The sequence below is a fragment of the Chiloscyllium plagiosum genome, unplaced genomic scaffold (genome assembly GCF_037043375.1).
Source record: "Chiloscyllium plagiosum isolate Xiang-an unplaced genomic scaffold, Cpla_swu_hap1 HiC_scaffold_38, whole genome shotgun sequence".
NCBI lineage: Eukaryota > Metazoa > Chordata > Chondrichthyes > Orectolobiformes > Hemiscylliidae > Chiloscyllium > Chiloscyllium plagiosum.
Genome location: NW_028270176.1, coordinates 66897692 through 66969780, shown reverse-complemented (window position 1 = coordinate 66969780; position 72089 = coordinate 66897692). Strand labels below are relative to the sequence as shown.

At 45.1% G+C, this 72089-nt stretch overlaps 1 protein-coding gene across 1 annotated transcript; it reads left to right on the top strand.

Moving 5' to 3' along the window:
• Window positions 1–23010: 23010 nt before the first annotated feature.
• On the top strand, window positions 23011–64166 carry LOC148139559 (putative G protein-coupled receptor 139). Its single transcript, XM_087980868.1, has 2 exons — window positions 23011–23143; window positions 63256–64166. The coding sequence occupies exons 1-2, from the start codon at window positions 23011–23013 to the stop codon at window positions 64164–64166; spliced, it is 1044 nt and encodes a 347-aa protein (XP_087836994.1).
• Window positions 64167–72089: the final 7923 nt, after the last annotated feature.

Here is a 72089-nt window from a genome sequence, read left to right as displayed (position 1 = left end):
TTCTAACAAAAGGAACAAGTTTTTTTTAAACAAATAGAGAAGTGTAAGGGGGCAGGTCAGCAGAATTTCATAGCTGGTTTTAAAGGAAGTGTTTACAGAGTGACTGGTGGCACCGTGTAAAATATTCCATCACTCTGTGGTTTATAGGAGTTTTCCAGCGAAACTGGAGTACCTCCAATGTGGAGCCTGTCATCAAGAATTGAAAGAGACTGAAAGCAGGAACCATTTAGCTTTACCATTATTGCTGGGAATCTGCGAGAGTTTGTTATTAAGAAGGGAATTGCAGGACATTTATAAAAGCTTCACGCAGAATCAGTATGGTTTTATGAAAAGGGATCTATTAAAAAATCATGCAAGGTTTATCTGGATACCACTGAGAATATAACAAGCGGACCTGATGAAAGGGAACTGGTAGACATGAGGCTTTCCAGAGAGTTTCCGTAAGGTATCACAAAATAAAGATTCTTACACAATACAGAAGCTCATAATATGAGGGATAATATATTTGCATGGAATGACGATTGATTAACACATAGATATTGGAGAGTAAGGATTAATAGAGCTTTATGTTAAAATGTATCAACTGGAGTACCACAAATATCAGTCCGATGGCATCAGTTATTGACCATCTATACTGATAGCCTGATGGTGGAAGCTGAGTGCAATATACATCCGAGTTTATGGATGATACTGAGATCCGAAAGGCAGGCTGTTATTGAATGAAAATGACTCCCAAAAGAAGGAGCTGTTCAAAGGGATTGGAATGTTCCCGTGTATGAATCATAAAGTCAGCATTCTGATAAAGCAAATAACCAGGTTGGTTCATTAGGTGGGTTCCTGGGATGAAAATGTTTAGTTATTGAGTGCATCTAAATTGGTGAGGCGATTATTCATTGTGGCTGAAATGAATGAGAGTGATATTAATGAAACTTACATGATACAGAGAGGGCCGAAAGGTAAATGTAGAGAATATGGATCCACTCTTGGCCATAGTCTTGAATTCGGGGATATCGGTACAGAAGAAGGGATACCGAATTCAAACTGAGATGCAAAAAATGTCTTCTTTCTGACGTTAGTGAATGTATGGAATACCCTAACGCAGAGAATTGTGGGGTCTGGGACACAGAATGTATTTACAGACGGAGTGGAATGGTTTTTGACATATCAGCGAGTTGAAGGATACAACGGGTTAGCAGGAAAGTGAAGTTGAGCCCTGGAGTAGATCAGCCATGTTCTTATTGAATGACAGTGTAGGCTTGATGGTTAGAAAAGCCAGCTCCTGTTCCTATTTCTTTCCTTCTTATGTTATGCTTTTGGAAGGTAACTGGTTATTTGCCTGGAAAACGTGTTGTACAATGTTGCATTCAGGGAGAGTACAGGATTTGTACGCTGGGTGGGGGATGGGGGTTGTATCCACAACGAATCAGGACCTGTAACATAACCCAAGCGGGGAGCAGAAGTTACAGAGAGGGGAGGCCTGGAAAGAGGCATTGGGGTGGGGTGGGGTGGGGGGGGGGATCACTTCCTGACTCAGCCTGAATTTTCCAAGTGCATTTCTGAAACTACACCTAACCATCGGAGTGGACTCGATCTGCCCTGTATAGCAGGTCCGAAGGGCTGAATGGAACATCAGAACATAGGGCTGACAAACACGATTGGGCCTTTGACACTACTCCACCAGTAAATAAGGACATGGCTTATCTCATTGTGTTCCCAGCTGCACTTTTCTCTCCATGCACCTTTATCCCTGATTCACTTGTTTGTGGAAAAGCAGACGAATCCAGCATAGATATAATATAAAGATTGAGCCATCAAACTTCTGGGAAAGAGAAGTCCCACTTGAATGAAATCCCACTTTGTGAATCTCTCCTCATTCTGGTCCTGACTGAGGTTGGAGGGTGTCAAAACTCATTCTTTCTAGTCCCACTCCTCCATTACTTACAATAAATTTTAAATGTAACCAGGTTGGTGATATGGTCGATGATAAACGTCTCATACTGGGTCAGGTTCAGTGACAGAAACAAGTCAGACAGTTTTCTTTCTTAAGCCACAGAGGAGCATGGTGGATCTGTGTTCAGCACTGCTGCCTTACCTCACCAAGCAGCTAAGCTAAATTCCAACTTTGGGCAACCCTCTATGTGGAGTTTGAACATTCACCCCGTGTCTGTGGGGGTTTCCTCCCAGTGCTCCAGTTTCCCCCCACAGTCTAAAGATGTGCAACTTAGAGTGGATCGGCCATGCCAGATTGTCCATAGTGCACGGGGACATGCAGGTTAGGTGAGTTAGTCATAGGAAAAGCTGGGTTACGTGGAAGGGGCAGGGCTGTCTGGGATGCTTTTCACTGGGTCAGTGTGGACTCGATGGGCAGAATTTCGTGCTTCAACATTGTCGAAGTTCTCTGAAAATGACACAAGTTTGGACTATAAAAACTCCCAGTATGTATTTACCTGATCGACTGTCCTCAGGGTTTTGTGTGTTTAAATCAAATCATGTCTCATTCCAAGAGTAACCTGTTAAAGCCTCCATTGTCTAAGCTCTTCATCGCAGTGAAGTGAAACATCTCTGGACTGCTTCCAATGTAAGTATATCCTTTCTCAGGTAAGGTGACAAAAAAATCTGACTCATAGATATGAGGTTAATTTTTTTTGTTAATTTGTTGATTTTTTTGCAGATCATTGGAGGCAGAGATATTAAGTATTTTTTGAGAGACAGAACGCAAGGTTCATAAATAACGATGCAGTCATGGATTTTTGGGGAATGGGCAGGAATGTACAGTGTGCGAGTAATGCTGACAGTGGTACAAAATGACACTGCCCCACAACATCCAGGAATATAAGGCAAAACGAAATGATGACATGGACTACATTTTAAAATGTTAACAGTGATAGAATATAGTTCCAAAGGATCATGGGGCTGCTCTGTCAATAGAGAGAGAGAGAGAGAGACCACTTGTGGTGGTTTACGCTGAGGGTTACTACACCTCGGGTGCTGGGATGAGGATGACAGAGCGTCCCCTTCATGGTAACCTCTGTCAAGGTGGGGAATTGAACCTGGGCTGTTGGCTTCCCTGTGCATCACAAACCAGCCGTCCAGCCAACTGCGTGGGAGACCATGTAACTGCTACATTCAGAAAAAGTCACAAAAAAGGGCAATAGAAATTTTCATAACAAGGAAAAGGTACAATACAGAGAACGGAGAAGATAATGGCTGAGGATAAAAATGTTCTTTGCTATAGTTTGGATTTTATAATGAGAAAAGTGTTTAGAAGCTGTCATTAGCTGAATACTATAAGATGAGATAAGTGAAATAACCAGAATTATTAATTGTAATTTGATATTGATAACCATAAAATAAGTGTATATTTTTGATTTGTCTGTGTAAAATGTGCTTACCAATACATGGACGTATAAAGCTGGTGGAATATATTGTTAGGAGAGTCCGTCCCCCATGGGAAATGACCTTAAACAGGTGCTTGAAGTAAACCGGGGTAAAAGTGCTTGAGTGTCGTCTTGTCAGTGACATAAACCCAAGGGGGTTGAATGTTTTAAATTTCCTCTAACATGGAGCTCAGCGCACAATCAGATCACCCCCGATCTTATTAATACTAGAGCACGTTTAAATGGTTGAAATGTCTCAAGATGGATTTGAATACTATGTGATTTTAAAAACATACATCTCTACTCCTTCCCCTGACGTATTACATACTGGGGCACTGACATTTTTCTGTAAATTGGAATTACTTGGAACGTTGTCTGGAACATTCCATAATTGGCATTCTCCAGGACATTTCACTGCTGTGTGGGGGTATTGCAAAGGTGAGGGGAGGAGGTTTGGGTATAGAGATAGAGAGAGAGACAGAGAGAGAGACAGAAACAGAGAGACGGAAGGTGCTGCATGCAATAGAGGGGGTGGTGGAGCATGAGCCTTGTTCGGGGATAGGTGCTATAACAGATATACCGTAAGTGTGATGGAGCAGAGAGAACAAGGTGACTCTTATCCTGACAGAGCAGGGAATGTTATTGGTGTTTTTTTTTTCCTGTTTTGCTGGACATTTCATCAGATCGCAGATATTGCACTGAGCTGGGTGGTGAGCTCAGACCATGATCGGTGGGTCTGATGCTTTGGCCTCCTCTGGGAAGAGAATGGCCCCGCTCTGTACTAGCCTATTCACCTGGACCTCCGTTCCCCTGTCGACAACCGTGGTATAATTGCCCCTTATCTGCCATGCTCGTGGTAAACTGTGCAGGGCAGCTCCAAACTGAGAAAGCTCAACCGTGTGCCCATTGGCCTTTTAAAGATGGCACCAGTACCAATGATCACGGAATATCCAGGGACATCCGGGCGATGGTGAGTACTTCCAGCCATGATGGCTGGGAGAATCCAGCTGGTATTGAATGAGAGGAACACCATAGGGTGGGGTGGGGTGGGTAGTTAATGAGGTGAGCTCAAAAATATAGCACCAGGAAACTAGCTCAGCCTCGTACAGACAATCCCTCTGTCACATTCAAAGAAAATGGCATTGAGACAAACTATTGTTAGATTCAGCCCAATGAGTCATACACTCTGCTGACCCTACTCACAGGTACAAAGCTGCAGAACAAATGCTTATCCGGAATTCTCCATAATCTGAACTGACACCAATAGCACATTCATCCATCATTCCTGATAATAATGGCTCATCTTGTAGGATGCTCTCGAAATATCTTCATTTAAGCATTCTAAAACCTGTGATCTTCCATGAAGTTGTCCCTCAATCTCCCTTTCCCGTTTTTCACAAAATGCTTTTGTTTGTAAGTATTTTAACTGATTCCCCTGTCATCACTCTCTGGCAGAGATTTACACACCCAAAGCACCCCTTGTCATTGCAAAACGGAGATATGGAGCTGTAAATGGATGGGAGCTGCATATCCTGTCACTTCCAGCATGGACTGCTCGTTTCTCCACGCTGGGCAATGATCTAAACCAGTGTTACTGAACAATGCACGGGGGTGGTGTACACAGCTCTGCATGGTGGGAGAGTAACAGATAAATTCACTGTTATTCACAACACAGTTCCCACACTGAACATGATACCTTGTCTACGTTTATAGAGCAAGACTCTACACATGACCCATGCTGGACAGACCGTTTCATCCAGGTTTCTTAATCAATGCACTGGTGTGGTCTGCACTGCTCCCCATGTTGGACAGATAGCTAGTGGATTACAGAGAGCTGCACAGTATTCCCTCCTGGGCAGATTGCTGAATTATACTGAGCCTGGTCTGCACAGTGCTCCATGCTGAGCAGATATCTCATCTGGTCTGATACGTATCTGGGCTGGAACTGTGGGGTGGATTGTGTATCTGATTTAATTCCTGATAGAGTTATCACTCATCCAGCTCGGCGCATTCCGCTGTCAAACCCGTGTTCCTGAAACTTATTGTCCATTAAATAATTATACAATTAAAACATGAATATCTGTCCTTCTTGTTCTGGATCCAAACAGCCGCCTCTCATAATATATGAAGTTGGTCATCTCGACCCCAACGTTTTCTTATTTTAACGTAATTGTGAGGTGCTGTGTTTCAGATGCAATTCGTTTGGTCAAAATATTTGACATTCAGCAAAACGCAATTTATTCCAACACTCTAGAAAAATACAACAAAAACAAGAGGAACTTGGAGTAATTTAATTTATTGGAAAACTTAACAGATTAATAGGCTATTTAATTACTAAACAGTAACTGCTCCAATATGGTAACATCATAGAAACACACACTTGCCCAAAAACCAATTCAGGAAACATATTGTCTGACATGCACTTCTCCAATCCAGGTGGAATGAACATCAAAAGCCAATTCTAAGAGAAATCTAGAGTGTGTATCAGCCGGGAGAGATTTACTGACTTCCAGCCCTGCTGAGACCCCAGCAATAACTGGTGAAAGGTCAAACTAAGAATCCTGGTTCAGTGAGAGTTTGACCATCACTCTACAGGACCAGGCCGCGGCTGCAAGAACAACAAGGAATGGACTGTATCTAACCGGCTATACAACTGAAGTAGGTCTCTCAAAAATGCCTAACCCCACCTAAGCCATGAAATGTTGGTAAGATAAATGTCAAAGTTAAATAGAAATAAATAAAGCCAAAGAATGCAGCAGGCCTGGTAATCAGACACAGCCTTTGGAGCCTAGCAATTCCTGCCCTGCCAAAACAGAGGCGAATCACTGAGCTAGTAAAGAGAAAGCATCATATCTCTGCCTCACCTCTAACTTTACAATTCGTGACGTGCCATTAGGCCGATAGTCAGCGATATCAACATCTCAGAAAGACCACGTATTATTGTCATTTGTCATGGTTGTTGTGAAAGGGGTTAATTTGAGCTTTTGTTTTCGGTGACTGTGATTGATGTCAGTCTTCATGGATCCTGAGTGTGTCCCTGGAAGCTTTCCTTTACTATTAATAAGGGACTTTCTTCAACGTGTTATCTCATAGCATCAGGGGCAGTGTCATCCTCAAGATGATTGGGATCAGCAGCTACAGAGAAAGGGAGAGGAAGACAATCTTGCAACAACAGACTGGAATGTTCCAACAATGAATCAGAATCTGAGAACATTACACTGGAAGGCTCCAACAATGGATCAGAATCTGAATGCCTTAGACTGGAATATTCCAACAATGCACAGGATTTTATCTTTGGGTCTTTACTGGCTTTCTCAGGATTGGCCATGGTTAAACTTGTGGAAAAGAACCGTACAGAGGTTATTCAAGCTGGGTACTATCCCATCCTTGCTATTATTGGTGTTCCTGGTAGACCAATCTCTGCCCATTCTAGAAACGATGGTGAAGGTTATTTCTATTTAATTTATTTATATTTTAAAAATACATCAACTGTTATCTTCAGTTTCAGTCACAAACTCCACTTCTTTACATCAATATCAGACTCCTCATTCATAAACATCCAAGAAGGAACAAGACTGTTCAGACTCTTGAGTTTCCCTTTTGCCCTGAACTGATTTATGTCTTTGTATTCTTTCTGTCATCAAACCTGCCTACACCTACCTTTATAATATTCCCAGTCTCCAACTCTGCCTCAGTGCTGTTGCTGAATAAGCCATCATCTGCCTCCTTCATAACTTCATATTTTACGGCTCCAGTTCTTTGCTGACAACTCTTCCAGTTACAAATATTTTGACCGCAAAATTTTTCTTGTCTCTCCAGTTATTTCATAATAGGGATTTCATATCAGAGGAATAATGTCACTGGCCGTGTAATTCAGATGCAATTTACAGGCACAAGTTATGACTTTAAAAGCATTGTTTCAAATCCTACCACAGCCGATGTTAGAACTTAAATTTGAATGGGACCAATTGGAATGAAACCTCATTTTACACCAGCAACCATAAACAAGCAGGATTTCTTTTATTAATTCACTGATAGCATTTGGTAAAGAAACTAAGTGTGACAAAAAAAAATCATCTCCATATTGTCTGCACAAATGGTCTCGCAGTCAACGGCAATTAGTGACGGATAACAAATGCTGCCCTTGCCAGTGATGCTGACATCCTGTGACACAACGCCATTAAAGGTGAAATAAACCAAGGATCCGTGAATAATGGAGATATGAAATAAAGTTCTCCAGTGTCTGAAAATTTTGGAGAATCTCAGCAAGAATGGCAGCGTCTGTCAGAGAAAAACAGAGAAAGAACAAAGGGACTGCTGATGATGAACGAGAAGGAAAATAAAGTGGGAGCTAATTCTAAAATTTCCAGTTTTCCCATATTCCTCAATATCATGTTTAAATTGAGTTATATTCCCTCTGTCCTTCTTCTCTAAATGTGGTGATCTACTCCATCTGCAATACAAGTGCTGTCATTATAGTTGCTGAGGTACAGAGAAAGGTAATGTTACATTGTCAACTGCTTCTGTAAGTGTGGGACTGTGCAGAGATGTAACGGCTTTTTTCCACTAAGAAGAGAAACGTGTGCGTTTCTAAATGCGTGCATCCTGTGTTTGGGGATTTGACTTGCTCTTGTCATTACAGAGTAAAGAGAGGTTCTATTGACGCTTTTTTCGGGTTTGTGTTATCAGCTGCTGCGTCCATTCAGGGAGACCCAAACATATGGTGACCCCTTAAACATCATGGCATAGACAGAGGACACAGGGGGCCAACACCTTCAACATATTGTCTAGCTATCACCATTGTTAACAGCTAACCCGAGAATGCAACGTTTTAAAAAAAGGTTTTGTGATTTACACATGAAAGAAGTGAAGCTACCACGGTCTTCTAACAGATGAAAGGCTTAACAGACAGTCAATTTTTCAATGTATATTTTCAGTTATATCACACGGTAAATTTTTGCTATAAATTCTGTGTGTTAGGATCGAGCCCTCCACTACCACCTGATGAAGGAGCGACGCTAGTGTGCTTGACACTTTCATTGTCCCTGACATTTTAATGCACAGTTACTGTGTGGTACTGAATTGAATATCACTTTGGACACAATCCTGTCCGCAGTCACAATACCATCATTCTGAAAGTGTTAACAATTCCGCACCACCTTCTGACCTATATGGAGACCATGGGTCGACTATCACGGAAATGCAAGACACCTTGGTTAATGGTTCAAAAAGTTGTTTTCATTCCTACTGCCAGAAAACCATGTTAAAGTTACACATATGGACTATGAGTAATTAAGCCAAGAGGAACAAGATGGTGCAGTCTATCTGCCTAGTCCCTACTCCAGCTGTTTGTGAAATTGAAGCATCTCTGACACCTTCCTGTTCCTGGGCTAGTGACTTGAGAAGCTGAATGACCGCTTTCTTTCCCTCAGTAAGTACTCCAGGTGCAAAACACTTTCTTTCTGATCCCGTGTAAGTGAGGGAGTGAGCAGGTTCCTTCTCTTACTGTGTATTTGGCAGGACGGACTGAATGAGCTATCACACATCTTGTCCAATAGTTTGATGGGTTGAATGACTTCCACATATTCTCGTGAACATAGATTGAGGTGCCGAATGAGCTGCACGTTTTACTGTGGAAATGTACATTGTCTAGCAGTGCTGTTACATGAATGTTATCCAGACTTTAACTGCACGATCTTGAATAGTGTCCAGTTCTTGTTACAAATGGACACAGACTGCTTCAAGAGCTGAGGAGGGTCATCTCGTTCTGAAAACTATGTAAACGTCAGTGAATATCCCCAATTTTGCTCACTTTGGACTCAATTGGATGAATGGCCTCCTTCCACACTGTAAGGATTCTATGATGATAAACTGGGGATGCCTGGGCTGAGGGAGCTACTCTGAGGATGTCCTGCAGTGATGCCCTACGACTGAGGTGACTGATGTCCACGAATAATAACATCTTCTCTTGTGCTGTGAATGATTTCAAACAGTAGATGAGGTCGTAATCAATTCTCAATAAGTGCGATTTTCCTCAGACTCCTTGATGTCAACCTCAGTCCATTACTGCCTTGAGTTCAGGGCCAGTCTCTCTGTCTAATCCCTCATGTACCGTCTTTTGTTCATATCAATAGGTAATGGTGTAGAAGCAGAGAATGTTTTCTTCAAACAGAGGGTAGTGACTGTCAAGAATTCTCTTACACAGACAGGTAGGGGAACTAGATCACTGAAAGCGACCAGTAGTGTCCCACAGAGATCAGATTCGGGATCTCTTCTCTTTATGATTTTTATAACTGACTTGAATGAGGAAGTAGAAGGGTGGGTTAGTAAGTTTGCTGATGACACGTAGGTTTGTGAAGTGGTACATGGGTGTTTGCAGGGCTTTTGCAACAGGACATTGACATAATGCAGAGCTGGGTTAGAAGTGGCAGATGGAATTCAAGCTGGAAAAGCGTGAGTAATTCCCTTTGAAAGCTCATATTTGCACAATATAGAATTATAGGCAGGGTGCTTGGCAGTGTGGAAGAACAGAGGAAGTTTGGCGTCCATCTCCATAGATCTCTCAAAGTTGCTACCTGAATTGATAGGGTTGTTAAGGAGGTGAATGGTGTGTTAGCCATCGTTCGAAGGGAGATTAACTTTAAGAGCCGTGTGTTTTTGCTGCACCTCTGTAGAGCCCTGGTTAGACCGCACCTGGAGTATTTTGTTTACTTCTGGTGACCCCATTATAGGAAGGATGAGGAAGATTTAGAAATCCTGCCTGGACAGGAGGGCAGGTCTTATGAAGAAAGGTTGAGGGAGCTAGGGCTTTTCTCATTTGCGTTAAGAAGAATGAGAGGTGACTTGATAGAGGCTAAAAGATGATGAGAGGCAAAGAGAGAGTGAATAGCCAGAGAATTTTCACCAGGGCAGAAATGTCTATCAACAGGGGTCATAAAATTAAGGTAATTAAAGGAAGGTTTACACGAGCTGTCAGCGGTTGGTTTTTTTTTCGCACAAAATTTGGTGGCTGTGTGGAATGCATTGCCAGCAGTGGGAGTAGAGTCAAATACGTGAGAGAAACTTGGGATATTCTTGGATAGGCACATGGAAGAAAGTGCACGGAAGAATGTAGGTGTGCCTGATCTTAGAGTAGGGCAAACGGATGGCACAACATCAAGGGTCGAGAGCCTCTACTGTGCTGTACTGTTCAATGTTCTGCGTTCGATGGAACTGTGTGTAGAGACTGGAGATGGATTATGACCTGTCAGAGAGTTGAGAGTTATGAAGATTTGAACTTAAAAGAGGATTTGAGACTAAGAGCAGATCAGCCACGATCTTAGTGAAAGGCAAAGCAGGTTTGGGGGCGGGGGGCGGGTTGCGAGGTGGTGAACAACATGCTCTTGTTTCTGATGTTCTCACATTCTGTTATTGGAAAGTTAGTGGGTGATATTTTCCTGGAAGGTCTGTTTGAATGTTGTAGCCTGGGAGACCAGAGAATTTTGTGAGCCATCTCTGGTTGAGGTATGGGGTCTGTATTCTCAATGAACATGGGTCTACAACATGACCAACAAATGACACACAATTTGCAGAATGACAGCTCTGTAAGGAGAGATGAGGGTTCTCTTCCATAATCATCCTGGGATTTCCAATTACATTTTCCAAATTACCCCAAACTGTATGTGACAGTATTGAGGGTCTGAATGGTAGTCTCTGTTTCTGGCACCAGTTTATAGCAGCAAGTGATCTCCAACTGCCCTCTCTAGCAGGTGTGAGGGGCTGAATGGAACACGGAAATATGGTACTGAGGAGCAGGAGTGGGTCATGTGATACTTCGAGCTTTTTCCAGCAGGCACTAAGATTGTGGCTGATCAGGGTGTGTTGTAAGCCCCACTTTACTGTTTGTATCACATTATCCGTGACTCACTTCTCTGTCAAATATTTAGCTAACTCAGCTTTGAATTCCTGTAATCAGAGAGACACCTCAAACATCTGGGGAAGAACATTTTCACTCGAAAGGCCCTTTTTAGAATTTTTCCTCATCCCTCTTATTCAATCAGAGAGTCATCCAGCGTGGAAACAGATCCTTTATTCCAGCTTTCCTGTGCTGATGATATCACAATCTGATCTAGTCCCACTTGCCAGCATTTAGCTCACATCGCTCGAAAACATTCCTATTAATGTACCTGTCCAGATACATTTAAACTTGTAACTGTACCGCTTTCATCACGTTCTCTGACAGCACTTTCCGTACACGCACCACCCTCTGCATGAAAAAGTTACCCCTAAGGTCTCTTCTAAACCTTTCCCCCATCACCTTCAACCTGTGACTCTACTTGTGGACTTACCCGCCCCTGAGAAAAGACCTTGGCCATTCAGGCTATCCATACCCCTTATGATTTTATAAACCCCTTTCATGTCACCCCTTAGCCTCCGACAGTCCAGGGGGAAAAGCCTCAACCTGTTCATCCTCTCCCTGTCGATGAAACCTTCAGGTTCCAGAAAACCATTATAAATCTTTTCTGCACCCTCTCAAGCTTAACAACATCCATCCTTTAGCAGAACCGAACAAATTGTACGCTGTATTCTGAATGTGGCCTCACAAGCGTCCCTATGCAAGCACAACATGCCACCTCAACCTCTATACGCAATGTTGTGACCGATTCATGCAAGCATGCCAACTGCATTGTTCACCACCCTGTATACCTGCAATTACACTTGCAAGGAACTATGAACCTTCCCCCATAGGTCACTTTGTTCAGCAACATTCCCCAGGGCACAACCTTGCTTTAACTTATCAAAATGCAAAACCTCATAAATATCTAAATTAAACTTTATCTGCCAGTCCTTGGCCCTTTGATGGTCAACGCTGCCGTTGTACTCTGAGATAATCTTCTTCACTGTCTAATGCACCGTGATTTTGATGTTATCTGTAAACTTACTAACCATGCCTCCGATATTTCCATCCAAGTCGTTTATATCCATGATGAAAAGCAGTGAGCTCAGCACTGATTCTTTCAGCACACCGCTGGCAACAGGCCTCCAATCTGGAAAATAATCCGTTACCTTCAGGACAATTTTGTACCAACTGTTAGCTTTCCCTGGATTCCTTGTGACCTAACCTTAGTAACCTGTCTACGATGGGGAACCTTATTAAACACCTTGCTGAACTCTGTGCAAACAACATATAAAACAGTGCCTTTTTCAGTCTTCTTTGCGACCTCTTCAAAATACTCAAACATATAAATGAGACATGATTTTCATCACATAAAGCCACCCTGTATAACTGCAACACAACTTCCCAATTTTCTCCTCCATGTGTTGACTGATAAATGCAAGTGTGCCAAAAGCCTTCTTCACTGCCATGTCCACCTGTGACTCCAATTTCAGAGAACAGTGTACCTAAATTTCTTTGTCCCTCTGCTCAACTGCACTCCTTAAGGCCCTACCATTCACCATGAAACTCTTACCTTGATCTAACTTTGCAAATATATTCCTCGTTTAAAAATATGTTGCAGGAAAAGCGCAGCAGGTCAGGCAGCATCAAAGGAGCAGGAGAATCGACGTTTCGGACATAAGCACTTCTTCAGGAATGAGAAGGGTGTGCCAAGCAGGCTAAGATAAAATGTAAGGAGGAGGAACTTGGGGGAGGGCGGTTGGGAATGCGATAGGTGGAAGAAGGTTAAGGTGAGGATGATAGGCCGGAGAGGGGGTGGGGGCGGAGAGGTCGGGAAGAAGATTGCAGGTCAAGAAGGCGGTGCTGAGTCTGAGGGTTGGGACTGAGAAAAGGTGGGCGGAGGGGAAATGAGGAAGCTGGAGAAATCTGCATTCATCCTTTGTGGTTGGAGGGTTCCAAGGCTTATGCAAGAACAGTTGATTCTCCTGCTCCTTTGATGCTGCGCTTTTCCAGGAACACATTTTTAAGCTCTGATCTCCAGCATCTGCAGTCTTCACATTCTCCGAAAAATATTCCTCGGCCCACTTCTCCAGTTGATCAAGGTCCTGCTGCAATGTCTGATATACTTCTTCACTGTCCACGATACCACTTATTTTAGTCTCATCTTCAAATCTACTAATCGTGCCTTGTACATTCTCAAGAATATCATTGACATTGATAATAAACAGCAATGGACCCAGCACTGACCCCAGATGAACGTCATATATCTCAGGCCTCCAGTCCAAGAGCATCCTTCCACTATTACGCTCTGCTTACTACCATCAAGCCAATTGTGTATCCAATTTGCCAGCTCCCTCTGGAATCCATGCGATTCAACCTTTTCAGAACAGCCTATCAATGGTAACCTTTTCAAAGGCCTTACTGAAAACCATACAGACTACTTCTACCGCTCTGCCCTCATCGATAGTACTCATCACTTCATCAATGAACTCAAACAAGTTTGTGATGCATGATCTCCCACTCACAAAGCCATGCAATCTGTTCAGTCTAAAAGCAACAATTAATAATAATTATTAAATTTAATAATAACAAACAATAATAAATAATAATAATAATATGACGTTTTCAGTGGAGAATAAACTATCCTTGTATGTTGTATTGGAACTTGCATCATGGGTGAAGGGCAGATAGATTTTGTACCTGTGTCATTGAACTTTTTTGCCAACAAGGAAGGGTGGCATGATGGCTCAGTGCTTAGTACTGCTGCCTCGTAGTGCCATGGATCTGTGCTTGATTCCAGCTTCGGGTGACTCTCTGTGTGGAGTTTGCACATTCTCCCTGTGTTTGTGTGGGTTTTCTCCGGGTGCTCCATTTTCCTCCCACAATCCAAAGATGTACAGGTAAGGTGAATTGGCCATGCTAAGTTACCCATAGTGTTCTGTGCATTCGTCAGTGATAAATAAAGGGTAGGACAATGGGATTGGGTGGGTACCTGTTTGGAGGGTCGGTGTGGCCTTGTTGGCCAAATGGCCTGTTTCCATTCTGTAGAAAATCTGTAAAAAAAAATTTCTAATCAAACGCTGTCTTTTCAAGTGCATGTATATCTTAGCCATCAGAGTCTTCTCAAGTAACCTACGTACCACAGATGTTAGACTTCCTGGCCTATAGTTCCCAGATTTTTCTTTGCTTCCCTTCCTCAATAATGGCACAACATTTGCTACCCTCCAATCTTCTGGAATCTAACCTGTGGCTAACGGTGATGCAAAAATATCAAACAGGTCCCCGTATTTTCTTCTGTAGCCTCTTGCAGTGTTCTTGGATGCATCTGTTTAGGATGAGGAGATTTATCCACCTTCATACATTCTAATACATCCAACGCATCCTCTCCTGTGATAATAACTCACCCCTAGATAACACCACGACCTTTATTAACGTCCCAAGTCTTCATGTATTTATCCACGGTAAAGACAGAGAAGAAATATTCATTGAGAATCTAGCTTATCTCCTACGGTTCCAGACATGCATATCCACTTTGGACCTTGAGGGGTCATATTCTCATTTGGTTATTCCTTTTACTTTAATATACTGAAATAACGTCTTTGGATTCACCCTAATCTTCTCAGCAAGGCTATCTTGTGCACCATTTACGCCCTACTGATTTCCATCTTCAGTAAACTCCTATATCCCCTACACACCGCCACGGATTCCCATGATCCCAGCTGCATGGACCTGAGCCACGCTTCCTTTTTGCTGGTCAAAGCTTCAATATCTCCTGGCATCCAGGGTTCCGTATTCCTCCCAACCTTGCCTTTTACCCTCACAGGAACATATAGACCTTGAACTGTAGACATTTCACTTTTAAAGTCCTCCCACTTGCCAGAAGTCCTTTCGCCTGCAAACAAACTCCTCCAACCAACCCCTAGAAGCTCCTGTCTAATCAGTCAAAGTTCGCCTTGCCCCAATTTAGAACTTGAACAGTTTGTCCTTCTCCATAACTATTTTAAAATTAATACAACTATGGTCTCTGGTCCCAGAGTGCTCCCCCACTGTCACCTCAGTCACCTGTCCTGCCCTAGTTCTTAGAGTAGGTCAAGTTTCGTCCCTTCCCGAGTTGCACCCTCTACGTACTGCTTGAGGAAACCTTTCTGAACACACTTAATAGATACAGCCTATCTAGTCCTTCATTCTATATCATTCCAGTCGGTGTTAGGAAAATTGAAATCTCCTACTATGGCAATCCTATTGACCCTGCAAGTCTCCCCAATCTCTTTACATATTTTTATTCCTCTAATTCCCCGTTTACTAATTGGGGGCCTCTAGAACAACCCAAAAACTATCACTATTCCCTTCTTATTTTTTAGCTCCACCCACAAATCCTCACTGGATGATCCGTCAATTATTTTATCTCTGATTACTGTTGTGATACACGCCTGAATCAAAAAAGTAACTCCCCGTCCCTCCTTCCTCCGTCTCTGTCCCGCATAAAGCACCTGCACCCTGGTGCATTAAGCTGCCAGTCCTGTCCCTCCCTTAGTCATGTTTCTGTAATGGCTATACTATCCAAATCCCACATACCTATTTAAACCCTGAGTTCATCGGCCTTACCTGTCAGCCATCCTGCATTGAAACAGTTGTAATTTAATCCATCAGACATTCCTTGCTCCCTTTCGTGTTCCAGCCTAACCTGTCTCTCCACTTTTCTGTTTCTGATTACTGCATCTCTTTCCAGCCTCACACAAGCCTTCCTGCAGTTGAGGATCCCACCCCTCCCCAACCCCAGCCAAACTCGTTGAAACCCTGTTGTGGTTCTGTTCGCCGAGCTGGAAGTTTTTGTTGCAAACGTTTCGTCCCCTGGCTAGGCGACATCATCAGTGCTTGGGAGCCTCCTGCGAAACGCTTCTTTGATGTTTCCTCCGGTGTTTATCGTGGTCTGTCCCTGCCGCTTCCGGTTGTCAGTTTCAGTTGTCCGCTGTAGTGGTTGGTGTATTGGGTCCAAGTCGATGTGTTTGTTAATGGAGTTTGTGGATGAATGCCATGCCTCTAGAAATTGCAGGTAGAGGATCACGAGCTTGGGTTTTGCTGTTCAGCCAATGTTGGAGATGGAATCGCGAATAGTGAACAGGAACTTGCTTTTTTTTTAAGAAAAGCACACAATTCATAAACAACATGGCAGCCAAACCATGATTAATAGGCATGTGTCATCACAGAAAGGCCTGTATATTGATTGGACGAGCAAAATTGATGGACAACATGGACGACAGCAGTTCTTATTATATATTTCACGATGTTTAAGCATATTAAGGCTTACGAACACCGTGTGAGGAAAACTCCACTGAGGACATTTTATCCATTAACTAGAATGGGGAAGCCTCAATGTGTTGAATGCCCTACTCCTTTCCTGATGTTTCTGTGCAGTCTGTGGGAAAGCTCTGCAAAAGTTGTCAATAGTTCTTACATGTTCAGAAGGAAATCTCTTCAGGGTCGACAGGACTGTGTCTCCCGTAACCTTTTCCGATCCCGAGTCTGGTGCTGGGTATTGGGTCCGGTTTTACCCTTAAAGTACTCGAAGCAGTTTGATACAATTGAGAGACTTGCTTGGCCGTTTCAGAGACGATTGAAGAGTTTATCACATGTCTGTGTGTCTGGAGTCACTTTTAGGCCAGTTCAGGAAAGCTCGCGAGATTGACTTCCTGAAAGTACATTGGGGAAAGAAATAGAAGCTTACAATCGACAATGGCGTTAGGGTCACCATTACTGACACCAGATTTTCGATACTTACATGTTATTGTGGTTCTGTTCGCCGAGCTGGAAGTTTTTGTTGCAAACGTTTCGTTCTCTGGCTAGGCGACATCATCAGTGCTTGGGAGCCTCCTGCGAAGCGCTTCTTTGATGTTTCCTCCGGTGTTTATAGTGGTCTGTCCCTGCCGCTTCCGGTTGTCAGTTTCAGCTGTCCGCTGTAGTGATTGGTATATTGGGTCCAAGTCGATGTGTTTGTTAATGGAGTTTTTGGATGAATGCCATGCCTCTAGGAATTTCTAAAGGCATGGCATTCATCCACAAACTCCATTAACAAACACATCGACTTGGACCCAATACACCAACCACTACAGCGGACAACTGAAACTGACAACCGGAAGCGGCAGGGACAGACCACTATAAACACCGGAGGAAACATCAAAGAAGCGCTTCGCAGGAGGCTCCCAAGCACTGATGATGTCGCCTAGCCAGGGGACGAAACGTTTGCAACAAAAACTTCCAGCTCGGCGAACAGAACCACAACAACGAGCACCCGAGCTACAAATCTTCGCACAAACTTTGAATCATTGAAACCCTCTTTGCAACACTAGCAAACCTGCCTGCCAGGATACTGGTCCCCTTCCAGTTCAGGTACAACGCGTCCTTCCCGAACAGATCACCTGTGCCCCACAAAAGATCTTAGTGTTCCAACAATCTAAATCTCTGCACCCTGCACCAATTCTTTAGCCACCCATTCATCTGCCATATCCTCCTGTTCTTACCCTCACTAGCACGGAGCACTGGAAGTAAACCGGATATTACCACTGTCGCGGTCCTGTCTTTTACCCTTTTCCTCAGCTCTTTATAATCACTCTGGACTTCATCACTATGTCTACCTGTGTCATTTGTACTAATGTGCATAATGACTTCTGGCTGCGCCCCCATCCCGGTGAGAACGTATCACAGCCATTCTGCGACATTCTGGACCCTGGCACGTGGGAGGCTGAACACCATCTCGGATTCCCATTTGCAGCCACAGAATCTCTTGTCTGTCGCCCTCACTATCGAGTCTGAATAATTACTTCTGAAGTTATTCTGCTCGCACAACCTTCTGACAACGAGACTTTTTAAATGAAACAATTGGATTTGGCTGAATTGCTTTGCTTCAGGCAGTGGGGGGATTCCAATGAAATATCGTCATGAATCCTCCATGAGTGGGAAAGGCGACTTTTGTTTTCACTCCCACACGTTGCTGTGATGAGCGACATGGAAACAGAAAGGGAGCAATAGACAGTTCCTTCACAGAGAGGCTACATTTTTTCATCTCTAAGTTAAATCAATAACGTTATCAGACCCCAAACTGTGCCATGTGAGCTCTCCTTGAACATTGTCCGAATTATATGACACCATCACATTCTCAACTCCAGGTCAGTGCATTACAGCTGTTGTCGTGCACAGAATCAATTCATTAACAATAAATGGCCTTACTTGTTTTGAAGATAGAACATAGAACAATACAGCACAGAACAGTCCCTTCGGCCCACGATGTTGTGCCGAACATATGTCCGAGCTTAAGCACCTATCCATGTACCTATCCAATTGCTGCTTAAAGGTCACCAATGATTCTGACTCTGCCACTCCCACAGGCAGCGCATTCCCCACCACTCTTTGGTAAAGAAACTACCCCTGACATCCCCCGATACCTTCCACCCTTCACCTTAAATTTGTGTCCCCTTGTAACACTCTGTTGTACCCGGGGGAAAAGTCTCTGACTGTCTGTTCTATCTAATCCCCTGATCATCTTATAAATCTCTGTCAAGTCACCGCTCATTCTTCGCCGTTCCAATGAGAAAAGGTCTCGCACTCTCAACCTCTCCTCGCACGACCTATTCTCCATTCCAGGCAACATCCTGGTAAGTCTCTCCTGCACCCTCTCCAAAGCTTCCACATTTTCCTAAAGTGAGGCGACCAGAACTGCACACAGTACTCCAAATGTGGCCATACCAAGGTCCTGTACAGCTGCAATATCACCTCACGACTGTTGAATTCAATCCCTATGCTAATGAAGATCTGTTCATATGTGCCTGCATAATGTAAAAATAAGCGTTTCATGTCTTTGCAATATCTGTGTTAAGATGAATATGTTTTATTCTAAAACAAATACAGAAATTAATGGAAACACTCAGCCTGACTTGCAGCATCCATGAAGAGAAATCAGAGTTCAATTCTTCAGTCCAATGACCTTGCCTTTGAAAATGATTTATTCTGAAATTATTTCCCCAGTTTTATTCTCCCACACAAGAAGAAATATCCATCCGGTATTCACCAACTATACTCTTCTCAAGAACTTATATGGTCAACGCAACAACCCTCATTCTCAGGCTGAACTGTTAATTCTTCATAACGGAATGCCTTTATCCCAAGAATGAGAAAAGAGAAAAAAAAAACTTTGAAACGTTTTAAAAGCAATTTTTTTTTTCAGATTAGGCAATTATAACGACACATAATACTTCAGATGTGATCTTAGCAATGTCCTGTACTGATGCAGAAAAACATCGCTAAGATCATACCCAACACCCCTTGCACGAAACAGAATCATTCCATTTACCTTCCAAATCATTTGCTGCATCTTCAGAGTAACTTGATGTGAGTCATGTGCCAGAACACACAAATCCCTCGGTACGGCTGAGTTCTGCATTCTCCTTGCATTTAAATAATTTTCTGCTGTTTTGTCTTTTCCTCAAAACAGAAAATTCCCGTCTTCTATGTGTGTGTGTGTATATATATATATATATATATATATATATATATATATATATATATATATCGTACTCTCATTTTTCTCTGGTGAAGGTTTGCACACAACTGTCCTCTGTCTGTATGCCATGGCATAATGCCAGTCTATGTCCCATTGCAGACGTTCTGCACTTCCCGGGCTGTATCCCATTATAGACTCTCTGCCCTCCCTCTGTCAGTTTCCCATTGCAGACGATATGCCCTCTCCTCTGTGTATCCCAAATCAAACCCTCACCTCATCCTTCCGTCTGTATCCCATTGCAGCCGCCCTACCCTCGCCCTGTTTGCATCCCATTCCAGATGCTATGCCCTCGCCCTGTCTGTATTCCACTTCAGACGCCCTACCCTCCCCTGTCTGTATCACATTGCAAATGCACTGCACTACCCTGTCTCTATCCCATTGCAGATGCTCTGCACTCCCCTATCTCTATCCCATTGCAGATGCTCTGCCCTTCCCCGACGCTACCCCATTGCAGATGCACTGCACTCCCCTGTCTCTACCCCATTGCAGATGCTCTGCCTTTCCCTGACACTATCGCATTGCAGACGCTCTGCCCTCCCTCTACCTGTATGCTATTGCAGAAGCTCTGCCCTCCCCCTGCCTGTATCACATTGCAGACGCTCTGTCTCCATTTGATATCTTATTGAATGACTATCCTGATGCATGAGCAAAGTGAGCTCCATCCCTTTCATCCAATTCATTGGTATGGATTGTAATTTGTTGATGACATCACACAGATCCCTGAAGAATTCCACTAGTTACAGATTTCCTAACACAAATTGAATAATGATCTCTCCTCGACATTTCCAGACGCAACCTCAGGTGCCCCTTGGCCAGTCACCCTATTCATGGCCTTCATCATTTTATAAACTTCTAGAAAGTGCAAATGTGACTCCAATCAACACGAATGGCTGTACTTTTAGTCATCCTGCGTCTCAATTCTCAAGTTCAGTAGTCGTACCTTTTCCTTCTTCATCATGGCACTTTTCCAAAAATAGTTTAATCAACCTGTTCAGACATATTATGAAACAGCTCTGTGGGCTTTGAAATTGGAATTTTTGGCCCAGTGATAGGGAGACTACCATCATTCAGCATTAGTCGCTGAAGCTGCAACATGATGCTCCTGTATGTTTGTTCATCAACCTGTTGTAACATGCTGTGACACACCTCCACAGGACATGAATATGCACCATCTTCTCCAGAGATAGGGGCACTACCAGACCGTCATGGACTGGAATCAAATCCAGAGTTCCACCTCAGAGACGTGGGCACCATCCATTAATGAAGGCCTAAACTATGCTCAGATTTTGGGTAATATTTTAAGTGTATGGATTTATTAAATTCTGTTTAACATTACCAAATTATACAGGGGACATTTCTGATTGAAAACAGTACAAGTTATTCGCCTTAACTATAGGATGTTGAGTGCATTTGCTGTGCCATTGAGATAAACTATGAAGATCTTTAATTGTTTGGCTGTCATTTCTGGTTGAAATGGCTATTATCAGTAGTCTGCTATTTTTGTGGAAGAAATCCTGCAAACACACGCTCCACTATGAAGGATCTCGAGTAGATATCAAGACTGAACACCAGAGATAAGGAAGGAGCACAATTCTGGTCCCAAAACACCGATCACTATTTCAAATCTCGAACATGTGACTTCCCTCTTCCTAAAATCATTCATTGATACAAGGCAGGTGTTTCGTTTCCAGCTTTTGCTTACCGATTCCTCCCTCTGCCTGCGCAAGGCAAACCAAGCTCCGGGTATTTGGGAAACTCAAGGCTGGTGTCTGTCGTCCTTCTGGAGAGGGGATTGTCTTTTAATCCGAAGGAGAAGTATGAGAGGGTAGTAATATCATTCACTGGGCTGAGGTGTAGCAGGTGGAGTATAATTTAGATACATGTGAGGCTTTGCATTTTGGTGAAACAAACAAGGGCAGGGCTTACACAATTTATGCTGTTATATAGAAAAGAGGGACCCACGGCACAGGTATAATTCTCTGAAGTTTGTGGCGCAGGGTGTTTAAGTTTATGCATTGCTCAGATCTTTGAGGTTAGAAGTTGGGAAGTCATGCTGAGATTGTGCAGGACATTCATAAAGCCTCTTCTGAAGTAATATGTGCAGTTCAGTTATAGGAAGGAGATTATTAAGCTGGAGAGGGTTCAGAAGATATTTACCAGGATGTCACCAGTAACACCTCATCTTCTGCCTTTGAAGCCAGCAAACACACGGCATGAACATTGGCTTCACTGATATACAAATTTCCCCTGGCCAACCCAGATCCCAGATCCAACTCCCTAACTCACATCTGCCCTCTCGAGGAGACCTAATGTCCATCTTCCTTCCCACCATCTGTTCCACACTCCCCACCGATCTATCACTATCACCTCCTTCCTTCCCTCACCTATAACTTATCTTTTCCACAGCCTCAACCCATCACCCAGTTTCGTTTAACCCCCTTTTCCCTCCCCAGTCCTGAAGAAAGGTCCTGCCTGAAACGTCGACTCCTTTGCTAAACGGATGTTGCCTGGCTTACTGTGCATTTTCCACCACCATGCTTTGCCTACACTGAATTATCAAACATCTGCAGATCCCATTATCTTTTAGGTACAATTCCCAGTTAACATAACCATGTCGTTGTCTGTTATAACCGCACATAGTCTTAGGGATATTTTCTTCTCAGATCATGGAAGATAAAAGTTCTCTCAATGTCTTCCTAATATTGCAGTGCCTGATCAGTAGATACCGAACGTTTGTTTCAATTTAGAAACGTAGAAACATTCTGATAAACCTCTGGCATTGCTCCCATATCCAAGACAGATTGAATGTTTACACATGATTGTTCTACCAGACCCAACATTTGTTCCCTCAGTCACCCCCACATATCCCATCCAGAATGTGTAAATTTTAATCAGATTTTTGAATTGTTATAAAAAAGTATTGAATTGAAATGGGTTAACAGGAGTTATCTGTTCAGAGACTGTGATTGATGTCAGTCTCCGTGCATCCTAAATGTGTCACTGGAGGGCTTTCGTCTTCTATTAATTCGGGACTAGGTTCAATGTGTTATCCCACAGTATCAGCGGTAGCATCACCGACAGCACTAACAGGCATCAGCAGACCCAGACAGAGGGGGAGGAGAGCTCACAATCTGAGAACATTAGACTGGAATGTTCCAACAATGGATCAGAATCTGAGAACATTAGCCTGGAATGTTCCAACAATGGACAGGAGTTTATCCGGGAGTCTTTACTGGCTTTGTCAACCTTGGATCACTTTAGCATTTCGGATCTCTGATGTATTGTTGGTTATTCAAGCTAGTTACTATCCCATCCTCGCTATAGTTGGTGTTCCTGGTAAGTCATTCTATGTGGTCATTGAGCCAGGTTGGACTGAATTGCTGCTCATGTTAAGTGTGTACAAGAAAACTTTCTGATTCAGTATGTGGATGAACCTACTAGAGCAGGTGCAAAACTTGACCTACTCTGGGGAAATAAGGCAGGGCAGGTGACTGAGGTGTCAGTGGAGATGCACTTTGGGGCCAGCTACCATAATTCTATTAGATTTAAAATAATGACGGAAAAGGATAGACCAGATCTAAAAGTTGAAGTTCTAAATTGGAGAAAGGCAAATTTTGACGGTATTTGGCAAGAACCTTCAAAAGCTGATTGCGGACAGATGTTCACAGGTAAACGGACGGCTGGAAAATGGGAAGACTTCAGAAATGAGATAACAAGAATCCAGAGAAAGTATATTCCTGTTAGGACGAAAGGAAAGGCTGGTAGGCATAGGGAATGCTAGCTAACTAAAGGGTTTGATTAATAGAAAGAAGGAAGCATATGTCAGGTATAGACAGGATAGATTGAGCGAATCCTGAGATGAGTATAAAGGCAGTAGGAGCATACTTAAGGGGGAAATCAGGAGGGCAAATACGGGACATGAGATAGCTTTAGCAAGTAGAATTACGGAGAATCCAAAGGGTTTTTACAAATACATTAATACAAAATCATAATTAGGGAGAGAATAGAGCCCCTCAAACATCAGCAAGGCAGCCTTCGTGTTGAGCCACAGAAAATGGGGGAGATAATAAACGAGTATTTTGCATCAGTAATTACTGTGGAAACGGATATGAAAGGGATAGAATGTTAGGAAATAGATGGTTACACGTTGAAAAATGTCCATATTACAGAGGATGAAGTGCTGGATGTCTTGATACGGGACCTGAAAGGTGTACCCTAGAACTCTGTGAGAAGCTGGAGAAGTGATTGCTGAGACATTTGTACCATTGATAGTCACAGGAGAGGTGACAGAGGAGTATGGCAAACGTGGTGCCACTGTTTAAGAAGGGTGGTACGGACAAGCCAGGGAACTATAGGCCAGTGAGCTTGACGTCGGTGGTGGGCAAGTTGTTGAACGGAATCCTGAAGGACAGGATGCACATGCATGTGGAAAGACAAGGACTGATTAGGGATAGTCAACATGGCTTTGTGCGTGGGAAATCATATCTCACAAACTTGATTGAGTTTTTTGAAGAAGTAACGAAGATGGCAGAGCGGTAGATGTGATCTATATGGACTTCAGTAATATATTCGACAAAATTCTCCATGGGTGACTGGTTAGCAAGTGTAGATCTCATGGAATACAGGGACAACCAGCCATTTGGATACAGAACTGGCTCAAAGATTGAAGACAGAGGGTGGAGGTGGAGGGTTGTTTTTCAGACTGGAGGCCTGTGACCAGTGGAGTACCACAAGGATCAGTGCTGGGTCCTAATTTCTTTTTTGTCATTGACATAAATGATTTGGATGCGAGCGTAAAAGGTACAGTTAGTAAGTTTGCAGTTGACAACAAAATTGGAGGTGTAGTGGACAGCGAAGAAGGTTACCTCAGAGTACAACAGGATCTGGACCAGATGGGCCAATGTGCTGAGAAGTGGCAGATGGGGTGTAATTCAGGTAAATGCGAGGTGCTGCATTTAGGGAAAGTAAATTTTAGCAGGACTTATATACTTAATGGCCGGGTCCTGAGGGGTGTTGCCGAACAAAGAGACCTTTGAGTGCAGTTTCATGGCTCCTTTGAAGTGGAGTCACAGGTAGATAGGACAGTTAAGGCCACTTTTGGTTTGCTTTCCATTATTGGTCAGCGTATTGAGTATTGGAGTTGGGAGGTCATGTTGCGGCTGTACGGGACATTGGTTAGGCCACTGTTGGGATATTGTGTGGAATTCTGGTCTCCTTCCTATCAGAAATATGTTGTGAAAATTGAAAGGGTTCAGGAAAGATTTACAAGGATATTGACAGGGTTCGAGGATTTGAGATACAGGGAGAGGCTGAACAGGCTGGGGTTGTTTTCCCTTGAGCGTTTTCCCTGGGGTCGGGGAGTCCAGAACAAAGGGCATAGGTTTAGGGTGAGAGGAGAAAGCTATTGGGTCACACGGTGGCACAGTGGTTAGCAATACTCCTTCACAACGCCTCAGGCTGTGGACTCTCTGTGTGGAGTTTGCATATTCTCCCCATGTCTGTGTGGGTTTCTTGCCACAATCCAAACTGTGCAGGTTAGGTGAATTGGTCATCCAAAATTGCCCGTAGTGTTAGGTTAAGGAGTCAATGCAAGGGAATGGGTCTGGGTGGGTTGTGCTTTAGCGGGTCGGTGTGGACTTGTTTCCATGCTTTCAGTAATCTAAACGTAAAAGAGACCTAAGGGGCAACTTTTTCACACAGACGGTGGTACGTGTATGGAATGAGCTGCCAGAGGATGTGGTGGAGGCTGGTACAATTGCAGCATTTAAAAGGCACTTGGATGGTTATATAAATAGTAAGGATTTGGAGGGATATGGGCTGGGTGCGAGCAGGTGAGACTAGATTGGGTTGGGAAATCTGCTAGACATGGAAGGATTGGACTGAAGGGTCTTTTCCCATGTTGTACATCTCTATGACTCTATAACCCACACAGTGAGTTCGTAAATGCAATTAGTGTAAATGGTATTTGGAGGAATACGTGTAATTGGGAAGTTAAAGTTAGTTGGAGTTTGTTAAAGAGAATCAGAATGTAGAGGTAAAGAAGTCGCATAGTGTTGGTGAGAACGTACCTGAGGTATTGAGTGCAGTTTTGGTTAGCTTATCTAAGAAAGATTACGCTGATCACAGAGGACGTGAAATGGACATTCACCAGATTAATTCCTGAGATGACAAGATTTTCTGATGGGGAGATTTTTCTTGCGACCTCTCCAGTTTCAAAGCATGAGAGGTGATTGCAATGAAATTTCAAACATCTATGACACATGTGATGAGGTGGAAATAAATAGGATGTTTCTTAGCTGTCTACTCTATATTTAAGACAAATAATGACAGGATAAGGGATATACCATTTACGACTGTAATAAGGAGGAAATTCTCCCTTGGAGGGGACTGACTAGCACAGGGGCAGGGCAAGATCAAGGAGAATCCCCAGATATTCTTCACGTATATCAAGTGGAACAGAATAACCAGGGAACATGTAGGGCCTATTAGTGACTTGCCAAGTTGCATCCCAACTCAACTTCATGGTAGAAGGGTGTTTGTGTGACTGGATCCCAATTTCCCCTGGTGTACATTATCATTTGTGGTATTCATAAGTGATGTGAATGTGAAGTGGGTATGGGGAGTGTGATAAGTAAGTTTGTGTTTGACACAAAGATTGGCCGGATGGTTTGCAGTGAGGAGGAAGGTCTTATTTTACAGGAAGATACAGATGGAATGGTCAGATGGTCAGATCAATGGCAGATGTAATGCAACCCTGATAAATATGAGGTGATACACTTTGGAAGAAGGAACCAGACAGGGGAGTACTCAAAGAATGGCATCACACTAGGAAGGTCAGAGCGTGCTTCTCCACACATCCCTGAATGTGACTGGATATGATAATTAATGAGTTCAGCATGACTGTAGATAAAGCCTTTATTCATTGACCCAAAGATTATACGAGTGTTATGTAGCATTTTGGTAAGGCCAAGTGAAATGTTGTGTGCAGTTCTGGGAGCCACATTACAGGATGGATGTGATTGGACTGGATGAGGTGCAGAAGGGATTCAACAGGATGTTCCCTGGGATGGACCATGTGAGCTGTGGAGGGAGGCTGGGTAAGCTCGAGTTATTTATTTTGGAGCAGAGGAAGTTGAGTGGGTAAGTAATTCAGCATTAAGATTACAAGGGGCATGGACAGGGTGAATAGACAACAGCTGTTCTTTTTAGTCAAAGTTTCAGCTTCCTTACAGTCAGAAACCAGGGAATGGAGAATGGAGAACAGAGAAACATGACACAACTACTTCACTTCTGTCTACACAGAAAAATACATAAACAAAGCCTTCCCAGCAATAGGAGAAAACCGGAGTCTGGTGAGAAAATGATGTAGAATTAAATTAGTAAATAAACTAATCTGGAGTAATTACTGGAGCTGAAAATAATGGGCATAGGAAAAAATCAACACACATTGATGAAATGAGAAACATACTTGAGAAACTGACTGATAGATTAATTACAGAAAAAAACAATAGAGGCACTGAACTTGGATTTTCAGCAAGAATTTTAATAGAGTCCCAAGGGTGCAAAGTAAAAGCACATGGGATAGGGGGTAATATATGAACATGATGTTAAAATGGGAGTGTTGACAGGAAACAATGAGTAGGAATAATTGGATGGTTTACAGTTTGGAAGGCTCGAGAGGCATCGCAATGATAGGTGCTGGGACGTCAGATATTCACAATACATCCCAAACATCTCGTTGAGGGAATCAAATGCAAAGTTTCCAAGTCTGCTGAGGGAACAAGGATTTTGAAAAGTGAGGAGGATGTGAAACAAACTTCAAGGTGATTGAGGCAAATGGAGTGAATGAGTAAATATGTGGCAGATGAAGGCAGTGTGGATAGATGTGATGTTGTCTACTTTGTTGGGAAACATTAAAATTCCAGCCAACCATTGGAAAAGGGAGTGGTTGAGAAATGTCGATCTATGAAGGGAACTGCACTTTTCTTCTGTAATTGTTTGGTCAGACATCTGAGTTCCATGCAGGGCAGTGGGTTCTGAAGATTGAAGCCAATACTGGGAATACATTGGCACACCGACCAGTTTACGCAGACCCATCATGTGGGGAGCTGTAACATTGAAAAGGATATGGGATTTCCCTGTACACCAGTCACTGAAAGCAAGATTGCCGGAGCAGAAAGAAGTCAGGAAGATAAATGGGGGTTGACCCTCATTTCAGGTGGATTTGAATCCAGGAGTAAGGGTGTCTCAGTGCAGCTGTACAGGGCCTTGGTGAGACCCCATCTTGAACATTGTGCAGTATTGTGTGTTGTTTTGGTCTCCGTACCTAATAAAGGACAAACCTGACATTGAGGGAGTGCAGCGAAGGCTGACCAGACTGATCTCTGGGATGACAGACCTTTTGTGGAGCAGGGTTTGGGGCGATTGAGCCTGTATTCCATGGGGTTTAGGAAAATGAGTGGCGATCTCAGTGAGATATATAAAACACTGACAGGTTTAGGTAGATTGGAAGCAGTGATGATAATTCCCCTGGCTCGGACGTCTAAAACAAGAGGCCACACTATTAGGTACAGACAGGTCACATTGCATTTAGATACGAAGAAATGTCTGCACTCAGAGAGTGGTGAACCTTGGAATTCTCTCTCTCATAAGGCTGTGGAAGACAAGGCACTCAGGACTAATAAGGATGTCTAGACACCGAAAGGATGGGGGAGAATGCAGGAGTATGGTGTAGAAGTAAAGGGTCGGCCAACATTATATTGAATTGGATAGCAAACTCGACAGACCAAGGGCACTACCGCAATTCCTATTTTATAGCTTCACAAGGTTAATCACATGAAGGGATGTGTACAGTGTGTGGGGAAAGTGCATTGAGGAGATGTTCAGACATTAACTAGAACGGGGAAAGCTCAATGTGCTGTATGGCCTATTATATTCCCGATGTTTCTGTGCAGTTTGTGGGAAAGTTCTGTAAATATTGTCACAAGTTCACAAATGTTAGGAAGGACGTCTCTGCAGGGTTAACAGGACTGTCTTTCCAATTCCCTTTTCTATAATAAGGCTGGGGCTGGGTGTTCTATCAGGTGTTATCCTTTAAGACGTCGGAGAAGTTTGATACAATAGAGTGTCTTGCTTGGCCTTTTCAGAGAGCATTGAAGAGTTTATCACATGTCTGTGTGTCTGGAGTCACTTTTAGGCCAGACCAGGAAAGCACGGGAGATTCACTTCCTGAAAGTACATTGGAAAAGCAAATTGGTGTTTACGATCAACATTGACATCAACGTCACTGTTACTGACACCAGATTTGAGATCTCGATGTTTTATTAATTGTTCTTAACTTCCATCAGCTGCCAGAGCATTATCCTGGTCTGGATTATTCATCCAGTGTATTTTCCAAAACAGCACCATCTCCAAATGGGGGGCTATCAGAAACCACACAGAGCAAGTTATGTCTGTGCTGCTTGACAGCTCTATGAAAAGTCAAGGCCGATTGCCTTTGTCGTATCTACTGTGTTCAGCTGTTTCTTCATGTCACGTGCAGCAAATCGAATTGGTTGAAGACTGGCATCTGTGATTTTGTGGGCATCATGATGACGGTGAGTTGAATCGTCGACTCATCACTCCTGGCTAGAATGGTACAGATACTATTTCCTTGTTTTTTACACTGACGTGCAGAGCTGATCCATTAATAGAATGGGAATAATTGTGGAGCCCTCTCCATCAGTTAGTTGTTTAATCGTCTATCACGATTTTTGGCCGGATGTGGCAGGCTGCAGAGTTCCATCTGGGTGTATTGACCTTATGACAATTTCTCTCTCTCTCTATCATTAGATTTGGTTTCATTTGATTTGATAGGAGTCATTGCCGCATGTATCTAAGTAGAGTGAAACTCTTTGTTTATACACAGTTCTGGCAGATCATTGTGAGAGTTGGAGCTGCCTTTTTTTAAGAGACATGGAGTGGCCGAAATTTAAAAGTCTACTTCAACTGTCTGTTTTTGAAGACCCACAAAATAGCCAGAAATTAAAACAGATTGCTTCAGCATTAGTGAAAAAAAGGGAATTGAGAATGGCATTATTCCAAGGCAAAAGAAAGGATAATCTGATTTGCAAGATTCTGAAACATGCCAACATAGTGGTAAAGAAGGTTCTTTTTTAAAAAAAAATGATGATTTGTAACAGAACACGGATGAAATAATGTAATTGTAGTACAAAACCTTTGAAGAATCACTACAAAAGGTTACTTATTCTGATCTCAGTAAGGATTCTTTTCATCCACAAAAACAGCAACTCAAGTTATCTTTCAGAAGCTAGCTGCGCCTTTGAAACTAATTACAATAGTAATAAGTTCTAGTTAAACATTTAGTAAATAATTATGGGCACAGATTTTAACGTAATTATAAAACCTTAAAGAGATGCCTGCATGTCTTGTCTAATTCGCTGAGAAAAATGTTAACAGTAGAAATAATAATGATATTACGAATTTCGTAACAGAATCAACTTTGTTATGTAAAATGTGACCACGGAATTTGATAAGAGATAGCCTGCGCATTGGAGAATAGAATTCATGCAATCCTTCAGGATAAACAATGAGGGGTATGACTAAAAAGAGCCCATCCACTAACTTTGGAATGCATTATAGAAAGATTCGAGGAGAAAGTGAGGTCTGCAGATGCTGGATATCAAAGTTGAAACTTTATTGCTGGAACAGCACAGCAGGTCAGGCAGCATCCTGGGAACAGGAGATTCGACGTTTCGGGCACAGGCCCTGAAGAAGGGCCTGTGCCCGAAACGTCGAATCTCCTGTTCCCTGGATGCTGCCTGACCTGCTGTGCTGTTCCAGCAATAAAGTTTCAACATTATAGAAAGATCCCAAGGACTAGAGATAACAAAAATCGTTAAACATCCGAAAAAAAAGAAGCTCGGACTGTGCATGCGAGTGTCCATCATTGATCAATTGTTTTACAAGATTGGTTCTGCAGAAGGGGTGTGGAGGGGACACTGACAAAGTTGTGTACGATCATTGCAACACAGAACGTATAAAAATACTGTCTTTTTACTGTAAAATCGAAGTGTGTCATTGATTTGCCTTCTGATCTGAGCTGAAGATTAAGGAAACGAATGTCTTCCCATGTCAAAGCCAGATTCGAGGAATATCCTTTGGTATTCTCCCAGCATTAACCAGGTTTTGCTTGAATTAAAGTTCATTCCGTACCTGTGTCCTGTCTGCCTCCAGAGTCTTTGATCCTAGCTGGGGAATGTCGCTCCTACAATAAGCAAGGACATATAAATCATAGGGTAAAGGAAAAACTTAGACTGAGGCATACAGGCTACACCAGAAAGGACATGCAATAGACAGTTAAACAGAGTCCAAAAGGCCAAGTGATTTTTTTTCCTCTACAGTGAGAAGTGATTTAATTTAAATAGACTGAGTGAACAGCAGCAGAAACTGAGAACCCCCTCAATACTGAAATACAGCGCCAGAGAATCTCAATGATATGGATCACTGACAGAGGGGAAATCAGCATCTCAGCTATGGGCCAAATGGTGATTGAAAAAGATTGCACACCACTTCCCTGGTTTTCTAATACACATTTCAATTTATGGAGCTCAATATCGTGAGTGTGTCTTATTTCTTATTTCCCAAAGTTTAGCATGGACAGAAAATCATTTTGTCGCCGTATTTTGTGTTCAATAAACAAATTTTACTCCTCATTCCTCACTTTAGATGTATCCTTGAATCTGTTCTTCATATGAGTTATGAAGGGTAACATTCCAATACTGATGACTGAGGAATATTATTTTCCATCCCTCCAGTCTGAACTGCCATAACCCACAATTCTCCCTGTTTTCTGTCTCCTCCACAATACCATAATCACAGTGTAATTGAAGTCCAGTAAATGACATTTCATCACAGTTCACTAACATCGATAACATTAATAGCACAGGCCTCATCTGCCTCTCTCTGAATCTGGAATAACAATCTTAATTGCATTTGTCACGTTCAATTCTTTGTTAACATATCCATGCCATTTGTCTGTTATAACCCCATGTTTCTCAGACGCACATTCGCCTCAGATCATGAACTATAAAAATTGTCTCAGTGTTTAATTGAAATTATGATGCTTGATCAATAGTTCCAGGATGTATGTTTCCATTTATAATCAGAGACGCATGCTTCCGTTCTGATTAACTTATGGCATTTCTCCTGCATCCAAGACAGATTGAATGGTTACACTCAATTGATCTACGAGCCTCAAGATTTGTTCCATCAGTCGCCCTCACATAGCCCATCCAGAAAATGACAGTTTGAATCATTGTTTTGAATTTGAATAGAACAATATTGAATTGAAAGGCGTTGGCTGGAGCTATTTGTTTTGTGGCTGTTATTGATGTCAGTCTCCGTGGATCCGAGATGTGTCACTGGAGGGTTTGCCTCTTCTATTAATTAAGGACTCGGTTCAATGTGTTATCCCAGTATTGGCGGGAGCATCAATGATTGGACGAACAGGGATCAGTAGCTCGAGAGACAGGGGAGGAGAGATCAGAATCTGAGAACATTAGACTGGAATGTTCCATTAATGGATCAGAATCTGTGAACTTTAGACTGGAATATTACAACAGACAGGGGTTTATCCTTGCGTCTTTACTACCTTTCTCAGACATTCCATCTGACCATTAAGCTGAGTTGAACTGAATTGCAGTTCATATTCAAATTTTAAAATTTGGAAGTCATCATTTTCAGATCCTGTCAAAAATTTCACACCTTACTGATTATAACTAGCAAATTACTATTCACAACTTACTCAACAATACGCGAGGAGAAACTAGACTGTTCCTAATCTCCATTATCTTTTTTCTTCATTCATATTTACATTTCTGCATATTCTCCCCACTCACCATCCTGCCCAAGGCCACTATCAGGATATTTCAGTCTCCTTCTCAGCCTCAATGCAACTGCTGAATAATCCATCGTTTGTGCCTTTGGTAGATCCAGATATAACCGTTTTAAGTCCCTTCTAACTATGCTTACGTCACAAAATATTTGCACTTGAGATGGTTAGTTTGTCTTCTCCACAGAATCTGTCAGATGGGCAGACAGTGCAAGGTGGTCAAGTCATTGACTCATAATCAAACGGCACAGAATAATAATCTTTTGGTGTCTCATGAAGGAAGTTCATGGAATGCACTGAAATCAACACCACTGGTTTTCAACAGAAGCATATCTGTTCGCCTCATGTCCTTTAGAGAAGGCAACGGGTTATCCTTTCATGTTCAGGTCTCTGTGTGACTGCAAACCCACAGCATTGTATGTAACTCTTTGTTACCCTGTGCAACAGCTGAATCAGCCACTCAGTTCAAGATCAGCATAACATGCTGGCCTGACTAGAGCTGCACACATCCCGTGAGGGAAGAACAAAAGGAAAGATAGCTCCCTTTCTCTGCCTGATTTCCACGTTCCTGTAAGTCATTTCCATTCAGGTAGGTGACCTGTTTCAAGTGAATTCTTTCTGATTGAGTGTCCCTCTGAAAGTGATATACATCTCCATCGACACCTTTGGTGTTGATTGACGCACAGATGTAAGAAACTTCAAAATTCCACATCATTCGCAGTGCAGAGAGAAGGAATGGCTTTTTTTATACCACAGGAAAGAAGCTGAGACAGCTAAGTGAGGGAATAGAATTATTGTGATCAACCGTAGAGTGTTGTTGAGATAGCATTTGGAATATTGTGCACAGATTTTCTCTCCTTTCTCAGGAATAATCCTCTTGGCAGAAAGAGTATAAAGGAGTTTCACCAGACTAATTTTTGGGATGATTGTACCATCGGGAGTGCATGAGGATTAATCTGTTGCGCTTTGAAGAATAAGAGGTGATTGCATTGAAACTTAATCTGATGGACAGTCACTCATTATATTCCAAATAGAACTATTACGGTGATAAATTCCATGTTTTTATTTACTTGATTTACATGATTCTCGAATGCTTAAAAGACTCTGAGAACGTTCCGCTCACTCCACGCCATTCCCCATTTCGATTGAGAGAGAGAGAGCCAGTATTTAACGACACTCTTCCAACATTAATTCAGTGCATTTGGTGTGTGATCATACATAGAACTTCACGTTATCCACCATCGCGACAGGAGCCACACACCTTCATTCTAAATCATTCTATCCCCACCAGCTTCTGACCCCCACGGATGATTTCCACATATCCATGTAACCAGCTTGACGTGCTGAATGAGCTCCTCTTTTAACTTTGGAAATGTGCAGTGCCTGGCAGCACTGTTACATGAATGTTACCGACACTTTAACAGTACAAACGTGAATTTTGTTTTGGTCTTGCTGAATATGGACACAGACTCGTTCAGGAGCTGAGTGGGGAAAGAATGTTTTGAATATTGTGTGATCTTCAGTGATCACTCCGCTTCTGATCTTGGGATAGATGGGGGGCGCCGGGAATGGGGGCACATAGACGTTGACGAAGGAGTTGAAGATATTTGTGATGAGGAAGTTAATCTGGGGATCTCCTGAAGCGATGTCCCGGCACTGAGAGGATTGTCGGCCACCGACCACAAACATCTTCCTTCGTGCTCTGAAAGACCCCAACCAATGAGGAGTTTAGACCTGATTCTCATTAAGCTCAAATAAGTAGGTGGTCCCGATGACATCCTCAGTCAACTACTGCCTTGATATCAAGGCCATTCACTCTTTCCTGAGCCCTTGTGTTCACCTCTTGTTCATATCAATAGGTGACGGTGTATGTGTAGAGAGTGTTTTCCTCTCACAGAGAGTAATCAATGTCAGGACTTATCTGGACTAGAGAGTTAGGGGAGCTACATCACTGTAAGTACTTAAAGAGGTGGTGCATGAATCTTTGATCTGTCAGAGAGCTGAGGAGTGTGAAGAACTGGGCATTAAGGAGGAGTTAATGCTAGCAGTAGATCAGCCATGATTGTATACAATGGCTTGACCGTCCGAATGACCTATTCCTGTTCCTTATGTTTTCATTTTCTGTAATTTCAAAGTAAACGGCTGTAATTTTCCTGGATGTACTGTTATTGTATGTTGTAATCAGAGAGACCAAAGCATTTTTGAGTAATCTCTGAGTGAGGTATGGAGCTTTATTCATAACGAATCCTGGTCTAGACCAAGACCAACAAATTAAGCACAAGTTGCAGAGAGGCGGCACTCTGTAAACAGACCAGAGGCGTCTTTCAAAACCAGTCTGAATTTCCAAATAACATTTTCCAATTCGTACCAATCTGTGCGTGACAGTTGTGAGGGATTAAATGAAATCCTGTGTTACTGTGGACCAGGTATTTGGAGCAAGTAGCCCCCATCTGCACCTTACAGGAGCTGTGAGAGGCTGAATGCACCATAGTAACACGGGACTGTGGAGCAAGAGTGGGTCATCAAACACTTTGTCACGGCTCTACCATGCACTATGATCTGATTAAGGTCTCAGCAGCACTTTTCTGTCAGTGTACCATTTCCCTTCATTCATTTGTCTTTCAAATGTCTTACATAGATAATTTTGAACAAATAGAAATATCCAGGCATCACAATCTTCTGTGGAAGGGAATTTACACTTTACAACACTTTGAGAATATCTTGTTCGTGGTCTGACCAATGTTGGAGGGTCACTCATGTCTTTTCCCACTCCTCTATTGTTGAAAGCAAATTTTAAATGTAACCAGTTGAGTGCTGTGTCCAATGATATAGGTATCGGACTGTGTAATTTTCTAGAAAAATCTGAGACACAGAAAGTTTAACTGTGGACAAATGGTAAAATGATAGAGTGTCTCAAATATTACTCTGACTTTGGACTTATTCTGCTCACAGAAATATCTGGGAATGCGGATTTCTTCCTGGAACAGTTTGATTTGACTGAATTCCCTTTATTTCGAGGTGTACAGAGATTCCTATGAATCCTCATCAGGAATCCTCCGCGAGTGATAAAGATGACTCAGGATTTTTGTGTTCTCACACCTTGCTTTCAGGCAGAACAAAATAAGAGAGAGAGAGAGACCAATTGGCTGCTGCTTCTGAAGCAAGTAATATTTGTCTCCGTCTCTGTGTGGAAAAATCCAAGAATGTCAACTGTACACCAAACTGGAGCATGTGCACTCTCCATGTACATTCTCTGGAATGGGTGATAATAGTCTGTATGCTGTATGCAGCATCATTGTTGTTGTTGTGCACAGTGCCTTGCATTAGCAAAAGAAAATAGTGTGCCGTTTTGTGATTTGATGAGATGTTTATATGCATCTGCGTAATTTTTAAAAATGGGTTAATATCTTCATAATATTTGTGTTAATACCAATGCATCTCATTCAAAAAAATATTATCTAGCAAGAGAAAATATGTATCCAGCTGAAAGACTTCTCTGAAAATCGTGGTTCAATAGGATTTCTCATCTTAGATCTAAACAGATAATCTCCGATAACAGAAGGCCTTTATTTCAGGAATGAGTAAAGGGAAGCATCTTTGAACATCTCTGAAAGGAATTCTATCCGGTTTTTAGTTTAGAGGATCAGACCTGCACCCAATGTATCTGATGTGGTCTCAGCAATGCCCTGTACAGATACAGTGAAATATTCCTAATTAAACCCAGTACCCGTTGCTACAAACAACATCACTCCACTTACCTTCAGCACACTTGCTGCATCTGCAGACAGACTTCATATGATTCATGTACCAAGAACATGAAAAACATCTGCAATCTCTCTCCATTTAAATTGTTCCCGACTGCAATAGACAACTCACATTATGTTATTACTGCTGAGGGTATGCTCACTAACCTTCCCTGTCTACATCATAATGCAGATTCACTACCTCCATTTGAAGATCTCTTGAATGATCATTTTGGTGTACGAGGTAGTTCAGCTTTGATCTATTCAGTCCCTTCATGCAGATATTTTACATAGATTATTGATCATTGATGACTCTAAAGTGATTTCTGAGTCAAAACTAGTTACAGATTTCTTTTAAAAAAAGATCATATATCTCGACTGTCTATTTCCTGTTAGTGACAGCATCCCTGTTCCTGTGCAGCTGTTCAGGCGGGTTGAATGGCCTCGTCCTGGGCTGTGTAATGTACTCAACGAGCTGAATTACTTCATCCTATATTCCTGTGTAATTCTTTGGACGGGCAGAATGGTCTCCTCCCGTCTCATTGTAACGATCCGGGCTGAATGGGATGGTCCTCTACCCTGTAATCGCATTGAGGGGTGGATTGAGGAAACAACACATGGGGTAGGGGCAGCAGTATATCTCTGGAACAGCCGGGAGCGTGCATTGAGGGAACAACACATGGGATAGGGGCAGCAGCATATCTCTGTACAGCCTCGAGGGATGGATTGAGGTAACAACTCATGGGATAGGGGCAGCAGTATAAATCTGTAACAGCCTCGAGGGGTGGATTGAGGGAACAACAGAAAGGGTAGGGGCAGCAGTACATCTCTGTAACTGCGTCGAGGGGTGGATTGAGGGAACAACACATTGGAAAGGGCAGCAGTTGGCCATTTAGCGGCACCATTCAGAATGATCATGGCTGAACCGAGTGTGTCTGACCATCCGTCTCCTATCTGTTCCCAATAAACATTGACTCACCTTTCCGGCAAAGATCAGTCAAGTTCAAACTAAAATACCTTAATTAACCGAGTCTTCACTGCTCCCTGAGGATGGCGACACCACAGATAGCACAACAGTAAAGGGAAAGGGACATCCTTCTTTCATTGTGGGACACATTTAAAAAAAAAACGGTGTTGACCTCACATCAAATCACTGCCCCTTTTCGGATATAATGGTACAATAACCAAGAATCGAAATTAACCATTGTGCCCTCCAATCTTTTCACACATTACCACTGACTGTTTCCAATCAAATATGTTGCTGCTGCTGTCTCAGGAAGAGAATACCTGATAGCATAACACCACACGAGCATTAATAAAGCAGCAGAATTAGACAATTTGGCCTGTCGAGTCTGATATACCATTCAGTCATTTCTAATATGTTCCTCAACATCATTCTCCGACCTTCTCCCTAGAATCCTTTATCTACTTATAATTCAAAAAACTTATTTATTTGTGTCCTAATGGCACTCGCGTCTTTGTCTTAATGTGTATTTAAGTGTGTGTGTCCATGTGCTTGTTATTTTTTGTATTTGCGTGACTATGTCTGTCTTTGTATCTATCTGTCTGTGTGTTTCTATCTATGTTTGTGTCTATTTGTGTGTGACTTTTTATGTCTTTGTGTGCTTCTACGTGTGTGCTTGTTACCTCCTTGTATGCATTGTGTATGTTAGTATATTGGGGTATTTACCAATCCGCCTGTGTATTTCTATGTGCAATCTCTGTGCAATGGGTTATCTGTTCTTCTGCGAGTGAGAGAGATGAGGTTGGAACTGACAGTAGGTTTGAATTGCGGATTGCTCTTCAATGAACACTGCTTCTTATTCGGTTGGTGGGACGTGCTTTGTTTCAGAATCTCCACACAAGGCCACATGGTCCTCTCTGGCTTTCTCCAGATTCCATCCCACATATCAGGGTAGGGGGATGAGGGAACTGATATCCGGCACTCCACCATCCGGCTTGGCCCTTTCTGTCTTATTCAAGGCTGTTTCTCCTGGAATGGGAGAAAGGGAGGGAATGAGTGAGGGTGGGAGTGGATGGACCTGCTGTTAGTACTGGACTAGGTGAGGTGTGACATGGTGAGGTGGCCGGAGGGAGTCTGTCCACATTGTTGTATCCATGTAGTGCTATTAGCGTGCGGGGCCATTGCACCAGGGACAGGAAATGTGGGGGATGGAAGGTGGTGAATTCAACAGTGAGCGTGGTCATGCTTGAGCCTTATTTGGAGATAGAGTGTGAGCCTTGGTCGAGGGTAGGTGCTATAAGAGACATACAGAGCATGTGAGGAAGCAGTGAGAATATAAGGTGACACTTATCCTGACAGAGCGGAATAGATATTGATACTCGTCCTGTATTTCTGGACATGTCTTCAGCTCATCTCAGCATCGTAGTAAGCCTCCCCGAATGTCTTATCCAAGTCTATCACTAATAGCGACACAGGCTGTGTTCCTCAGATTCCACAGAATGAGTTTGGGTGGGTCTTACAAATAGCAAGGAGAAACAGACTTGTGTTATATATCTGAACCAAAACTGTCGCGCAAATATTTTGCATCATATGCTCTGGAAATTATATGTGCAACTATACTCAAAGGGAAGCTATGACATACTGATATTATCGCTGGACTCTTAACCCAGAGACCCAGGTAATGTTCTGGGGACATGGTTTCAATGTCAGATTGTGGAATTTGAATTCAATAAGTATCTGGAATCAAGGGTTTATGATGATCAGGAATCCATTCCTGATTGTTGGAAAAACTCATCTGGTTCCTTTAGGGAAGGAAACGGCTGTTCTTATCTAGTCTGGCCTGCATGTCATTCCAGATCCAAGGCAATGCTGTTGACTCTTAAATGCCGTCTGGTATGGCCAGTAAATGCTGGTTATCCAGAGAAGACCTCATCCTGTGAATGAGTAACAAATACTCGTAGGTTCTGCAATAATAATGGATGGTGTCAAGTTGCATCGAAACTGAGTTAACTAAGTGACTGCTAATATTGTGAAAAATAAATTCCTTAAGTGTATATTAGGTAGGTTGAAGAGTATGTTGTGAACCAAACTAGAGAGCAGATCATTTCGGATTTGGTGTGTGATACTGTTTAAGGATGATCAGTCATGATCATATTGAATGGTGGTGCAGGCTCGAAGGGCAGAATGGTCTACTCCAGCACCTATTGTCTTTTGGCTGTGGTGTGGTCGGAAGGACTGATTACTAACCTTACTCTGAAGCAGCATTGAAGGAATAGTGACATTAATATTTTGTATTTTATACGGTGTCTGCATTCAATGTGGAATGTTTGAACATTCTGGTCAAATATCATGGAAGCCCAGAGGCTAGAGTGTCAAGTTCGCTCCAGTGAATTGGGAAAATACATTATAACATTCAGTAGGAGAGCAATGGTTGTTAGACCCATATAGTCTTACAGCACGGAGACAGGCCATTCGGCCCAAACTGGTCCATTCCGAACAAAATGTCCATTCACACTAACCCCATTTCCCTGCCATTTCCCTGTATCCTTCTTATCCTTTCCTACCTGTGAATTTGTCCAAATGTATTTTAAATTTTGTGAACGTACCCGCCTCAACCACTTCTGCTGGCAGCTCATCCCATATGCATACCACCCTGTGTGTAAAAGACATTTCCCCTCAGGTTCCATTTTACTCTTTCCCTCTGACCTGAAATTGATGCCCTTTAGTCCATGATTGCCCATTCCTGGGGAAAAAAAGAATGAGTGCATTGACTCTATTCATGCCTCCCATGATCAGATCTACCTCAGCCTCATGCATTCGAAAGTAAAAACTCCTAGCTTGTTCAACCTCTCACTATAACTCAGACTATTGAGTCTTGACAACATCCTTGTAAATTTCTTCTGCACTCTTTCCAGTTTAATAACATCCGTCCTCGAGTAAAGTGAACAAAACTGAACATGACGCTACAAGTATGGACTCGCCAACATCTTGTATAACTGCAAAATAACTCCCTAATTTCGATACTCGGTGCTCTGACTGATGAAGGCCGGTGAGTCAAATGCCTTTTTCAGTGCCTTGTCTACCTGGGATTCCACTTACAGAAAACCGTGCACCTGAATTCCAAGGTCACTCTGTTCCCCTGCACTCCTTAAGGCCTTGCAATTCACCATGAAGCTCCTGCCTTGATTTGACTTTTTAAAATGCAAGAACTTACACTTATCTGAATTAAACTCCATTTGACATTTCTCGGCCCAATTCCCCACCTGATCAAGGTCCTGCTGTAATTTCTGAGATTTCTGATAACCTCCCTCACTGTCAACGATATCACCTATTTTAGTGTCACCTTGAAACTTACAAATCATGCCTGTACATTTTCATCTAAATCATAGATATGTGTAATATATGAATATATAGTCCCAGCACTGACCGCTGAGGCATTCGACTCATCACAGGCCTCCAGTCTGACAATCATCCTTCCACGATTACCCTCTTCTTCCTATCATCAAGCTAATTTTGGACCTAATTTGCCAATTCCCCCTAAATTCCATGTGATCTAACCTTCCAGAGCAGCGTACCATGTGGAAACTTATTGAAGGCCTTACTGAAATCTATATATACAACCATGCCCTTGCCAAAGTTACTGGTCACTTCATCAAAGCAGTCTAAAAAATTTGTGATCCATAATCCCCTATTCACAAGGCCCTGTCTTTCCAAATGCATATATATCTTCTCCAGCAGAAGCTTCTCAAGTAACTTACCTGCTACAGATTTTAGGTTTACTGGTCTATAGTTCCCAGGTTTTTATTTGTCGCCCTTCGTGAATAACGGCACAGCATTCACTACCCTCCAGTCCTCCAGGACCTCACCCATGGGCTACCGATGATGTAACAGTACCAACCAGGGCCCCCGCTATTTCTTTCCTGTCCTCTTGCAGTGTTCTTGAATATATATGGTCAGGACCAGGAGATTTATAGAAATACTACAAAGTCTGAAAAATATGTCTATTTATTTCAGGTAAAACACCCAAGAGTGAGAAAGTGAGTTAACAATGATGAGCATAATAAATTAAAGATTATATTAATCACAGGAAGTGACTTCAGAAGAATTCCACACAAGAATCCTGAGAATTCTCAGAAATTTACAATCCAGGAAAGGAGGGCCATGAAACGGGTAAGGAAGTCAAAAAGCGAACATACATGCAAACAAACAGGAACACGAAGACTGCATAAATCTATGTTCTATATTTCAAAGGAAAGAGAAAAGCATAGTCAAATGTGGTAATCTTCAATCAGGAGAGACGAGTTTATTGTGGGTAACAGGGAAATGGCCAAGCAAATAACCAGTTACTTTGATTCTGTCTTCATGGAGGAAGATCCAGAAAATACGACGTCATCATATAGGACTTGTTGATCGACAGACATAAAGTCAATTTATATCAGTAACAAGACTCTACATGAACATGGAGCTGGATTGAGCATTGCTTACCTTGACAAACCAGATGTATGTCTTACCAAAATCTTCAAAAATAAACCACTAATAGAAGTATTGTTTGCACTGTCGATGACTGTGTTATAGATGAACGGTAGTGATCCAAGCATCTACAAAGAAAGAAGAGATAGTGTGGAGAACTGCAGACCAATTAACTTGACATTTGTGGGGAAACTGTTGGAGTCTATTATATAGCATGTGATATTCGTTATATAGAAATTAACAGCAACATTGGAGAGAATCAGTATGCATGTCTGAAAGGGAAATCATACTTGACAAGCTTTGGAATTGTTTGAAGTTGATTCTTACAGCACACATAATGGGGAACCAGTACAATTGGCATATTTTAGATTATCAGAAGGCTTTCTATAAGAACTCATATAATGAGTTCGTAAATGCAATGAATGTGAAGGGTATTTGGAGGAATATATGCAAGTGGTAAATTAAAGTTTGGATTGCCTTCTTTTAAGGGAGTCAGAATATGTATATGAAGACATGTTGAAGCAGTTTAACAGAGTGTTGGTGAGTACTGTACCTGGAATATTGAGTTCAGTTTTGGTCACCAAATCTGAGAAAGAATATACTGACCACAGAGAAAGTTCAATGGACATTCTCCAGATTAATCCCTCAGTTGGCGAGATTGCGTGATGAGGAAACTCGGCCTGTGTTCTCTAGAGTTTCAAAGAGTGAGAGGTTGGTCACAGTGAAATTTAGAAAATTCACAAAAAAATTGACAAGTTGGAAATAAACAGAATGTTTTTTTTCCGGCTGCCTAATCCAAATTCAAGGGAAATAGTGCCAGGATAAAGGATAGACCATTTAAGACTGCAATAAGGAGGAATTTCTGCACGCTTGGGGACTAACTAACAGAGGGGCATGGAAACCTGCTGCCAGGAATAGATTACGGAGAATTCCCAGATATTCTACAAGTGTGTCCAGCGGAACAGAATGACCAGGGAACAGGTAGGACTCATTAGTGACTTGCCAAATTGCATCCAAATGAAGTTTAGTGATAAGAGACACAAGGTGGTGGTTGACTCCTTGTGTGACTGGAGGCCAGTGTCCAATGGTATACTACAGGGATCAGTGCTGTGTCCCTTATTATTTGTGATTCGGAGGTGCTGGTGTTGGGCTAGGTGGACAATGCTAAAAATCGCATAACACCAGATTATAGTCCAACAGGTTTATTCGGCGGCACTACCTTTCGAAGTGCTGTTTCTTCATCAAAGCGCGCAATCACCTGATTGAGAAGTAGTGCTTCGAAAACTAGTGCCTCCGAACAAACCTGTTGGACTCTAACCTGATATTGTGTGGTTTTCAACTTTAATATTTGTGGTAATCAAAAATGATGTCGCTGTGAATATGGACGAGGGGTGGAGAGTGTGATAAGTAAGTTTGTGTTTGATACGCAGATTGGCCGGTTGGTTGGCAGTGAGGTAGAAGGCCTTAAGTTACGGGAAGATACAGATGGAATGGTCAGCTGGGAAGATCAATGGCAGATGGAATGTAACCCTGATTAATATGAGGTGATGCACTTTGGAAGAAGGAACCAGACGGGGGAGGACTCAATGAATGGCAGCACATTAGGAAGGTCAGAAGGTGCTCTCCACAAATCCCTGAATGTGATGACAGGTTAATACACAATTTGGGAAAGCATGGGGGACTGTAAACATAACCTTGATTCATTGTGACACAGATTATAAGAACTATTCGGAACTTTGGTGATGCCAACATGGAATACTGTGTGTAGTTCTGGGAATCACATTACAGGAAGGATGTGACTGCACTGGAGGGGGTGCAAAGGAGATTCACCAGGATGTTCCATGGGATGGAGCACATAATCTATGGAGAGAGGCTGGATAAGCTTGGGTTGTTTAGTTTGGAGGAGAGGAGGCTGAGGGGGATGCGATTCTGAAGGATAGGATTACGAGGAGCATGGACAGTGTGGATGGACAGCAGCTGTTCCTTTTAGTCAAAGGGCCACACTTTTAAAGTGAAGGGTTTGCGTTTTCGTGAGGATTTGAGGATTGCTTTTCACCCAGAGTGTGTTGGGGTCTGAAATGCTTTTCTTGAGAGGCGAGTTGTCATGGTAACCTCAAAGTCAATTAGAAAATACACGGTAGTGCACTTGAAATGCCTTAACATTCACGGCGACGGTTGTTGTGTCGCGAAGTGTGTCTAATGTAGACCGTGCTGTATTTCTGATACTACAGAGTCTTTGCTTCTGTGATTGTATGGCTGTTGAAGGCCAATCACTGAGTACCTTAAAATAGGAATTGATAAGATTCTGAAGAATATCTTAACAAAGTTTTTTTTTTACGCAGAACCTGTAATATTTTCTGAAAATATGTCAACGGCAAAATTAGGGGAAAAATGTGCACCTTTCCTACAGTTTGATACCAGATAATTGAGGACCGGAAAATAGCAGAACTATGGGGCAAATACATCAGTTATGCCTTCACAGAAGAAAGCAAAACAAAAAAGAAAACTTCCGAGCAATACGAGAAAACTTTAGTCTGCTGAGAAAAAGGGAATAGAATTAAATTATCAACTAAACAGTACAGACGAAATATCGGACTGAAATTAATGGGCATAGACAAAGTCAACAGAGATTCATGAAATAGGAATCATATTTGAGTAAGTGGCTTTTAGCAAAATTATGTAGAAGCTATCAATGCAATACGAGTGGAATTTCAGAAAGATTTTTGATAAAGCCCCAAGCCTATTGTGCAAGTTTGAATCCTGTGGGATTGGGGCTAATACATGGACATGGTTCTCGAAGGACAGAGCTGGCAGGAAACAGTGAGTAGGAATAAAACAACTTTTTTTTAATGGAAGGCTCAGAGTATACAGAAAGTATCGTGGCTTGGGAGCCAGCTATTGCCAATACACATCATATATTTGGTTGAGTGTCTCAAATGCAATATTCCCAAGTTTGCTGATAGCATTAAACAACATCAGCTTGTGAGTGGGTGAGGAGGATGTAAACAAAAGCTCCAAGGTGACTGAGATAACTGAAATGACTGGTAAAATACGTGGCGGATGGAGAGCAATGGGAGAGATGAGATGCTGTGTACTTTGATGGGAACAAAAGAATGGCAGCCTATCATTTGAAAAGGGAGTGGTTGAAAAATGTTGCTCTATAAAGGAACTTAAGCTGCATTTTTGTTTATTTCTGTGCATCGTCCGAATCCATGTAAGGCAGTGAGTTCTGAATCCAGGAGTCAATACTGGTAATGGCATTGGCACGCTGACCAGTGTATATAGACCCAGCAAGTGGGGAACTGAACAGCCAGTGGGCGGCACGGTGGCACAGTGGTTAGCACTGCTGCCTCACAGCGCCAGTAGACCCGGGTTCAATTCCCGCCTCAGGCGACTGACTGGGTGCAGTTTGCATGTTCTCCCGTGTCTGCGTGGGTTTCCCGGGGCCTCCGGTTTCCTCCCACAGTCCAAAGATGTGCAGATCAGATGAATTGGCCACGTAGTGTTAGTTAAGGGGTAAACGGTAGGGGTTACGTTTCGGCGGGTTGGTGTGGACTTGTTGGGCCGAAGGGCCTGTTTCCACACTGTAATTTAATCTGAATATTCAAAAGAATCTGGATCGCCCTGTACACTAGTCACTGAAAGCAATATTTCAGGAGCAGCAAGTAGGGAAGAAGATAAATTCCAGTGGGATTTGAGTACAGGAGTAAGAGTATTTTACTGCACCTATACAGGGCCTTGGCGAGACTCCATCTAGAACATTGTGCAGCATTGTGTGCAGTTTTGGTCTCTGTTCTCTCAATATCAACCTGATATTGACAGAGAGCAGTAAAGGATGACCAGACTGATCTCTGGGATGACAGACTTGTTATGGGATCTGAGTTTGGGGGTCTAGACTTGTGTTCCATGCGGTTTAGGAAAATGAGTGGAGATCTCAGTGAAATATATAACACTCTGATTGGGCGAGACAGATTGAAAGCAGGGATGGTAATTCCCCTGGCTCGGATGTCTAAAACAAGGGGCAGAAGTATCAGGTACAGACAGGCCGCTTTGCATTGAGGTAAGAATAAATGTCTGCACTCTGAGTCTGGTGAACCAGGGGTACTCTCTCCCAGATCAGGCTGTGGCAGTCATGGCGCTGAATATAAATAAGGATTTCTGGAAATTAAAGGGATAGGGCGAGAGCAGGAGTACGGTGTGAAGATAGCAGGTCAGCTATCAGTCCAATAACACAGTAACTGTGTTTCTGTGCAACACTGTGTTGTCGAAAATCGTGCAATATTAATAATGGGGTGTATGGAAAAAAGAAGGTAAGGGGCGAACCCCCAACAATATCAGTAAAAACCAAAAATTAAGTTTGGTCTAACAACCACACTAGTTGAGTCTAAATAAATCTTTAAATCACATTTTGTAATGGAACAGTGCTATAAATCTAACACTTTCACACTGCAGTCACTCACTGGAGCACTGTACCTTTCACCGGAAAGCACGTGAGGGCTGAATAACCACGTGATGCCGATGGGGAATTCCGGGTCTCCTCAAGATTCTCTCCACAGCTTGAAATAAAGTTCTTTCTCAATGTAGTCTACAATTTCCAGTTTCAGGATCAGTTTCAAGGCCACCGGAGCGTATTGCATTACTGTTTTAGCTAACCACATTGTTTGTACACTTTGCAGAGAGAGGATCCTGAGGAAGGGTTTTGCTGTTCAGCTGGTTCCTGACAAGGAAGCGCGTCACAGTGAATGGGAATTAACTTTATAGAAAAAAGATTCGCGAATCACATTGCAGCCAAATTGTATTTAATCAACACGTGTTATCGGAGAACTGCCTGTATATTGAATGGAGGAGCAAAACTGATGGGCTGAAGGCACTCCAGCAGTTTTCATTTTATGTTTCACAATGTTTAAACATATTAAGGGATATGATTATGTCTGGAGAAAACTGCACTGAGGAGATGTTCGGCCATTAACTAGCACAGGGAAAGCTCAATGTGTTGTATGACCTGCTCCTGTCACAATGTTTCTGTGCAGTGTGTGGGAAAGCTCTGCAAATATTGTCACAAGCTCTCAACTGTTAGGAAAGAGGTCTCTGCAGGGTCGACAGGATTGTGTTTCCCATTCCCTTTTCTACTAACGAGGCTGGGGCCTGGGGTTCGGTACAGGTTTATCATTTAAGACCTCAGTGCAGTTTGATACAATTGAGTGTCTTGTTTGGCCGATTCAGAGATCATTGAAGAGTTTATCACATGTCTCTGTGTCTGGAGTCACTTTTAGGCCAGACCAGGAAAGCACGGGGGATTCACTTCCTGAAAGTACATTGGGGAAGGAAATCGAAGTTTACAACTGATATTGAACACAAGATCACTATTACTGACACCAGATTTTAGATCTTGATATTTTATTAATTGTTTTTAATTTGCACCAGCTGCCAGAGCATTAGCCTGGTCTGGGTTAGTAATCCAGTGACATTTCCACAACAGCACCATCTCCACATGGGGACCTGTCGGAAACCGCACTGAGCTGGTTATTTCTGTGCTGCTTGACAGCTCTGTCAAATTAGGACTCCCACCAATTTAACTGTCGTGATGGGACTGAAGGACTAGTAAAGAGTCAGATTTTTGCAGTAATCCTCCTCTAAGTGGATTGGATATAGTTGAGTAATTTTCCACATTGCTAGGGAGATGTCGGAGTTGGAGCTGGAATGAAACAGCTTCCCCAGGGGCACGGTTGTTGTGCAGCACAAGTCTTCAGTCCTATTGCAGGAATGTTGTCAGGGCCCACTGCCTTAGTCGTATCTACAGTGTCCAGCTGTTTGTTTCATGTCACCTGCAGTGAATTGAATTGGTTGAAGACTGCCATCGGTGATTCTGTGGGCATCATGGTGAGGGTGAGGTGGATAATTGACTCAACACTTCTGGCTAAGTATGGTGCAGATACTGCATCTTTTACACTGACGTACAGGGCTGTTCCATTATTTAGGGTGCGGATATTTGTGGAGTCCTCTCATCCAGAAAGTTGTTCAATTGTCCATCGACATTTATGCATGGATTTGACAGGCCGACGGAGCTTAGATCTGATTTGTTAGTCTTGTTATCATTTCTCCCTCTGTAGTAGATGTTAGTCCTGCTGTTTGGAGTGAAACCAGTCAGGTGTGGTCGCACTAATGGGTTGTCATCAGGTTTAGGTGCACGTGATTCCGACCCTGGCATGTTCGCACACACTCGTCACTGAACCATGGATCAGCTTGATGGTAATGGTAGACTGATGAAGTATCGTCGGCAAAATGTTACAGATTGTCATTGAATACAACTCTGCTTCTTCTGCTGTTGATTCTACAGCATCAGATGATAACCCAGTTTTAACTGCATTATTTACAATTCAATTCAACTGACTGTTCCCCATTTGACACCGAGACCCATTCACCGATCAGCCCTGTACTCAGTGACCTACTCTGGTTTCCAATGTGGAAATACTTCCATTTTCATATTCGCGTTCTGCTGGAGTCTTTCCTTGGTGCCTCGCCTCCATTTTTTTGCATAAATTCAATCCATTTAAGGTACTAATCTGAATCTTCTCCTTTCCATAATGCCATCTTCTGTATTTGAAGTGAGTGTGTTTCCCTCTGTTTTTCTCCCTGACCATGATTCAGAGCTCTGTAGTGTCAGTGATGCCAACCTTATGCAATTTTTGAGTCAATGAACTTGTGCACTATGTGCTATTGTTCAGTTCCCAGTGTACGGCGCTCCATGTTGGACAAGATGTTTTGGCATCTTTGACATACGTCATTGGAAATTGCTCAAAAACAGAAATTGCTGAAGAAATTGCGAAAGGTGTTGCAGCACTTTCTGGAGTGAATGCAGAGTTAAACTTTCAGGTCCAGTTAATCTATAAAGCTACCAGTATCTCCAGAATTTTTTGTACACTTATTTCCAGTGTCCATAGTTATTTGTCGAATTGAATTTTTTTTCTGTGCCTATTCATTTCTGGTGAAACTCAGCAGGTCTGTGAACATCTGCAGAGAAAGAGAAACAGTGTTAGCGTTTCCAGTGTGACACTTCTGCAAAACTGAATACAATTGCAATATCGTCTTTTAATCACTTGCCAGAATTGGGGGATGGGTGGCAGGGAAAGGAGGGTGTGGCAAAAGACAAACAGGCTTTTAGCAGTGGTGAATGAGAAGATTCTGTAAAAGGTGTTTAAATTAAAGTGCAAGTGGGGGAAAGGGGTTCACTCTATTGATTGCAAGATAAAGAAGACACAACCACACACAGTCAAAGGGAGGCGAGGAGGGAGAATGTTGACCATATGGTATTATATAGATATGGCCACAGATACGTTTTCACTGTAGTGATCAAAATCCCCTTTAAACAAAGGAATTCAGGTGCTTAACTTCTTATTGGCACTAGTAGGCGTTTTATGTCGCCTTAGTATTGTAACATGGAGAAAAACAAATAACAGAATGAAGATTGGGCTGAGTATTGGTTACCTGTGATGTTTAATATCGCTTCAAATTTGCAATGCTTATCTTTAAATGTTTATTCTTGAAGTTAGTATCAGATGGAGCGTAGAGATTGCGGGCTGACATTGTAGAAGCTTATAAAATCATGAGAGGAATGGATAGGGTGAATAGCCAAGATTTTCCACGGGCTGGGGGAGTTCAAGCATAGAGGGAATGGGTTTAAGGTGTTAGAGGGAATATTTAAAAGGGACGAAGGGAAAACGTTTTTACACAGAGTGTGGTGTAGGTATGGAATGGGCTGCCAGAGGAAGAGTGGTAGATTGCGTGTACAGCTGCAACATTTAACATCATTTGGACAAACATATGACTGGGAAACACTTAGAGGCATATGGGTAAAAGGAAAGCAGATGCGACTAGTATAGGTTGGAAAACTTGTCCAGCATGGACGTTTAGAAAAGCTTCACGCAGAGTCAGTGTGGGTGTGTGAAAGGGAAATGTTATTTTGCCTGTAAAATCATGCAAAGTACTTCTGGAGATGCCTGAAAATGTAACAAGCGGACTTGATAAAGGGGATCTGGTAGACGCAAAACGTTCCAGAGATTTTCCACAAGTATTACAAAATGATAGTTCTTACACAAAACAGAAGCTCTAGGACGTCGGATATTGTATTAACATGGGATGATGATTGGTGAACACAGAAATCAAAGAATCAGGATTCATGGATCTTTATGATAAACGTGTATCTGCTGGAGGACCACAGCTATCAGTCTGATGGCATGAGTTATTTACAATCTATACTGATAGTCTGAAGGAGGGAACTGAGTGCAATATATATCCGAGTTTGTGGATGACGCCCAGCCTGCAATTTCCACGTACATTTCCGCAACTGCACCTAACCATCGGAGTGGCCTTGATCTGCCCCTGTGTAGCAGGTCCGAAGGGCTGAATGGAACATCAGAACACAGGGCTGAGGAACACGAGGGGGCCATTCGGCCCTTTGACACTATTTCACCAGTAAATAAGGCCGTGGCTCATCTCATTGTGGTCCCAGTTGCACTTTGCTCTCCATCCACCATTATCTCTGATTCACCTGTCTATAGGCAAAGCCAGCCTCGGTATAATATAAATATCTGGCCACCCCAAATTCTGGGAAAGTGAATTCCCACTGGAATGAAATACCACTTCGTGATTTTTTTCTCACTCCAGTTGTGCCTGAGGATGGCGGGTGTCACTCTTTCCTTTTCTAGTCCAACTTTTCCACTGCTCACAACAAATTTTAAATGTAACCAGGTTGGTAATATGGCCGATGATAAAGGTCTCAGACTGGGTGAGGTTCAGTGACAGGAACAAGTCAGGCAGATTTCTTAAGTCAGCCACAAGTAACTAAGAGAACTAACGGATGCACATAGTGGATCTGTGGTTAGCACTGCTACCTCCCATCGCCAAAGAGCTGTGTTCAATTCCAACCTCTGGCAACCCTCTATTTGGATTTTGAACATTCTCCCCATGTCTGTATGGGTTTCCTACCAGTGTTCCAGTTTCCTCCCACAGTCCAAAGATATGCAGCTCAGAGTGGATTAGCCATGCTAAATTTCCCATAGTGCCCAGGGATGTGTAGGTTAGATAGGTTAGTGATGGGAAATGCAGGGTTACATGGATAGAGTAGGGTGGCAGGTCCGGGGGAGATACAGTTCTGAGGGTCAATGTGGACTTGATGGACGGAATGTCCTGCTTCAACACTATAGAGATTCTTTAAAAATGACAAGAAGTTTGGACTATACAAACACCCAGTGGGTATCTATCTGTTGCATTCTCCTCTAGGTTTTGTATGTTTCAATAAGATCACCTCTGATTCCATGAGTAACCTGTTAAAGCCTTCATAATATGAGGCCCTCATCCCTGAATACATGAAGTGAAACATCTCCGAACTGCTTCCAATTTAGTTATATCCTTTCTCAGGTAAGGAGACAAAAATAATCTCATACACAGTTGCGGTTAACTTTTATTTTCTCAGTGGTGAGAGAATTTGGAACTCTCTTCCCCGCAGAGCATTGGAGGCAGAGATATTGAATATGTTTGAGGCACAGACAGAAGTATCAGAAGTAACAACAGAGTCAAGGATTATCGAGGAATTTGGGCGGCACGGTGGCACAGTGGTTAGCACCGCTGCCTCACAGCACCAGAGACCCGGGTTCAATTCCCGCCTCAGGCGACTGTCTGTGTGGAGTTTGCACATTCTCCCCGTGTCTGCGTGGGTTTCCTCCGGGTGCTCCGGTTTCCTCCCACAGTCCAAAGATGTGCAGGTCAGCTGAATTGGCCATGCTAAATTGCCCGTAGTGTTAGGTATAGGGGTAAATGTAGGGGTATGGGTGGGTTGCGCTTCGGCGGGTCGGTGTGGACTTGTTGGGCCGAAGGGCCTGTTTCTACACTGTAAGTAATCTAATCTAAAAAAGAATGGGCAGCAATTTGCAGTGTAGGGGAAAATGTAGACAGTGATACAAAATCACACCGCTCCAGAACATCCAGGAATATAATGCAAACCGAAATGATAATATTAATAAAATGTTAAGGGGGAATCCAAGATAGTAACGATCTGGAAGGTGTGCTTTGTTGGGCTCTGCATCACAGCACGGGCAAAGTGTTCCCTAACCCACTCCATCCCACCAATTTACTTAGAATTCAACCCTAAAAGAGTGATAGAAGCTTTACTGATCCCGGTGGAAATGATAAAACACGGGAAAGGATCGAGTAAGTCCCAACAAGTGGTGCCCCCGTCAGAAGCATCGAGCCTGCCTGAGGCTGCAGCTGCAACCCACTCTGCTCGTTCCATAGACCCAGTGCCTCACCAGGCCTTGGTCACTGAGTTCACCAAGTTATGTGAATTGATTGAAGCCATGATTGAAGAAGGGTTCAGCAGAGGCTAGAACCACTACCACTCTCAGACGCGCTCCAAAAACACGAGCAGCAACTTGACAGCCTTGGAAACAAAATGGACGATGTCAAGCGCCGAACTGCATGACAGAGTCTGCGATAATAAATTCCTCACGAGAGAGGATGCTCACCGTTGAAAAACAGGTTCATATCTTAATTGAACATGATGACGACCTTGGGAACAGGGGCAGGATGAAGAATGTTCACGTCGTCGGTCTGCTGGACCAGACAGCAGGTGGTCAGCCAGTGAGGATTTTTTGAGAACTGGCTGCAGCGATTCCTTCACTTCGAAACTGAAGAGGGACGGGTGAAGACTGAGACAGTCCATCGGGTTACGGTGCACAGATCAGGCTCAGAATAGCGCTCTCGCCCTGTCCGCGTGCGGTTACACAGTTATGGGGATAAACAAAGACTAATGGAAGCTTCCAGAAGCCAGCGGCAAGATCCAATGCCTTTAATTCACGGGCTCCAGGATTATGTCCTTTCGGAACGTTTCGGCGGCTGTGATTCAGAAAAATATCTTTTGATGATATAGAACATACAACATTACAGCGCAGTACAGGCCCTTCGGCCCTCGATGTTGCGCCAACCTGTCATACCAATCTGAAACCCATCTCACCTACACTATTCCATGTACGTCCATATGCTTGTCCAATGACGACTTAAATGTACTTAAAGTTGGCGAATCAACTACCGTTGCAGGCAAATCATTCCATACCCTTACTACTCTCTGAGTAAAGAAAGTATCTTTGACATCTGTCCCATATCTATGACCCCTCAATTTAAAGCTTTGCCCCCTCATCTTCGCCATCACAATTCTTGGATAAAGGCTCACCCTATCTAACCCTCTGATTATCTTATATGTCTCTATTAAGTCACCTCCCAACCTTCTGCTCTCTAACGTAAACAGCTTCAACTCCCTCAGCCTTTCCTCGTAAAACCTTCCCTCCATACCAGACAACATCCTAGTAAATCTCCTCTGCACCCTTTCCAAACCTTCCACATCCTTTTATAGTGCAGTGACCAGAACTGTACACAGTACTCCAAGTGCGGCCGCACTAGAGTTTTGTACAGCTATAGCATAACTTCATGGTTCCTGAACTTGATCCATCTATTGATAAAAGTTAAAACACTGTATGCCTTCTCAACAACCCTGTCAACCTGGGTGGCGAATTTCAAGCATCTGTGTGCCTGGACACCGAGATGTCTCTGCTCATCTACACTACCAAGGATCTTTCCATTATCCCAGTACTTTGCATTCCGTTTACTTCGACCAAGATGAATCACCACACACTTGTCCACATTAAACTTCATTTAATACCTCTCAGCCCCGCTCTGCAGTTTATCTATGTCTCTCTGTAACCTATAACATCCTTCGTCACTATCCACAACTCCACCGGCTTTAGTGTCATTTGCAAATTTACTAACCCACCCTTCTACACACATCGAGGTCGTTTATGAAAATGACGAACAGCAGTGGAGCCAACACCGACCCACTACTAACTTAACTCCAGGATGAACATTTCTCATCAACCACGGCCCTCTGTCTTCTTTCAGCAAGCTAATTACTGATCCGAACTGCTATATCTCCCACAATCCCATTACTCCGCATTTTTTACAATAGCCCACTGTGGGGGACCTTATCGAACACCTTGCTGAAATCCATATACACCACATCAACCGGTTTGCTCTCATCTACCTGTTTGGTCACCTTCATAAAGAACTCAATAAGGTTCGTGAGGCACGACCTACCCTTCACAAAACCGTGCTGACTATCCTTAATCAATTTATTCTTGCCTAGATGATTATAACTCCTATCTCTTATAATCTTTTCCAACACTATATCAACAACTAAAGTAAGGCTCACTGGTCTATAATTACCAGTGTTTTCTCTACTCCCCTTCTTGAACAGGGGAACCATATTTGCTACCCTCCAGTCTTCTGGCATTATTCCAGTAGACAGTGACGATTTAAAGATCAATGCCAAAGGCTCGGCAATCTCCTCCCTGGCTTCCCAGAGGATCCTCAGATAAACCCAATCCGGCCCAGGGGACTTACAGACTTTCACACTCTGCAGGATTTCTAATACCTCCTCCTTGTGAACCTCAATCATAACTAGTCGACTAGCCTGTATCTCAGTAATCTCCTCGACAACATTGTCATTTTCTGGAGTTAATTTTGTTGAAAAAATATTCAGTTAGTGCTTCCCCTATCCCCTCTGACTCCATACACAACTTCCCACTAATATCCTTGATTGGATCTAATCTTATTTTCGTCATTCTTTTATTCCTTAAATATCTATAGAAAGCCTCAGGGTTTATCCTGATTCTATCAACAACTTCTCATGTCTTGTCCTGGCTCTTCTGAGCTCTCACTTTCGGTCTTTCCTGACTACCTTGTAACCCTCAAGCGCCCTAACTGAGCCTTCACATCTCATCCTAAAATATGCCTTCTTCTTCCTCTTGACCAGAGATTCCATTTCCTTCGTAAACTATGGCTCCCGCACTCTTCAGCTTCATTCCTGCCTGACAGGTACATACCTATCGAGGACACACAGTAGCTTTTCCTTGAATAAGCTCCATATTTCTAATGTGCCTATCCCCTTCAGTTTTCTTCTCCCACCTATGCTTCCTAAATCGGGCCTAATCGCATCGTAACTACCTCTCCCCCAGCTCTAACTCTTGCCCAGTGGTATACACCTATCCCTTGATATAACTAAAATAAATATACCAGAATTGTGATCGCTGTCACCAAAGTGCTCACCTGATTCCAAGTCTAACACCTCTCAAGAGAAGAGTAAGGGAACTCGGGAATCAGTATTCCCTCTGGTACCCAACGGTTCTCCATATTGAATTTAATGGATCCATGAACTAGTCTGACTCTGCAGAGAAAGCGAAAACTTTGTGGAAATTTTAAATTCCCCTATCGATTTTTTTCGTTTTTTTGTTTTTTTTATTTGTTTAGTTTTGGAAAGTTTTGAGAGCTTGTCAGTTGTAATAGTTTTCAATTGTGCAGTTTTTAAGCTCTTTGAGACTTTGTTTATTAATGATAAGTAATTCGAGTTCTTCCTCTATCGAGTTCAAGTGTTGCTACAGTCTGTTCTGGAAAATGGTATGCTTAAATGGTGTACCTGGAACATGAAGGGGAGCCATTGCCCAGTCAAGAGGAAAAACTTACTTTCTAGTCTTAAAAAAGAGAGGGTGGATTTTGTCCTAATGCAGAAGATGCACCTCGATGACTTGGAACATTTGATGTTACAACAGGGCGGGGTTGAACGGGTTTTTATTTTCGTCTTTTAATCCTAGGAATAAGGGAGAAGCCATACTGGATAAGAAGAATCTTCCATTTAAATTGCGAATCCCACAACTGGGATTGGACAATATTCACCACTATTAGTGATTTACTCTGATACTGAAGCAAACTCCTCTTTCCTAATGCCTTGGAGTTAATGCCAGAATTGAGAGAGATGCCCTCCAGACTGTCAAGCAACAATGTGACATGACAAAACCTCATGGGTTCATATCAAAGCCTGACACGGAAACCTCCTGCGGATTCACCTCTCTCAGCCTCACGGTGTCAGATCAAACACTAACACGGAAACCTCTTGCTGACTCCCCTCCCTCACCTTCACGGTGTCAGATCAAACACTGACACGGAAACCTCCTGCTGACTCCCCTCCCTCAGCCTCAAGGTGTCAGATCAAACATTGACACGGAAACCTCCTGCTGACTCCCCTCCCTCAGCCTCATGGTATCAGATCAAACACGGACACGGAAACCTCCTGCTGACTCCCCTCCCTCAGCCTCACGGTGTCAGATCAAACACTGACACGGAAACATCTTGCTGACACCCCTCCTCAGCTAATGGATCAGTGTCCCTCTACATTGAACAACACTTGATGGAATCCCTTTTTTAGTCCCACTCCTCCACTGCTCACAACAAATGTTAAATGCAACCAGGTTGGTGATGTGGCCGATGATATTGGTCTCAGATTGGGACAGTGTCAGTTTTAGGAACAAGTCAGGCGAGGTTCTTTAATCTGCTAAAACAACACGTTTATGATCCAGAGCAATGTTACTCAAAGTATGATGGAAAGATAAATGGCAATCTGTTTGGGTATTGCAGATATACAATCAATATTCCCCTTTTTAAAAATGCTGACACACACACACACACACACACACACACACACTAAATTGTCCGTAATGTTCAGGGATTTCTAGGTTATGTGCAATAGTCAGGAGTAAATATAGGGAAACGGGTTGGGAAGGTTGGTATGGACTTGTTGGGTCGAAGGGCCTGTTCCAACACTGCAGGGATTCCATAAAAATAAAAATGGTAACGATGACTGTAGAGGTCTTTTTTAGCTCACACACATTGCTGTGATGAGGAACAATGAAGGAGAGAGAGTGCAATAGGTCATTCCTTCTCGGACAGATTACATTTTCTCCCTCTCTGAGTTGAATCACACAGTAATGTCATCCTCTCCCAAACTTAACCATGTGAGGTCTCCTTGTACATTGTCCAAACTATGTCTCCATCACATTCCCTGTTCCATGTAGGTGCATCATTGCTGCTATCATACACAGAGCCATACCCTTGACAGAAAATGGTCCCGGTCTATTTGAAGATCTGTTTATATGTCCCTGCGATCATTAAAAATTAAAAATGTTTAATTTATTCAGAATACCTATGTTAAACTGAATGCATTTTTAAAAGAAATATAGAAATTGCTGGAAAAGCTCGCCAGGTCTCTCAGTACCCAGATGCTGTATCTGTACCAGCCTCCACCACTCCCTCTGGCAGCTCATTCCATACACATACCAACCTCTGCGTGAAATGGTGCCCTTTAGGCCTCATCAAAACCTTTCCCCTCTCACTTTCCACCAATGCCCTCTAATTTTGGACGCCCCTAACCTGGAAAAAACCCCTGACTACTCATCCTATCCATGGCCATTTTGATTTTATAAACCTTTAATGCTGCAAAATGTGATCCCAATCAACACGAATGGCTGTACTTTCAGTCATCCTGGGCCTAAATTCTGAAATGCAATACTGACACCTCTTCCTTCTCCATCAAGTCACAATTCTAAATCCATTTTAATTAGTTTGTTCAGATATATCCTGAGACACTTCTGTGAGCTTTACGCATGGACCTTTGTGCCCTGAGGTAGGGATACTAGCATCACTCAGCAATACCCATAAAGCTGTATCAGTATTCTCCTGTTTTTTATTTCATCCGACTGTCCTGATATGCTGAGACATAGCTCTGCAACAGGCAGAACGTGAATCCAGGCCTTCTATCCCTGAGCTAGGAACACTACCACACAAGTTCAGGAATTGGAATCAAATCCAGAGCTCTGGCTCAGAGACAGGGACACTACCATACCCAGATTTAGGGTCATATTTTAGTGGCCACTTTCAGCTTGGTGTGGATTTATTATAATCAGGTTACCATTACTGAATTACAAACAACACTTTGTATTATTAAACAAATGCAAGATATTTATCTCAACTGTAGGATATTGAGTGTACGTGCTGTACCATCGAAATTAACTATAAACATCTTTAATTGCTATTATCTGTAGTCTGCAATTTTAAGGAAAGAAATCCTGCAGACACACTCTGCACAATGGAAGGGTCTCAAATAGATATTTATTACTGAAAACCAGAAACAAAGGAAGAGTTTAATTTCTGACCCCAAAACACCGATCACTCTTACCCAACTCTCACGTGTGACTTCCCTTTTTCCTAAAACCATGAAATGACACCAGGCCGCTGATTACTGTCCAGCCTCTCCTCCCCACTGACTGTGTCTGCAATCTGTCCCTCCTCCCCCTAACCATACAAGGCAAACCAAGCTCAGGGTCTTTGTGAAAATCAAAGCCGGAGTGTGTAGGCCTCCTGGAGACGATGGGCATTTTAAAATTGAAGGGGGAGGATGCGGTGGCAGTAATATCACTCACTGGGCTGAGGGGTGGCTGATGGAGTTTAGTTTGGATTAATGCGAGGTATTGGGTTTGGTAAATCAAACAACAGCAGGACATTTACAATTAAAAGTAGAGTCTTTGGCAGTGTTGTAGAATAGAAACCTAGGTCGTTAGGTATAATTCTTTAAAATTTGCATCTCATATACATAGTGTGATTAAGAAGGTGTTTAACACACATGTATTCATAGGACAGACCTTGGGATTGGGATGTCATGTGGTTATACAAGACATTGGTGAGACCTCTTCTGTCATACTGTGTCCAGTCTGGTCACCATGCCCGCTCATTTCATAGGCACACCACCCTCTGGGTGAAAAAGCTGCCCCTTAGGTCACTTTTGAATGTTTCCCCTCTCACCTTAAGCCCATGTCCTCTAGTTTTGGACTCCCCATACCCTTAGAAAATACCTTGACTATTCACTTTGATATTACTGACGTTGATATTATTAAGCTGGAGAGGATTGAGAAGACAATAACCTGGATGTTGCTGGGAAAGGAGGGAGTGAGCTATGAGAAGAGGCTGGGACTTTTTTCACTGAAGAATATGAGATTAAGCAGTAACTTTACAGAGGTTTATAAAATAATGAGGGTTACAGAGAAGCTAAAGGGCTGATGTCTTTTCTCTAGAGTTAAGGATTCAAAACTGACGGATTTTTAAGGTGTGAGGAAAAAAGATTTATGAAAGTCATGAGAGGTAATTATGTTAGACAGATGCTGGCTTGTGTGTGAAATGAACTTCCAGATGAAGTGATCAAAGCAGGGGCAGTTACAACGTTTAAAGGATATTTAGATCAGTCCATGCATAAGACATCAGTTTGGATGGTGCTGTGAGCAGCTGCCCTCTCCCTGCCCGTCTCTGAATGAATCCCTGTTGGTTTTCATCCTCGGCCAATGCCTGTGCAGTGGCGTGTGGCGGCCAGCAGAGTGTGGCATTGTATCACTTTAAGCACCACAGAGGCTGCCAAACCTGCCCCACACAGACACACGCAGATACATACACGGGGATGGTGAGGACACGGCGTGAAGCTCATCTAGTAACGTTAATGAAACATAAAGAAATGCTCAATTCGCCTAGTAAACTGTTAAAATATGAGTGACAGATCTGCCAAATTCGACTGTTTAAATAAAAAAAAACATCAATTTATTCTTTTCAATCTGAAAGTGAACATTTTACATCAACTACTCACAACTCTGGGACCCTCTTTCTCTTAACTGCTTATTACCCGACTCCAGCTCGATAGCAATATATTGTTTCTGGGTCTTCTATCCTCTCGTATCACAGGTGCTTGTAAGCTCTCAGTTCAGAACAGCATTCCCTCTCTCTTGAAGGTATAGTACACACTTTCAACTTCATCACATTATACCCTGATGAATATCGGTAAGTGGGACCTATCCGGGTTTCTTTTGCTCTGTGCTTTGTCAATATTTCATTCGCTCCGTCTGGTTTGTATCAGGACGTTTGTTGCTCCATTGACAGCATGTCATTATTCGACTTTGTCCATCGGAATATATCAGTATTTCACTTGATCACACTCGTGTATGTGGGGCAGGATTTCAGTTGTTTCATGTGGGCTGTGACACGATGACAATCTCAATGTTTCTAGATGGCACCGAACCTCGAAGAACTCTGAAATCTATGGAGGACAGTGTGGAACTCTAACAGGACAGTGACACGTTGATGTAGTGTTCAGGTTTATGGCAGATGGGGATCAGTGCAGATTAGTTTGAGGTGATACACTTTGGTAGGAAAGACAATGAATGACAGTTTAAAACAGGCTGTGCCATGATAAAGGGGCTGCAGGAACAGAGAGCGCTGGGTGTATATGGGCATAGATTGTTGAAGATGTCAGGACAGGTGAGGAGAGTAGTAACTGTCACAGATTAGTTTCAGTATCTGAGCTGTTTACAGGAGGAGGTGTAGGAGGGAGTCTCCGTGCTCCCTTCCTGGGAGGTGGTGGTGACGATGTGTTGTGAGCCCACCCTCCTGCCCACCGAGACCGTGGGGATTCCATTTGTACCAGCTCAACACAAAAGGCAGATATCATCAGGGACACGGCTTCTAAGTTGTGCCGGGGGGAAACGGAGCTGCCAGTGGGTTTAAAGTGAGAATTGCCCTTCACTGAACATTGCTCCTTACTCGGTCGGTGGGACGTGGATGTTTCAGAATCTCCACACGAGGCGTCCCGGTCCTCTCCGGCTCGTGCCAGGGTCCTCCCCACATGGCAGGGGGAGGGGGGAGGGAAAGGATATCGGGCACTCCACCACCTGGATAGGCCCTTTCTGTCCTATTCCAGGCTGTTTCTCCTGGAATGGGAGAAAGGGAGGGAGAGAGATGGTGGGAATGGGTGACCCTGCTGTTAGTGTTAGTGTAGGTGGGGACGGCCTCATGGTGAGGTGTCCGGAGGGAGTCAGTCCACAGTGTTGTATCCATGCATTGTTATTAAATTGAGGGGGTGGTGGTAAAGTTGAGAGAAAGAGAGAGAGAGAGAGAGAGAGAGACAGACAGAGACAGAGAGAGACAGAGAGAGAGAAGGTGCTGCATACTGCAGTGAGAGTGGTGGACCATGAGCCTTGTTCGGGGGTCGGTGCTGTAACAGATATACTCTTTGAGTGTGAAGGAGCAGAGAGAATACAGTGAGCCTTATCCTGACAGTGCGGGGAAGGTTATTGATGCTTGTCCTATATTGCTGGACATTTCTTCAGACTCAGGATACTGCACTGAGCTGGGTGGGGAGCTCAGACCATGCTCGGTGGTTCTGGTGGTGTGGCCCACTCTGGGAAGAGAATGTTCCCCCTCTGTACTAGCCCATCCACCAGGACCTCCGTGCTCCTTATCTGTTATGATCGGGGTAAACTGTGCAGGGCAGCTCCTAACAGAGAAAGCTCAACCTTGTGCTCAGTGGCCTTTTAAAGATGGCGCCAGTGTCATGGATCATGGAATATCCAGGGGCACCCGGGCGATGGTGAGTACCTCCAGCCATATTGGGTGGGAGAATCGGGCTGGTATTGAATGAGAGGCACACCATGGGGTAGGATGGGTAGTTAATGAGTTGAGTTCGATAAGATAGCACCAGGAAACTAGCTCGGCCTTGTGTAAATGATCCCTCTGTCACAGTCAATGGAAATGGCACTGAGACAAATTATTGTTAGATTTAGCTCAATGAGTCAAAGACTCTTCTGACCCTACATCCAGATACAAAGCTGCAGAACAAATACTCATCAAAAACTCTGCATCATCTGAACTCCCACCAATATAATGTTCACCTACAATTCCTGGAAACACTTATGTTACAGGATGCTGTTAAAATGTTTTCATTTCTGCATTCTGAAACCAGGGAACACATCCTTCCATAACACTGTCTCGCAGTATCCCCCTCTCTGTCTCTTTCCCATATCCCTCCCATTTGTTGTTGCTTAAACTGATTCCCCCTCCAACTCTGTATCTCTGTGGCAGTGATGCTCACACTCACAGCACCCCATTGTCAGGGCACAACGGAGAGATGGAGTTGTAAAAGGATGGGAGCTGCACATCCTGTCACTTCCAGCATGGGCTGCAAGTTTCCCACACAGGGCAGGTATCTAACACAGTGTTACAGATCAATGCACTGGGGTGGTGTACACAGTCCTACATGCTGGGAGGGTAACTGCTCCTGGTTTACAGATTAATTCACGGGTGACCACTGCACAGGTCGCTGTGCTGGTCAGACTGTCTGGTTGAGGTTTATAGATAATGCCCTGTTGTGTTCTGCACAGCTCCCCGTGCTGGGCAAATATCGAATCCGGGTTTATAGATCAATGCACTGCTGTGATCTGCACAGCTCCCGGTGTTGGACAGCTATCTAATCCGGGATTATAGATCAATGCACTGCTGTGGTCTGCACTTCTCCCGGTGTTGGACAGATATCTCGTCCGGTTTTATAGATCAATGCACTGCTGTGGTCAGGACTTCTCACCATGCTGGTGTGGTCTGGGTTTATCGATCAATGCCCTGATCTGATCTGTGCAGTGTTCCACTCTGGACAGATTGCTGGATTGTATTGACCAGTGCAGTGGATGAATCTGGGCAGATTGCTGGGTTGTACTGAGCAGTACACTGGCCTGGTCTGCACAGTGTTCCACGGTGAACAGATATCTCCTCTGAGTTGATGGTGTCTGGGCTGGTTCTGTGAGGTGGATTGATATTGTGGTATATCTAACCATTTCAGCTGATCTGGAGATGCCTTTAGTTCCCATTCCTGTGAATGGACCCTCCGTCTCTCACCCCATTAATATTACAGTGTGTCCTTGCACAGTACATCATGTTGGTGGGGTGATACGGGGGAAAGATGATGGACAGGTCAAGGAACGCTCTGTTCCAAACATTCGATAACTGCCATTCCCCAGAAAGTTCTCTCCCCGACATTCTATAACTGATATTCCCCGGAACGTTCTGTCCCTGACATTGTTTGTGAACGGCCGGACGTCAGTGAATTGAACAAACGATAAGATCCCGCGGGTAGAGATCCCGTTCCAGGGAGAAGGAGACACTGTTCCGAAGGTGCCCCAGGCAGTTAAAGGGGTGAATACGTTTTCCCTGCGTTTACATTTCTCCACGACACAGGATCGACCACAATTTAGACCAAAATACAGGAATTCCCAAACTCCGTTTGTCTTCAGGAAACTGGGAGAGAATCCCTCAGGACCGTAACGTTTCCACCCTCTGTATTAGGAACTGGGAAGGAGTGACCTGTGTCTGCTCTCAGTGATCGAGTGTGTGGGAATGTTCTGGAAACCATCTGTCCTTATGGATGTGTCTCTGTGTGTTTGGGGAGGGAGGGTTTCTTGAGGTTTATGTCATATTTCTGTCAGTAATACCGACCTTCCCAGTTGTTATTCCAGCTCCAATTATTTTAATAATACGCTGAATACAGGGAACACATTTAAAAATCTCACTGGGTCCCCCATCAAACGGGTCCCTTTGCCTCCAGGCTGATGGATAATGGGTTTGTCTTCCTTCCTCACAGTTAACGTAGTGACCATCTACGTCCTGCTTTATAAAGATTGTGGATTGTCTCCATGTGTCAGACGTTACCTGGGGGCCATGGCAGCGGCGGATCTCCTGGTCATTATCCTCGACCTGATCCTGAGACACATTCCCATTGTATATCGGAAACAGTTTTATATCCTGAGGGATTCCGTCCCCGTGTGTAATATCCACGCCGTCCTGCTTTATGCAGCCACTGACTGCTCTGTCTGGTTCACCGTCACTTTCACCTTTGATCGGTTTGTGGCCATTTGTTGCCAGAAGCTGAAAAGTAAATATTGCAGTGAGAAGACGGCGGCTGTGGTTCTGGGAGCAGTGACTGTGCTGAGCTGTTTAAAGAACATTTCCTGGTACTTTATGCTCACGGCTCGGTATTGGCTGTGGAACAATCCCATGTTTTGTTTTGTAACAATAGCTGTTCGATTCTCCAGTGTTTGGGGCACAATCGAGTCCCTCCACCACATTCTAACCCCGTGTGTCCCATTTCTCCTGATTCTGCTGCTCAATGTTCTCACCGTCAGACACATTGTAGTGACCAGCAGAGCCCGCAGGAGACTCCGCGCTCACACCAATGGGGACGCTCAGTCTGACACTGAAATGAGAAACCGAAAAAAATCCATCATTTTACTGTTTGTGATCTCGGCCAATTTCATCCTGTTATGGCCAACGCTCATGCTGTATTCTATATGGAAACGGATGTGGTGGATTGGGTATCAGTCTGTGTTTCTCCATCCCTTTGTGCAGGAATTGGGCTTCATGCTGCAGCTCCTCAGTTGCTGCACAAACACCGCGATTTATGCTGTGACCCAGACTAAGTTCAGGCAGCAGCTGAAGAATGTGCTGAAATATCCCTTCACCCAAATCCATCCATCCATCAAATTCCCTCATTAATCAATCCATCCGGGGTTTTCTCATTTCAGTTCAGTGTTTCAGCGATGGAGCAGCCTGTCGCTATGGTAACAGACTGAGGGTAGCGCTGGGTTGTCCATCCTTATCCCACAGCGAGGTTACAGGGAAACATTTCAATGTTTCTCACAACTCAGGGGCCAGTGAGAAAAGGCACCATCCCACTGACTGTATCCATCACTTCCATTTGTAACCAATAAAAATGTTGATTAAAACGTGCCGAGCAGCAGAGTGACCGATGTTGTTGGGTGTCTTTGTGTTGGAGAAGCTGAGCTGGAGAGAGACAGACTCAACCCCAAGTCCTGGTCCTCAGGGAAGGGGAGGGGACCACGCCCTGAGCTCAGGAGCTGGGTTTAACTCCCTCTGACACCCCCCTACTCCAACCTGACCACCCCATTTCCTCTCCCCCACTCTTCCTCCTCAATTCTCTCCCTCTCTCTCTCTCTCTGCACACTGTGTCTCTCTCACCTCCTCTCCCTTTCACTCTCTCTGGTCCCCTCTCAGACACCCCCCCCCCAACCCGGTTTCTCAACCTGCCTCCACTATTCTTTCTGCCGCACTCTCCCCCTCTCTCTCTCACACCCCAACATGAGTTTCTCCACCTGCCTCCATTCTTCTCTCTCCCCCTCACCCTCACTCTCTCTCTCCTGCCGTCTCTGTCTCCCTCCCGCAATTCCGTCTCTACACCAATTTCCCCACCTCCCACATCTTTCAATCATCTCACCCCACCCCCCACACGCAGCTTCACCACCAACCCCCAGTCTCTGGGTCAGAGGGAGAGGGAAGGACCAGGGAGACAGAGTGTGTCAGAGAGAGAGGAAGGGCAGGACAGGAGGGAGAGAGATTGAGTCAGAGAGAAACGGAGGGAGGTGGGGAGAGAGAGAACACCGAGGGAGGGGGATCGAGAGCGAGAGAAGATGGAGAGAGAGCGAAGGAGCAGGGAGAGACAGAGGGAGAGAGAGAGGGAAGGGAGAGATAAGGTGAGGGAGGGAGAGAGAGAAATAGGGGAGGACATAATGAGAGAGGGGTCAGAGAGAGGGGGACAGAGAGAGGGGGACAGAGAGAGGGGGGACAGAGAAAGGGGGGAGATAGAGAGGGTGACAGAGATAGGGGCACAGAGAGTGGGGGAGATAGAGGGTGTCAGAGAGAGGGGGACAGAGAGAGGGGGACAGAGAGGGGGGAGACAGACGGCGTCAGAGAGAGGGGGACAGAGAGAGAGGGACACCGAGAGTGGGGGAGATAGAGGGGTGTCAGGAGAGAGAGGGGGACAGAGAGAGAGGGGGACAGAGAGATGGCGACAGAGAGAAGGGGGAACAGAGAGAGGGGTACAGAGAGAGGGGGACAGAGAGAGAGGAGGGCAGAGAGGGGGGGGCAGAGTGTGGGGAAGATTGAGGGGGACAGAGAGAGAGGGGGACAGACAGAGGGGGACAGAGAGAGGGGGACAGAGAGAGAGGGGGACAGTGAGGGGGGGAAAGAGAGAGGCGGGTGGGAGGGTGAGGGGGCAGAGAGTGGGCGACAGAGAGAGGAGCACAGAGAGAGGGGGATATGGAGGGGGACAGAGGGAAGGGACAGAGAGAGAGGAGGGCAGAGAGGGGGGGGCAGAGTGTGGGGAAGATTGAGGGGGACAGAGAGAGAGGGGGACAGACAGAGGGGGACAGAGAGAGGGGGACAGAGAGAGAGGGGGACAGTGAGGGGGGGAAAGAGAGAGGCGGGTGGGAGGGTGAGGGGGCAGAGAGTGGGCGACAGAGAGAGGAGCACAGAGAGAGGGGGATATAGAGGGGGACAGAGGGAAGGGACAGAGAGAGGGGTACAGAGTGGGAGAGAGAGAGGGGGTCAGAGAGAGGGGGACAGAGAGTGGGGGGATGGAGAGAGTGGGGGACAGAGAGAGGGGGACAGAGAGAGGGGGCAGAGAGAGGGCGACAGAGAAGGGGTCAGACAGTGGGGGAAGAGAGAGAGGGGACAGAGAGAAGGGGACAGAGAGAGGGGGAAAGAGAGACGGGGGGACAGAGAGAGGGGGCAGAGACAGAGAGGGCAGAGAGAGAGGGACAGAGAGAGAGGGGGCAGAGAGAGAGGGGGCAGAGAGAGAGGGGGGCAGAGATAGAGGGGGACAGAGAGAGGGGGACAGTGAGAGAGGGGGACAAAAAGAGAGGGGTGACAGAGAGAGAGGGGGACAGTGAGGGGGTATAGAGAGAGGTGGGTGGGAGAGAGTGGGGGTCAGAGAGTGCGGGAGATAGAGGGGGTCAGAGAGAGAGGGGGGCAGAAAGAGGCGACAGAGAGAGGGGCACAGAGTGTGGGGGAGACAGAGGGGTCAGAGAGAGGGGGACAGAGAGAGGGGGTGATAGAGGGGACAGAGAGAGGGGGACAGAGAGAGGGGGACAGAGAGTGGGGGACAGAGAGGGGTACAGAGTGGGGAGGAGAGAGGGGGATAGAAAGAGGAGGACAGAGGGTGTGGGGATGGAGAGAGTGGGGGACAGAGAGAGGGGGAGAGAGAGAAGAGGACAGAGAGAGGGGGAGATAGACGGGACAGAGAGAGGGGATAGTGAGTGGGGGATGGAGACAGTGGGGGACAGAGAGAGAAAGGGAGACAGAGAGAGAGGGGGACAGAGAGGAGTACAGAGTGAGGGGAGAGAGGGGGACACAGAGTGGGGGGATGAAGAGAGTGGGGGACAGAGAGAGAGGGGGACAGAGAGAGAGGGGGACAGAGAGGGGGGCAGAGAGAAGGGGGCAGAGAGATGGTGACACAGAGGGGGCCAGAGAGAAAGGGGAACAGAGAGAGGGGGACAGAGAGAGAGGCGGACAGAGAGATGGGGACAGAGAGAGAGGCGGGTGGGAGAGAGAGGGGGTCAGAGAGAGAGGGAACAGAGAGAGGGGTACAGAGAGAGAGGGGGACAAAGAGGGGGGATAGAGAGAGGCGGGTAGGAGACAGAGGGGGACAGAGAGAGGGCGACAGACAGAGGGTGGAGGACAGAGAGTGGGGTAGATAGAGGGGGGCAGAGAGATGGGGACAGAGAGTGAGGGGGACAGAGAGAGGGGGCAGAAAGAGGGCGAGAGGGAGAGGGGGACAGAGTGGGGGAGACAGAGAGAGAGGGAGACAGAGAGAGGGAAGACAGAGAGAGAGGGAGACAGAGAGAGAGGGGACAGAGAGAGAGAGGGGGACAGAGAGAGTGGGACAGAGAGAGGGGGGTCAGAGAGAGGGCGACAGAGAGGGGTGGAACAGAGAGAGGGGACAGAGAGAGAGGGAGACAGAGAGAGGGTGCAGAGAGAGAGGGGGACAGAGAGAGAGAGGGTACAGAGAGAGAGGGGGACAGAAAGAGAGGGTACCGAGAGAGAGAGAGGGGCAGAGAGAGAGGGGGGGGGGGTTCAGAGAGAGAGGGGGACAGAGAGAGAGGGGCAGAGAGAGAGAGGAAAAGAGAGAGGGGGGATAGAGAGACGGTGACAGAGAGAGGGGGGCAGAGAGAGTTAGACAGAGAGAGAGGGGGACAGAGAGAGAGAGATGGGGACAGAGAGAGAGAGATGGGGACAGAGAGAGGGGTCGGGTGGGCAGAGAGAGTGGGGGCAGAGAGAGGGCAACAGAGAGGGGGTCAGAGAGCGGGGGAGAGAGAGAGGGGACAGAGAGAGGGGGACAGAGAGAGAGGGGGGACAGAGAGAGGTGGGGACAGAGAGACGGCGACAGAGAGAGGGGCGACAGCGAGAGAGGGGGGACAGTGAGGTGGTACAGGGAGAGGCGGGTGTGAGAGAGTGGGGGTCAGAGAGAGGGCGACTGAGAGCGGGCGACAGAGTGAGGGGGACAAAGAGAGGGGGGACATTGAGGGGGTCAGAGAGAGAGGGGGTCAGAGAGAGAGGGGGCCAGAGAGAGAGAGGGGTGAAAGAGAGAGGAGGGTCAGAGAGAGGAGGGACAGAGAGAGGAGGACAGAGAGAGAAGTGGTCAGAGAGAGGGGGGGACAGAGAGGGGGCAGAGAGAGGGAGACAGAGAGAGGGGTACAGAGTGGGGGAGAGAGAGGGGGTCAGAGAGAGGGGGACAGAGAGTGGGGGGACAGAGAGGGGGGCAGAGAGAGTGGGGGCAGAGAGAGAGGGGGCAGAGAGAAAGGGTGAGAGAGAGGAGGTCAGAGAGCGGGAGAGAGAGAGAGGCGGCAGTGAGAGGGGGATAGAGAGAGGGGGACAGAGAGAGGGGTACAGAGTGAGGGAGAGAGAGGGGGTCAGAGAGAGGGGGACAAAGAGTGGGGGGACAGAGAGGGGGGCAGAGAGAGCGGGAGAGAGAGAGAGAGGGGTCAGTGAGAGGGGGATAGAGAGAGGGGGACAGAGAGGGGGGGGCAGAGAGAAGGGGGCAGAGAGAGGGTAACAGAGAGGGGGACAGAGAGCGGGGGAGAGAGATAGGGGACAGAGAGAGGGGGACAGAGAGAGGGGGAGATAGACGGAACAGAGAGAGGGGATAGAGAGTCGGGGACAGAGAGGGGTACTGAGTGGGGGGAGAGAGGGGGACAGAGAGTTGGGGGATGGAGAGAGTGGGGGACAGAGAGAGAGAGGGGGAAAAGAGAGAGGGGGACAGAGAGCGGGGCAAAGAGAAGGGGGCAGAGAGAGGGTGACACAGAGGGTGCCAGAGGAGAAAGGGGAACAGAGAGACGGGGACAGAGAGAGGGGGACAGAGAGAGAGGCGGGTGGGAGAGAGAGGGGGTCAGAGAGGGGGGATAGAGAGAGAGGGGGACAAAGAGGGGGGATAGAGAGAGGCGGGTAGGAGACAGAGGGGGACAGAGAGAGGGGCGACAGAGAGAGAGGCGGACAGAGAGAGGGAGACTGAGAGAGGGGGCAGAGAGAGGGCGACAGAGAGAGAGAGGCGGACAGAGAGAGGGAGACTGAGAGAGGGGGGCAGAGAGAGGGGGGACAGAGAGTGGAGGACAGAGAGAGGGGGCAGAGAGCGGGGCAGAGGGAGAGGCGGTTGGGAGAGAGAGAGTGGCTCAGAGAGAGGGCGACAGAGAGAGAGGCGGACAGAGAGAGGGAGACTGAGAGAGGGGGGCAGAGAGAGGGGGGACAGAGAGTGGAGGACAGAGAGAGGGGGCAGAGAGCGGGGCAGAGGGAGAGGCGGTTGGGAGAGAGAGAGTGTCTCAGAGAGAGGGCGACAGACAGAGGGGGACAGAGAGTGGAGGACAGAGAGTGGGGTAGATAGAGGGGGGCAGAGAGAGGGGGACAGAGAGTGAGGGGGGAGAGAGAGGGGGCAGAAAGAGGGCGAGAGGGAGAGGGGGGACAGAGTGGGGGAGACAGAGAGAGAGGGGAGACAGAGAGAGAGGGAGACAGACAGAGAGACAGGGAGACAGAGAGAGAGGGGACAGAGAGAGAGAGGGGGACAGAGAGAGTGGGAGACAGAGAGAGAGACGGTACAGCGAGCGAGGGGACAGAAAGAGAGGGTACCGAGAGAGAGAGAGGGGCAGAGAGAGAGGGGGGATCAGAGAGAGAGGGGCAGAGAGAGAGGGGGGCAGTGGGGAGGGGAAGAGAGAGGGGGGACAGAGAAAGGGGGGAACACAGAGAGGGGGGGATAGAGAGACGGTGACAGAGAGAGGGGGGCAGAGAGAGGGAGACAGAGAGAGAGGGGGAGAGAGAGAGAGAGGGGACAGAGAGAGGGGGGGACAGAAAGACGGCGACAGAGAGAGGGACGACAGCGAGAGAGGGGGACAGTGAGGTGGTACAGGGAGAGGCGGGTGTGAGAGAGTGTGGGTCAGAGAGAGGGCGACTGAGAGCAGGCGACAGAGAGAGGGGGACAGAGAAGGGGTCAGAGAGAGAGGGGGTCAGAGAGAGAGGGGGTCAGAGAGAGAGGGTGCCAGAGAGAGAGGGGGGGAAAGAGAGAGGAGGGACAGAGAGAGAGGAGGAACAGAGAGAGGACAGAGAGAGAAGGGGTCAGAGAGAGGGGGGGACAGAGAAGGGGGGACAGAGAGAGGGGGAATAGAGAGACGGTGACAGAGAGGTGGCAGAGAGAGGGAGACAGAGAGAGGGGTACAGAGTGGGGGAGAGAGAGGGGGTCAGAGAGAGGGGGACAGAGATTGGGGGACAGAGGGGGCAGAGAGAACGGGAGAGAGAGAGAGGGGGCAGTGAGAGGGGATAGAGAGAGGGGGACAGAGAGAGGGGGACAGAGAGGGGGGCAGAGAGAGAGGGGGTAGAGAGAGAGGGCGACAGAGAGGGGGTCAAAGAGCGGAGGAGAGAGAGAGAGAGGGGACAGAGTGAGGGGGACAGGAGTGAGGGGGACAGAGAGGGGGGGCAGAGAGAGGGGAACAGAGAGAGGGGAACAGAAAGAAGGGGACAGAGAGAGAGGGTCGGGGGAGCAGAGAGAGCGGGGACAGAGAGAGGGCAACAGAGAGGGGGTCAGAGAGCGAGGGAGAGAGGGGGACAGAGAGATAGGTGACAGAGAGAGAGGGGGACAGAGAGACGGCGACAGAGAGAGGGCGACAGAGAGAGTGGGGGACAGAGAGTGGGGGAGATAGAGAGGGTCAGAGAGAGGGGGGGTCAGAGAGAGAGGGGGGGGACAGAGAGAGAAGGGGCAGAAAGAGGAGACAGAGAGAGGGGGACAGAGACAGAAGAGGACAGAGAGAGAAGGGGTCAGAGAGAGGGGCGACAGAGAGGGTGGGGACAGAGAGAGGGGGGACAAAGAGAGGGGGAACAGAGAGAGGGGGCAGAGAGAGACAGAGAGAGGGGTACAGTGTGAGGGAGAGAGGGGGTCAGAGAGAGGGGGACAGAGAGTGGGGGGATGGAGAGAGTGGGGGATAGAGAGAGAGAGAGGAGGACAGAGAGGGGGTCAGAGAGAGAGGGGGCAGAGAGAGGGCGACAGAGAAGGGGTCAGAGAGCGGGGGAGAGGGAGGGGACAGAGAGAGGGGGGACAGAGAGAGAGGGGGCAGAGAGAGAGGGGGCAGAGAGAGAGGGGGCAGAGAGAGAGGGGGCAGAGAGAGAGAGGGGGGCAGAGAGAGAGGGGGACAAAGAGATGGCGACAGAGAGAGGGGCGACAGACAGAGGGGGGACAGTGAGGTGGTACAGGGAGAGGCGGGTGTGAGAGAGTGGTGGTCAGAGAGAGGGCGACAGAGAGAGGGGGACAGAGAGTGGGGGAGAGAGAGAGGGGGTCAGAGGGAGAGGGGGACAGAGAGAGAGGGGGGCAGAAAGAGGCGACAGAGAGAGGGGTGCAGATAGGAGGACAGGGAGAGAGGGGGCAGAGAGAGGGCGACAGAGAGAGGGGGCCAGAGAGAGAGGGGGAACAGAGAGATGGCGACAGAGAGAGGGTGACTGAGAGAGAGGGGGGACAGAGAGAGAGGGGGACAGAGAGTGGGGAGATAGAGGGGGTCAGAGAGAGAGGGGGTCACAAGAGAGAGAGGGGACAGAGAGAGAGGGGCAGAAAGAGGAGACAGAGAGAGGGGACGAGGACAGAGAGGACAGAGAGAGGGGGGACAGAGAGAGAGAGGGGACAGAGAGAGAAGGGGGCAGAAAGAGAGGGGCAGGGGGGGGACAGAGAGAGGGGGGACAGAGAAGGGGGAACAGAGAGAGGGGGGATAGAGAGACTGGTGACAGAGAGAGGGGGCAGAGAGGGAGACAGAGAGAGAGGGGACAGAGAGAGAGAGGGGGGCAGAGAGAGGGGTCGGGGTGGCAGAGAGTGTGGGGGAGAGAGAGGGCAACGAGAGGGGGTCTGAGTTGGGGGAGTGAGAGTGGGTGATAGTGGAGGGGATAAGTGAGGAGAGGGACAGAGAGAGGGGGGCACAGCGAGACGGCGACAGAGAGAGGGGCGAAGCGACGAGAGGGGGACAGTGAGGTGGTAAGGGAGGGGGTGTGAGAGAGTGGGGTAGAGAGAGGGCGATTGAGAGAGGGGGGAAGAAAGCGGGGGAAGAGAAGGGTCGATCGAGAGGGGGTAGAAGAGAGGGCGACGGAAGTGGGCAGAGAGAG

What these genes read in the sequence shown, in the direction of transcription:
- LOC148139559 (XM_087980868.1), top strand. Translation starts at nt 23,011, where the DNA reads ATGGACAGGAGTTTATCCGGGAGTCTTTACTGGCTTTGTCAACCTTGG. An exon ending in CGCTATAGTTGGTGTTCCTG is followed by an intron (nt 23,144 to 63,255) that starts GTAAGTCATTCT and finishes CCTTCCTCACAG; the next exon opens with TTAACGTAGTGACCATCTAC.